Source organism: Dermacentor silvarum, chromosome 8, assembly GCF_013339745.2.
Source record: "Dermacentor silvarum isolate Dsil-2018 chromosome 8, BIME_Dsil_1.4, whole genome shotgun sequence".
Taxonomy (NCBI): domain Eukaryota; kingdom Metazoa; phylum Arthropoda; class Arachnida; order Ixodida; family Ixodidae; genus Dermacentor; species Dermacentor silvarum.
In genome coordinates this window covers 50,802,973-50,875,061 of record NC_051161.1, presented here as the reverse complement: position 1 = coordinate 50,875,061, position 72,089 = coordinate 50,802,973, and the positions used below count along the sequence as shown (strand labels likewise).

Here is a 72,089-nt window from a genome sequence, read left to right as displayed (position 1 = left end):
AAAGACCATTCCGACGTTAAGCGCAATCCCCTTTCGCTCATTTATTACTTACGGAAAGGAGACAAACGACTGGTGTGATTTCCGACCTGGGCCTCGAAAACAAGTATGCGGCCCTCAAGAGTCTTTTGAGGTCATCGGTGCGCATTCTTGAGATTCGCCGCTTGGGGAACTCCCGGTGCGTCAAGTTAATATTTACTTCTTCGACATTACCATCGTCTATCAAAGTAGGCTACGTTGTACACCGCACCGCGTACGACCATTCGTTCCTAGGCCTTTTCAGTGCCGAAATCGTAACGTAACATTAATCGTAACGAAACGCAAGTCCTCTTCGTTGACGCGGCCAGATATTGGAATCGAGGCGCATACACGGTCTCTGTGGTGGACGCCCATGGATCACTCGTCAACGCAGCCACGGTGGTTACCAACTTCACTCACGAAGCAGAAGAAATGGCCATCGCGGTGGCCCTTCGAAGCTGCAAAGAAGCCTCCGTCATTTACTCGGACTCAAGAACAGCCATCAGAACCTTCTCGGCGGCCCTCGTCTCTAGGAAAGCAGCTACGGTGGTCAACAAAATCTTCCAAGAAACGGGAGGAGATAACCTCACGTCCCCACACATCACATGGTTCCCGGCCCACATGGGCAACATTTCCGGACCTCCTGACTGTAATCCGAATGAGCGGGCACACCAACTGGCGCGAGAACTCACATTCCGCGTCTGCGGTCCGCCCCCTCGCTTCAACCCAGCCTGGAGGGATTTAGACAACAAAGACCCGCTTGTATCATACCACGAAATCACTTCAAATCATAGGTTAGCACGAAGAATTTTTCCTCCTCCTCACCAAAACCTCAAGAAAGCACAGGCCGTCACTTACAGACAGTTGCAGACTAGGACATACATCACACCAACAACACTAAGCAGGATCAATCCAGACTTTCCTACTGCATGCCCACACTGCGGCCACGAATACAACTTCGAACACATGCTCTGGCTGTGCCCTGCCAACGCGGGCACGGATTTTTCTGACCAGTCCTCCTGGGACTCAGCGTTCAGAAGTACAGAGCTCATCGCTCAGCTCAAGGCTGTCCAGAGGGCCCGGGCCGTCGCCGAAGGACTATGTCTACCGGCCCCGACCTGGGTGGAGCCACCGGATAGATTGGCGGGGCCTTCGGCCCCTCTTTAATTCTTTCTCCTCAGGACCTAAATAAAGTTCGTACTCACTCACTCACTCAGTGCCGAAAGTGTCTAATGGTAGGTCACGTGAGCGCTGCGTGTAGAAGTGAAGTTACCTGCCCGCGTTGCGGCGGACAACATAATACCGCCGACTGTGATGCGTCCTCATTTAAATGTCCCAACTGTGCTGTTTCTCATGAAGCGACGTCGATGGAACGCCCGAAGATGCAACAAGAAGCTCGTATTCTTCGAAAAATGGCAAGAGACAAAACATTCCGTAGAGAGGCTGCTCAATCTGTTCGCCAAAGTGAACAACACTCGCGAAAGAAGCGCCACCAAGACACTTCAGAAGAACTGCATAGCGGGGCGTAGGCGCCGTGCACGACCACCTCTGCCTGTGCCTGCATCGAGGACAGTAACCACACCTACAGCTAATTCAAAGTCGGTGAGGGCACAAGGCGAATTCGTCTCCAGCGGCTGATATAGGCACAGAATGGCCGTTGCTGCCCTCTGGATCCACAGCCTTGACAGCGGGCCGTAGTGATCCTGTGCGCCAAGAAGGCAAGAATGATAGGGCCAATAAAGCCGGCGACACAACAGACAAGCATGGAGATGGACATAATGATAAGGAAAGCGTTAAGAAAATGCTGAAGCACATGGTAGAGTCAGTGAGCGCGATTCTCTGCGGTGTCGAGAATTCGGCCGCTAAAGCTGCCCTGCTCGCCGTAGCCGCTTTTCGCAGCTCTTACATTTTGTAAAGCTATTGCTTGGCACCTGTGCTTCTGACTTAGAAGAAGTCCACACACCCGCTTCGTCTTAGCGCCTTCATCTGAAGGTTCGTTTGAACTAGTCAACACAGACAAGGTCCGGAATTCGATGGTGGCTTCATGAACCACATGTCTGAATGTTTATCAACAGAATGTTGAACTTGCTTTCACCGTTGTGCAACCCTCTTTCTATGCCATCATCATCCCTCGCCACACCTTTATGTCCCCGTTCCCTCTTCCCCTGTGCAGAGTAGCAGGCTAGAGTGCGTTAGCTCCAGGTCGACCTCTCTGCCTTCTTTCAAATAAATTATCTCCCTCTCTTGTGTACTTGAGAAAATCAAGGTGACTATATATGTCACGGCCGTGTTTCAAAGGCGATGCCAATAAATCATCATCATCATTGTATCGTGCCACTTGTGGAAGGAGGAAATAAACTTTATTGAAGACGAAGGGAGGGGGAGGTGGGAGCCGAGTTCAGGCGGAGGGGGGCTATATATGGTGGCGTCCAGCTGGCCAGCTGGCCGCAAGCACTTGTTTTTCTTTCTTTTTTTTTTTTTTTTTTGCTATGTGAGATATGTGCGCCGCGTAGAATCCATACGTGCGCCCTTTGCGTTGCAGTTGCATATTATTACACAAAAAATGTTAGGCGTAACGTTAAGAGACAGGAAGAAAGCGGTATGGATCAGAGAGCAAACGGGGATAGCCGATATTCTAGTTGACATTAAGCGGACGAAATGGAGCTGGGCAGGCCACGTAATGCGTAGGATGTATAACCGGTGGACCATCAGAGCTACAGAATGGATACCAAGAGAAGGAAAGCGCAGTCAAGGACGGCAGAAAACTAGGTGGGATGATGAAGTTAGGAAATTTGCAGGCGCAAGTTGGAATCAGCTGGGCGCAAGACAGGGGTAAGTGAAGATCACAGGGAGAGGCCTTCGTCCTGCAGGGGACGTAAAAATAGGCTGATAATGGTGATTATTATAATTATGACACCAGGTGGCACGCCATGTAGCAGTGTCATAGGTAGCGGTACAAGGTAGATAGAGAAGTCTTGGGGAAGAAAAAGAAGATTATGGAGATGTATAAATATTAATGTAATGAAAAACATGTATGGCATACCTGATTAATTCGTGCAGGCTAGGTGACTGTTTGTCACCGTCCCGTTTCAAAGGGAATGCCATTGAATCATCATCATCATCATCATCATCATCATCATTCATCATCATCATCACCATCATCATCATTAGCATCGAATCGTGTCATTTGACACGCGATGTGACATGCGCGCCACATTGCGTCGATACGAGGTCTGAATTCAAATAGGAAAATTTGAGGCTTGAATTTCAATAGACAAATTCAAATAGACAGTCACTGTCCTCTAATGTAAGCAGTACTGCAATGGCAGCTTGATACGTGCCCTCCAACGAAAGGTGCAAGGAAAGGCAGTTGTCAAAACACACGTCCAATCCGCACCCGACACCGGGATCGTGTACTCTTGCTCGCTGCAAAATGCACGTAAAATGGAAATATATATAGAGGGTTGCACGTTTGCAGGGCCTATATTGCCGAAAGCGGTGCGTGAGAATATACGCTTTCCGCCGATTCGCCGTTTTGAATCTCAAAATGAACGGTATGTAGTTCGCACAGGTTTGGTGTCCACTGATCGGCGCGTGCGCGTCTTTCTGTGCGTGCAAATACAGGAATCCTCGGAAAGCGTCTGTCTGCTTCAACGTTACGCATTGTACACACGTGGGTGGCGTGCGCATTACAGTGCACTGTTAAAGGAGACACCCTCGTTAAAATACCAGCACTGATTACTACTCAGATTAGATAAAGCAAGCGCCTACAGTGACACCTTATTAACTGATGTCCACCTCATGAATCATGTCATCACATGAAACGCTTTTCTTTTTATTTCGAGGGCTTATTGAGGTTATGCTTGACAGAATACTAAATTGGCGTTCTATTTAGGAGTGTGCCACGCTGTACATTCTAAGCACGAACACCAGCGCCTCCACAGCAGCAGAGAGTATGTTTATGAGATGGTTCTTTTTTTTTTTTTTTGTCCAGGCCACACATCAAACGTTGCCACAATGCAAACTGCGAAAGTATTTCATGCTTGGCTCGTTCATGAGCTCTTGACAACCTAACCTAACCTAACATACGCGAACTGATTTACCTCCAGTGAAACCCAATGGTGTGCTTTATATGGCAACAAAACCGAAAAGTTCGTAGAAACCAGTATTATGGTAAATTATTTGCCCTGCTCCGACGTTTCTTAGTAATTTTTCTGCACTTGAGAAGTATCGCACCTCCATTTATCACACAGTTTTTTTTTTTTTTTTTTGATACTGGCGAGTTCAAAATGTCACGCCAGTACTCCTATAATGAACACAGCACGGTTCAGCTCAGTTAAGCTTCATTACAACTATCTTGATATTTTTTTGTTTCCCAAATGCCATATCATCGCCATTTGTGCCTTCTTTAGGTGCGCTTCGCTATTTTCACCTATACGCTATAACGAAGGTTCTTTTTCCCAGCGATCAGCAGGTGAAAGCCGATCACAAAACAGTCAGTCAAGGCCAACAACTCGAGCGTAAGCCTCCTGCAGCGAAGGCAAAGACGGCAGCAGACTCCCCCAACGTTTCAACTTCATCTGCCAATTTTTTTATTCATTGGCAGATGCAGAATCCCGCAAGTGCGCTTCTCCACACATCTAGTTTGGCGCCGTACAAGATGAGGTGGCCGACTTCGCGGTAGTATAGCGGAAATAATGCGCCAGGGTGCAAACGCATGTCCCACAATCCTTGCTAAGGTCTCAACCTCGGTCGGGACTAGTTTTGAACAGCTGAACTGGGAAAAAAAAAAAAAAACAAGACTACGAAAAACACACAACAAGGAAGTCGCTGTACAGCGACGTCATTGCCTGTCTTCTATAGTCCTTTGATTTTTTTTTTTTCAGTTCAGCTGTTCAAAACCCGTCATAGCTATTAACCCACTAGCTGAGTTAAATACGACTCTTTCTCGGTGTTTGCACCGGTTTCTTACCTTGAATCGTGAAGGAAAGAGAAAAGAACTTTAAAACTTGGGAGGGAAGGTCACGTGAGAAACGTGAAGCCTGGTCATGAAAAAAATCGCGAGAGGATGATTCGAAGGAGAACCATCCAAGTATGGCCTTTACTCAAGCGGTCGTTTCTACTGCCACACCGCGCGGCTCCACTGGGTTCGTCATCTGCTTATGTGCTGCGCCACGTTGAACTTGTAACGCACAGCTGATCGTGCGAGTTCTTGAACGTTCAATAAACGTGCGACGACCAAAATCCTAAATTGTGACGAGCAGAAAGCAAGGGGCACCGTTCGCAGAATGCGAAAGCAACTACGACGGCTAGCAGTGCTAAAACCAACCACGAACCAAAGAGCGTCGTGACTTGTCTGGGAACAATGTGAGGCGTACTGTTCCCAGGATTCAACGCGCCGCATGCGCACTGAGCGAGAGTGAAAGAATGGAGAGGCTGGCGTCATAGGACAGTACCTGGCGGAATGTCCCGCTATGTGACGTCATTTCCTCTTTCTTCCATGTCTTAAATCATGTGACGTCGGCTATCTTGCGTAGGACAACACACACCAACGCCTAGTTTAAAAGATGCCTGCCGTGTGCACCGAGAAGCTGGTTCCGGCCCCCCTCCTCTTTCCTCCTTTCCACCACTGTCGGTTGCGAGCGCTAGTAACGGCAGCTGTTCCAAACTTGAATCACGTGCCCCTGCCTCCTCCGAGGTTATAGCGGCGTCTCTTGCAATCCCGGAGCCAGGACCCACGGCCTCTCGCCAAACCATTGGTCGAGCGCGCGCCAGCCTGGTTGACCGTCACTTCCTCCGCAACAGGAAGTACTGTCGGCTGCGAACGCCGTCTATCTCCGACTACCCCGAACCACGGGAACTTCCGCCCCAATGGAAAAACGAGCGAGAGAGAGAGAGATGGAGATTGTGGTTGTGAAGAGGAAGAGGCGCTATGACGCGGCAGGCATCTAGTAAAGGAGGCATTGCACACGCACGCACGCACAAACACGCGCACACCCTGGCGTCTTGTTGATTCCCCCTTCCTCTCAACGTACCAACGACGTCACGCGAGAGGTGTGCGGGGAGAACAAAAACCCGAAGAGACGCGTCGACGCGTCTCCGTCGTACGCCTTCTCCCCGACGGCGTGACCGGCTCGCCGCTGATCGCGACCATGGAGACGGCGCTGGTATTATTAGTTCTGGTGTCAACCGTTGGCACGTCGCTCGCGCAGGACTACGTATTCCCCCCTTTAGAAAGCCGCATCATAGACGAAATGGACCATTACTCCCAGCTCGTGAAGCATCAGGACGCTGCCATGGTGCGTACTACATTCGCGGCGCGCTTGAATCGCGTGAATCTTGCTTCGAGCAACGGTCGTGCTTTGCGGACTCGCTGCTTCTGCGAAATTTACTCAAACTGGCGTATACTGTCAGAACCGCCGGAATTTACTATAGTGTACCCACTCACATCCGCGCATACCCACAGTTTGTTGTATTTCCGCGTAAATAGTTGCCTTTTATTGTTACTCTACCCTCATAGTTAATTATCCACTCTCCCTTCCTTTTCACTCCCCTACCTCCCTGTCCGCACTGTTGACCGCCCTTGAGGTGTCAGAAGCTATAGAATTCATTCAGTGTATGCGGTAAACTGATTACGAAAACATGAATACATAAAATAGTAATGAAAGAAAAGTTACATTACCGTATCACTGAGTATAACAAACGGGTGTCTAAAGAATTACTGTGTGGTCAGCAGTAACTTACTCTCTTCCTTTTCTTTTGATGAAATGTATGGTTTGACGACATGTCATCTGGTCGGGAGGGAGACTTGATGCAAGAAAAACGAAAATTAATGGTGAACACGCCGATAAAAAAAAATAGTTCAGGATGTTTCGGCTTCCGCACAAAAGCCGAAACATCCTAAACACTTTTATTCTATAAGCCGAAACATCCTAAACACTTTTATTCTATCATTTTTTGTAGGTGTTCTTACTGTTTCTTTCGTTCAAATTCTTTTCTTGTGTTTATTATACTAGACAACCAATTGCCTTACTATTGAATTTAGCCAACGCATTTCGCAGCACATTTTATGGACGGATATTTCGAAAGCGAGATTTCTGCGAGACAGATATGACTTTGACTCGGCTTCAATTTCGCAATTTCCGTATGGGAAGCATTTGAGTACTAAAGTGAATACCTAAAAAGGTAATTGGCGAATATTTGTAATCAGCTGCCTAGACACAACGACTTGTCGTGCAAGTAACGTCCGCTCCTTCGGGTGTTACACCTGAACAGGCAAAGTCGAGGCTTGTATGAGCTAATGTTTCTTCGAGGCGCTGCATGAATTTAATTGTTACTATAATGCCTCTTACAGTATGAGTTTTTGTTCTTGCTGTTCATTTCGTGGGCGGGCCACCACCCAGTGTTATATTTATTAATTTCATTTTTTATTACTCAAATAAGTTGTGTTTCCGATTAAGTCACCTTAATCTGCAATTTTCGGAACGTAAATAAAACACGACTCGCAGTAAGCATGCACGAGTGCTTTTCCTTCTTATTATATACCGGGTGTTCTAAATTAAGCTTTACGGAATTTTTTAACATCGCCTCTGGCAGGTAGCATAATTCTTATCGTTGAGCTGGGTTATTCGAAGAGGCGGACATTAGTAGCACGAGAAATCGAAACACATATTCAACTAATTAACAAACATTGACTAATGAACTTCTTAGTTAATGACTTTACGACACATATCGAAATCTACGAATTGTAGCCGGTGAGCTAGCAAGACGCATCCACTTGAAATGAATTTCCAGGATGACACTAGTTTCGCGATATTATTCCCCAAAGTGTGGGACGAAATACATGGGCGTTCCAGTTACTTTTGTGCTTCAAGGTAACATCATTTTGGCAAAAAAAATACATAAAAGGCAAGTGGAACAAAAGTGCATTGTTACGGCGAGTTTGATGGCGCATATCTCCAAACTGGCGTCATTCTGGAAATTCATTCCAAGTGGATACGCCTGACAAGCTCACCGGCTACAATTTGTAAATTGCAACACGTGTCGCAAAGTAATTAACCAAGAAGCTAATTAGTGCATTTTTGTTAATTAGTTGAATATGTGTTTCGATCTATCGTGCTAGCAATGTACGCCTCATCGAATAACCCTGCTCAATGAAAACAATTATGCTACCTGCCACAGGCGATTTCTAAAAATGTCATAAAACTTAAAAATGAACACCCTGTATGCCAGCCACATAAACGCCCAGGATATGCCAGCCACATAAACAGTGCAGGATATAGCCGAATACCTGAAATTCATGCTTCCCATAACATCGATTTCTGCACAGTGCGAGGGAATGTGCATAATTATTAACAGCGGAGTCGTTTAAGGTCGAGGTTAATCCCAACGGAGCGATGGTTTTCGCAGTTTCGAGCGAAGTGGAGAGAGGGTGAAATGAGGAGAGGATGTGCAGAGAGAGAAAGAAAGAGATAGACAGACAGAGAGCGAGAGAAGTGAAGAAATGAATAAAACAAAATAAACTTTCTTGCCGAGGCGGGGTTCGAATCCGAAGACGAGCGTCGTAACCACTAGGCTACACACCCACGCTTGCAGAACATGCATTTATGGGAACCATATGATTCCGTTGCACCGACGATTGTAACACAACTTGCTATGGGCGAGAAAGAAAGAGAAACACAGAGAGAAATAGAGAAAGAGCGAGAGCGGCGGGATTTGAGCCCGGGTACTCACGGTCAGGAGGCGAGCGTCATACACACTACACGCTATACAGTCACGCTTGATTCATCAGATTGCACAAGCGTGGAACTGGCTTAATTTTTTTTAGAGGTTGGTGTAAGATTTGCTGTGCCAGGTTAACCTAACCGTCTCGATCGTCTTTATTCTTATACTGCCCCGCAGTGCTTTCCGCTGAACCAAACGTGGTACCTCGTCTACCGGACGAACAGGTACAACGAGATGTTCGGCGGCAACAACACGTGCGTACGTATGGGCCCGCGAGCGAGGAGTTTCATGCGAGACCTCCAGATTGACGTCAAGTTGGCGTACGCCAAGGACAAAAGAACGTGAGCTATGTGCCAACACCCTGCAGCTCGGCTGGTCGGGTGTCAACCATTTCGTATGATTTTATTTGGTCACAAGAAAGACACAGTATACCTAAACATTTCTGGGCCAATAACCGAAGCTAATAGTGGAAGCCCCCTTGATCACACACAATTGTCAGCAAAGCGCGGTACAGCGCAAGCGTCACAGTGATTATATAACACATTCGAGTAATGATTAATGTGGCCAGATCACATTTAGGCGAACAACCAAATAACATGCGTTCAAAAATACAGCGCAAATATAAACTCTAAAATTGTTCATACCAAGACAAAACAAAAATGAAGAAAAGTCACATAGACAGAAATATTACGCTTGCCATAATTAGAGTCAAGATATATGGACGCTATTAAATGATCGTTGAAACAAATGAGTGCAAACGTTTAGTGCCTCGAGCGAGCGGCAATTTTGCGTGTATTCGCGGGACTCTTTCACGCACGGAAAAACACTCTTATGTAGCACGTATTGAGCAACAGAAAGCTGTATCGGGAGTTTTTCATGTTGCTCTACAATTTTCTCATTGACACATTTATAAGTAGGACAGTACTTTTCGAGTTAGATAATCAATTACAATTACCTAATTAAATCTCAGTAACGAAAAAATTACTGGTGGCTACTCCGCTGTACTGGAAACAATACGCACTAGGTTTTTTTTTTTTTTTCGAGTAACGCAATTGCTCCTTTCTTTTTTAAATCGTGGTGCATGATAGTTGGAACACCCATATAGCCGTTATTAATTGGTCCTGTCGAAAAATGTCTTCGTGAATATATTCCTATAACGGCATACCACTCATTATAATATGTTCTAAGCTTTTTTTTTTTTTTTTTTTTGGGGGGGGGGGGATGTGCTGAAGAGCCTATTCTTAAAAATTTCTTTCCCAATATTACTATCGGATTCCTAAAATTTAAGTAATCGTATACCTCACCGAGACATGCTTTTTCATGCTTTCTTGCAGTGACATACATATCAACTTCCTAAGGAGCCATTCTACCTTGTCCGACCGAGCCAACTCTATGATAGTTAGCTATGCTGAAGGTGGTAAGTGGATTTGATTGACTGATTTTTGTGGTACGGGAAACGCTGGCAAAAGAAGACGTCCGCCACGAAGCCGGATGCTCCGTAATGTTAAATTGTTGTGCGAGTGAAAGTGGGACGATGTCTGAAGCGAATACTTACAGATATATAAGCGTGCTTTTTATCAGGGCGGCGGAACTACTTTGCAGCCTCCCCCATAACACTCCCCCCTCCACCCTAGAGATGTAAAATTTCATGAAATTTTGAGGGACGTGAAGAAAACTTGTTTCTTTCACGTTTTTTTTTCTTCAGAAAAATACGAAAAATTGAAAAAAAGACGATTGCGCACATAGCTATGACAAGGCCGACAGATTTATTTCTTTAACACTGAAAAGAATATAATTGTTACATTATTGCATCACAAAAGTCCCAGCAGAGAGCTTCCGGGTTCAAAATGTAGTCAAGGCATCGATTTCACTTCAAAGCGTCGAGACCGGCATTTGTATCAATCTGTGTCCAACTCATTACCGCTTGACAAGTCAACGCTTCGCTGTGTAGCGGACGAAGCCTTCCGGACATTGAGGTTCAAGTGCAAGCACACAAGTTTTTGCACGCGATGGTGCTTGGTGAGCACATTTCCGAACTCAGACCAGTTTCCTTCATATGCTCACAGAAGAAAGGGGAATCTGCAGTACACGACAGGGGTCTCAAGGGTTGGTTGAAGCTAAGTCCTTGCCACCACGTGGATGGACCCAGGTGCTTCGCAGACACCCAAGCTCCTCCTTTTGACCAAATTCCCTTGCAGGGTCTTTATTCCGCGACGTTGCACTTTTTTTTTTTCAATTATATTCTGGTTGAACAAGAACGAAAAAACCAACATCTTTCCGAAATTTTCAATGTTTTTTATTTTTTTTTACCGCTTGCATCTCTACCTCCCCCCCCCCCCGTCCCCCATCCACTTTCTTCTACGCGCGCTATGCGCCGTGGGACATTTCGCGGACATGAAAAGAGAAATTAAATGCCCACACAGTCTCCTAAGGCGCCTTGTAAAATACATTGCACATTGCCTACGACTTTTCTTTTTTTTTTCTTTTGCGAAATTCACTCGGAAGTGATTACGCAAAATATTCATTCTGGGTATGAGTTAAAAAAAAATATATATATATATGGGGTTTTACGTGCAAACACCACGATCTGATTATGAGGCACGCGGTAGTGGTGGATTCCGGAATAATTTGGACCACCTGGGGTTCTTTTACGTGCACCTAAATCTAAGTCCGCGGTTGTTTTCGCATTTCGCCCCCATCGAAATGTGGACGCCGTGGTCGGGATTCGATCCCGCGACCTCGTGCTTATGTGCCCAACACCACAGCTACTATATAAGCAACCACAGCGGGTGAATATGAAGTAAAGTGCATGTGTAACTGTAAAGAAATGGTTGACTCATATTCTAGTCATCCGCTTTCGAGAAATTTGACATTAAATTGATCCAGACCTCTGTGTCGTCCTAGACTGTCGACAGCAACCTTGAGGTGTGTTTCAAAATTACTGCGATTGCGTGAAAATACCGGATGCGGCAGCAACATGGCAATGCACTACACATAGTTCCATCTTCATCTCTGCGTTTAGGCAATGAAATGCAGATTTTTCCATAGCAAACATGAGATGATAGTTATTTTTGTTGCCATACATGGAGACGCAGCTTTTGGCATCTGAACGTAATATCTAAGTTCAAAAAAAAATTTTTTTTACCTTCGTAGCGTAACAGTAGACAATAAAAACTACCTTGAAGAGCGATTATGTCCCATAGCTGTATTCGTGTCTCAGGAGGATAGAGCATAGTATTTATCATTTATCCAATAACAAGTTAACTCACCACACTTCTACATTGTAATGCGTCAGGCAGCTGTGCAACGTGTATTTTGACCTCCGCTTATATTAAACTACCTGCCACCAGGCACTATATCACAAAGTTGTTCAAATGAACGATATTCTTGTACAAGAAAATTCACAAGGCGTTGACTGTCGGCGCAGTCATAAATGTGTAGGGTTACTTTCAGAACTCTCCTTAGCACCAAGAAATACATTGCTAAATAAGTTACATTTTTATAGAAAAGTGAGTGAGTGAGTGAGTGAGTGAGTGAGTGAGTGAGTGAGTGAGTGAGTGAGTGAGTGAGTGAGTGAGTGAGTGAGTGAGTGAGTGAGTGAGTGAGTGAGTGAGTGAGTGAGTGAGTGAGTGAGTGAGTGAGTGAGTGAGTGAGTGAGTGAGTGAGTGAGTGAGTGAGTGAGTGACGACAGCACACGTTTTAACTCGGCTGCAACAGAGTACCTGGAGCCGCCTGATAAGCCGACACCAACGTTTTTTATATTAGATTAAGTAATCTAAAAAAGTTGGCCGACACTGATCATGCACTGCTGAGACATAGCCTCCGATATGAGAAGGCACGCTACCCGATATCGGATGCCAATGCTGAGACACTGCGAGGGGCAATAGGTGGCGTCCAAATCCACACCCAAGTCCAAGAAGGGCAGAGAAAAATTTGGTTTATTGCGATAGCAATTATATGGACACTTCCACAGGATTTCTGCCGTCGCCGTCGCCGTCGCCGTGAGGTTCCGTATAGATAAAATCTTCGCCGCGCGCCTTATGCCCGAGCGGAAGCACGCTGTCACGGAGAGCGAACGCACTCAATCTTCCACGCGCAAGCAAGGAAGCGGGAAGCGAGCGCCGGAGGGAGCGGGGGGGGGGGGGGCGCATTTCTACTCTGCCAACAACCGTGCTCGTCGCTCGCTCCACCGTCTCTTATCTCCACACGGCTCTGACCTTTATGCGCTGTGCATTCGCCGCTCAGTTTCCGTTGAAGCGATAGACCGCACGTACCTTCGCCCGCTGCGGCGTATATGCGCTTGCTGCCAGCGTTTTGACAGTCGTTGTCTGCAGTCATTCAGTGTGCTCTATTCATGTTTGTTTGTGCGCGCTCACACCACAGTTAGTAATAGTCGGGCGCACGCTACACATGCAATGCTGCCCGGATCGGCAGTGCAGCGCTACAGGTGTGTCCCTTCGCACGCGCTGCCCACGGGCAGCGCTTCTCATCAACACCACCGTTTCACACGCGCCTTCTCGTGGTCATCGAGTCTCTCTTCATGTCGGTCTACTTACGCCGCAGCACACCTGCTTACTTAATCAGCTCATGTTTACTACAATTCATATTGCTACCAAAGCCGCTCACCTTACTTCGTATGACATTGCTGTGTTGCTATCGCATTCATTGCTTCGCCCTTAGGCCGAAACTGTGACATTTTTTAAGACTCAGGATCATGGATCAAAATAAACTGGCGGCTAAAGTGCACAAGTACCTGCACCTGAAACGCGTGGGCACAGAATAGAGAAAAAGGTCAAGAAAGTTGGCAACCAAGTACAGGGTAATCGAAAGTGTAAATAGACAACCTGGGGCCGTACTCTGAAACGTTCCACTTCGGCGAAAGTTCGCCTAGGCGACAATTTCACCAACGGCGCCCGCTGATTGGCTGTTTTAGTAAAATTGGATGAGCTGATTGGCTGGTTGATCCCGACGTCATTCAATTTTGTTCAATCAGCCAATCCGCGCGCGCCTGAAGGTGAAATCGTCGCCTAAGCGAGCTATCGCCGAAGTGGAACGTTTCAGAATAGGTTCCCTGGGGCCGTATTCACAGAATGGGAATTCTGGGATTTACAAGAATCATATTTACAAGAATGGGAAAATAAATTAAAAGGGAAAATTTGTATGATAACATAAAAGGCAGTGCCTTGCTATTAATGGTTCGAGCTGGTCGCCTAAGTACAAAAATATACGGGAGCAAATACTCGCAACAAAATGAGGCAAGTGTATGCTGCAGCAAATATCCGGAGGCCACTCAGCACATCCTAAAGGAATGCAAAGGAATTCACCCAGTGAGACCCGGAGGTAACGCACACCTTCCAGAAGCGCTAGGATTTGAAGTGAACGGAAGCGTCAGCCAATCAGCAGTCGAGATAAGCAAGGGACGTTTGGAGTAATAGTGGAGAAAAAAAAAAGCGGGAAAGCAGATTGATACGACCGGACGATATTTGTCACCACCCCACTTCAAAGGGGATGCCAATAAATGATCATCATCAGTGGTGACTCCCTGTGGATAAAGAGATGCAAATATTGAAGGCTATGCTTTAGCTGGTTGCATGCGGCGGCAGTGATTGCGGTAGCCAGAATTACGTCATAGACGTCGGGCTTTGGTCCCCACACTTCTAATCGTAAAAGAAAAAAAAAAAAAGGAAAGGAAAGGGAACGGCCTGTCTCAAGTGCGCATGGCAATAACTTTACTTTAACAATACTGATAATTTTTAACAATAATCATTTTGAGGCATCTTCAACCCGACAGGTTAACGGTTACATGTTTCTTTACCCATACATTTACCCCACAAGGAACATACAACTGGCACTTGCTGCCCACTGGGCAAGCGAAATCATTCCTTGCCGAGGATGGCTTATGTCGTTCGCATTTGTTCTCTGGTCGCTCTTGCCATTATCAAGCTTTCCATTTCTTTTTTTTTTCTTCTTTTTTTCAGAGAATACCGCGTCACAATCAGTATCTGTCCTATACTCTAATTGTGACGAGTGCATGGTGCTTAGGCATATAGGCAGTGGTAAGTAGGCATGCATAATGTGCTTACAGATTATGTATGCATATATATTGAGTGTTCTTTTTGCAACATTAACGTACTTTTTTTTTCTTTAAATCGCCTGTGGAATATAGCACTAATCTACTCACTAAGCTGGATTACTCGAGGAGGCAGACAGTGCTTACACTGAACTTCAAAAGGGATATTTGAATAATTACAAAGTTTCACTAATCAACATTTTAACTAATCACTTTAGCGCACATACTGTAATAACACAAATTGAAGTCAGTAATATTACGAGGCGCGTCCAATTGGAAGGAATTTCGAAACGCGCCAGATTTAATTGACGTAAGCGCTGCCAAACTTGACGTAAGCGCTGAAAAAGTGACTGGTTAAAAGTGACTTCTGCCAATTATTTCATAGATTTCTTTATGCCAAGTGCCTTTTGTTATTGCAAATCTCCTGTGTTCTTTTATTTCTGTATTATTATTTAGTATCACGGCCTGATGTAATTTGTTTTCTCTTCCTATGCAGCCGTACTCTATTAATCGTCATTGTTGAACTTTAGTTTACGACATGATGTCGTATTGTTATTTCTGTCCTCTTTCCTTCCCTTCTTCCTACAATTCTCTATGTTTCAGTCCCCTCCCATCCTGGTCCTCGCTTTCTTTTACTTTCTTTCAAGGGTATATATGCCAAGCATAGTAACTGCTACCTGAAAGAGGCCGGATATCCAGTTTCACGTATCGAGTAGGTGCGTGAAAAGGTCTAGACACCTTAGTCATTTCTTGCGGAATTATCATACTAAAGTTACCACCATTCCTTTACAAGCAATGACACCATTTGCAAGCTTGAATAAGAAAGTTAAGTCAGCTATGGTGCGTCTGCACTGCAGGTCTTCTAGACCGCGCGAAGACTGAGAGCGAGTCTGTTGTTGAGGGGTTACCTGCCTGGAGCCCTGTATAGCTGTATCGCTGTATAGAGACAAATTTTCCTCTGAACTTCATCTACTCGATCTTTTTAAGACCGTAAAGTACTGTTCCAAACGACAGCTGCATATTGCAGCAGAGGACAGCAGAGGGATTTGTACAGCTTAAGAAATGAGCCTGCAATTCTGAACTCCCTCAAGATTCGACTTGCTGTGCCCAGGATGAGTAGGCCACGCTTGGTGATACATTTTATGTGGGGCGAGAAGATGAGCTTGGAATAAAAGATGATTCCAGGTGGTAAGGAAAAGGGAACTCATCTGTCTTGCGTGTATATATGACATCACTTTCGTCTTTCGGCCTTTTAACACCAGTTAGTTTTGCAGCGCACCAGTTTACTTTGCGGCAAAGGCGGTATGTCTCGTTGAAGTAGAATGCCGTCTCGAAGGTAGAGAATCTCTCTGAATATCTCTATGTCGTCCGCATAAAGCAAGAAAGACCAGTCGTTTATGAACTTGGATACATCATTTACAAATAGCCAGAAGAGAAGCGGACGTAACCCTGTGGCTCACCACTGGTAACCTGCTTGAAGAGAAATGTTCGTTCGAGGTGACACAGCATATTGTCCGTCTGACAGGTAATCTTGCAGAAAAGGCATTTAAGGTGCGGAAACACCGCATTTGTAGATATTTGGGAGCAACAGGGCATGACTGCGGACAACATCAAATGCCTAGCGTAAGTTATAGTAAACAATGTCTAATTCACTCCTGTTTTGGACTGCTTCCGATGCGTAGGTCATAAATGTGACGAGGTTGGTTGTTGTTGAACAGCCCGGCATAAACCACGTTGATTAGGTATTAAGCTGTTCCGCAAGCAGCAATCAGTCATTCAATCAATCAATCAATCAATCAATCAATCAATAGTTTAGTTATTGTGCCCAGGAACAATGCTGAGGTCTGGGTACTGGTGCCCCAAAAAACAACAGAAAACGTAAAAATGTAAGAGAACTACGACTAAGAGTAAACAAAAACAAAAAATATTTACTGAAACAGTATACATGATGAACAACAATGCCTCAATAACACACAATTGAGAGACGGACAACATATAAGAAAGGAGAGAAATAATAATAATAATAATAATAATAATAATAATAATAATAATAATAATAATAATAATAATAATAATAATAATAATAATAATAATAATTTTATTGCCATATTGAGTCTGTACATTGAAATATCTGGTCTGTCAAAGCCACAGAGATGCTTACGCGACAGGAGACCGCAACATCGGCAATGAAACAATTGTGAGACATTGAACAGGATCGAAATCACTCGTCACTACCTAGTGAACGAGATCGAAGCCGAAAACAGCGTCATAATATAACAGAGGAATGAGGTAACAGTCGAAAAAAAAAGTATTACACAAGTCAAAGATGATTTAACATATTCCGTAGGGTGCGCTTTGAGGTCGCAGTGAGTATTATTATATCTTGTCGTTGAGTGCCGAAGTTGGGCGACGTTAAGGGGGACTTAGAGAACTGAAGGTTTATTTACATTATGTACAGGATTAGAACAAAGCAGATAACAGTAATAAGGTCGTCGTTACGACCGGCAGCAAATCGGACGCTGCGGCCTGTGGCAAGAAGAACGTATCCTTCTTCTCGATCTTTACCTGGCTTATAACCCCTTCAGGCTGTCGGGGTCACGTCATTTTCAGCCAATCCTCGAGTCCGTTCAGGTGTCGTCACTTTCCTCCAATCGTAGGGCCCGTGCAGGTGTCGTCATTTCCATCCAATGGGGGGGACACTCCATGGGCTCTACCCTGCGATGGCTGCCTCTTGCCTCTGATACAAAAGTTCCACGCGCGGCACACGAGGGTGGGATTGCCAACCTGTTTGACGAGTCCGATAGCATGGTCGACGCGCACCGTAATTGGAATGCGACGGAGAGTGATTGCGGTCGAAGAACTCGACCCAGGCTAGTTATTAGTCGGCATCTAACAGTATATCGTCTGGGAGTACATTGAAAATTTGGGGAACATAAAACACACCTTCTAGCTTTGCCATATCTTGTAGCGCAACGGGTTAAATATTAATATTAATAATAATAACAATTCTTTCCCTCCCGGTGCCGCAGGAAATGACCACTCCTGCAGCCTCTTTGCGCCGGCTTCTGAGGTGGCACCCGACAGGTCCCCCCGCCAACATTGCGAGTTCATCTACCTGCTGCTCTGCGGTAGTATCAGAATCAGACTTTTCGACGACTGCTGCAAGGAGGACAAGGAACCACCCCCGTACACCGACTCGCCGGAGTTTCCTAACTCCGAATGAGCTTCGGCATGCGTGCACCTCGAGGGGGAGTGCGCATGCGCGGAACGCGGAGTCGTGATTGGCCCGATACATGACGAAGTTCTCCACGACGAATGGTATATAGATTAGCAGGGCCCTTTCGAAGCAGAGTCTTTCTCCCTTAATTACTAGTATTTTTATGCGTTCCGTTTGTTCCATTGTGAAGTTGTATGTTTGATTTTATGATGCTCATAGCAATGCTGTTGTGTGCATCGGTTCCTTATATTTAACACATTGTGTGCATTGCGTACGCTACATACATATGTGTGTATATGTATTATACATATATACGTGTGCGTTTTTTATGCTTTTATTTTTTTCTTGTTTGCTACATGTGTAGCTTTTAAAGCATGCGCAGTGCAAATAAGGTGCATGCGCGAATAATAGATTCATTTTTGTTTTGCCTTTTCTTTGCAAGTCTGTACTGTCTGAGCCTGTAATTTGCCTGTTTGCTGTGTGCCTTGTACAAGGGGGCCCGAATCTCTGTCAAGCGGGAAAATTTCCGCTTCTTGTTCGGGCCTTCCTCCATTATTATTGCAATAAATTGAGGTGAGCACCGGGAACTTCGCTTCACCTAGTTATAAAATTTAAAAAATAGAAAAGAATGTCTCAAGTCTTCAATCAAATATACTTCAATACAACAAAGGAGAATGTAGCGATGCAATGGTGGAAGTCTTCCGCGAAAAAGTTGAAGTTGAAACAAAGTCCGCTGATGGCGAAAGTAAACACAAGAGTGTTTCACGCATACCTTTTGAATGAAACACGCAATTGCACACGATGATGCGCAGTCAACGTTCATCACTTACGCGGGAGTTCTTTAGAAACGAGTGGTTGCAGGACACTTGCTGCTTCGGCGGCGCAATTGTGCTTTTGATGGCCATGGAGGCCACACCTGCAGTAAGTGACAAAGGCCGATGTGGGTCAAGTCAACGGAGATCTTTGTACGAGGCGCTGCCTACGTCAGAGGCATGGATTAAGGCCGCCCGCTCGCCAACCACTACAGAGAAGCAATAAACTAATCTCTCTCCGTCTCTCTCTGAGCGAGTGCAATTCTACACATATGGAATCCAAGGACACTGAAGAGAAAGAAAAAATTCATTGAATTGTATTAGTAACCTATCTTTCTACAATACCAGGAAAGCCACTGATATCGCTGTTACCGAGGCTTGACACGCCAGAAAAGATACAAAAGGGAAACAAAGGTGGCGACAACTACTTCAAGTTCCCTCACCAGGGCATCGTGACGTCACGAATTTTGACGACGACTGCTATATGGTCTAGTTCACTTTTAACAGCCAAAAAATAGATTACACTATATTCTAAAGAGGCCAAATTAGCAAGTTCCGTGAACTTTTGCCGCGCCGTAGCTACTCATACGCAGGAAATATAGTAGGAAATTCGTGACGTCACAGACCTGCCAGAGCAGGGATTTCGGCGCGAAATTAAAAAAAAAATTTGGCCTTCACTTGCTCTTTTAGTATTCAACCTCTTACCGCGAAATGAACATAAGTAGAGTTCTGAAAGAATAGTATATCGGTCTAAGCTCATTTAGGTGTTTCTCTCTGGTGTCCCCTTTAACTTGTTCGATCTTGGGTACATATGGATATATAACATTGTCATTAACGGCGTAGGGAATTGTGTCCCCAACTTGTTTTTGCCAGTGCTGTCCGCTGGAGGCAAGGAAAAGAAAAAAAATAGGTAGTTGCTGACTTTGAAGGCGTCCGACATGGTAGGCTATTGCTCGGTACCACAGTGCCGGACGCGTACGCAACGGAGCCCGCTGTCAGCCTTCACACTTACCCGAAGGCCAAGAAGCTTTGTGTAGCTTGGATTGCGAAACTTAGAACAGGCAAGCAGCCATCGGCTACAACTCGGGTGCGTAGCAAGCACTTCCGCAAGATTTCTGCTACGGCGTTGGGGCTGCGATGTTCGGTGAGGAGGAGAAAGCGCGCACTGAGAAGCTCACCTGCGCGCGCTGCCCGGTTAATGTCATGAAGATTTGGTCTATGAACTTGATGCTAGATACTGGCATGTTCACCAGAATGGAGGGGGAATGGTAAGACTCACATTTAAAAAAGCATGGCATTTTATAATTTTTGTATAATTATTTATAATAATACATGCGGACATTCTTTGAAAAACTCCCTGTCAACTGCAACATGTAACTTAAAGTAATTAATTAAAATACTACAACAAATATGCTAACAAACAATGTGTAAGCGTGATTTATCATGCAATAAAATGTACGTCTCTTCTGTATCAACCAGAAGAATGAAGTTATCTGGCGTAGGTGATATTGTTTTAATTCTAAACGAAACATCTAGTATGCATGCGGCAGTGCCGATGGGGGTGTGGGAGAGGTTCGATTGGTCAGTGGTGTTTCTTGCAGCTTTCGTCGTAGATGGGAATTTTCGTGGCGCCGCAGAGCAGCCGGTAGATGAAGAGGCAGGCGTTGGGAGGATTTGCGACGTGCTCGCCTGTGACCATCAAACTGCACGCGGCCTCTGCAAAGAATGGGACAGAGATCAATACATTTAACCAGTGATTATCTGTAAATAGACATGCGGTGTGAAACACTGTGTACATACTCAGTTGCCATGATTCGAATACAGCACGCAGTCCTCACCTGTGTCCACCTGGTCAATAGAGATTTGACGCGCTGACTCACTTTCTGTGTGACGAAAATCCTGCTCTGACAATGATTGTCAAAGAGAATTAAGCTAAGCCTTGGGGTAATTCCGAATGCGCATCGGCTCGACGCTGTTCTTCGATTGCGTGGAATCGATGGCAGCGCCACCAAACTCCGGGAGCCGAGACAACCATGCTTTCTGATCAGGCAGCGCGCAGCGTATCAACAATCATGGCCGCTCAGATCCAGAGGAGCGCAGATCACAGAGTTTCTCACAATGGGTGTCTTCCAATTCTGGCCAGCATCGGAGACAGTCTACGTAAACAACTAGTTAAGACAGCATCAAGCTCAAGTAATGGAACGCACGGGAACGCATCTGGAACCGTCTGGAACCGGAAGAAAAAAGCTAGAAAAGAAGCGAGAATTATATACATTTTTTATTTAACTCTTTGCACGTGCAAGCCTATGAAATACACAACGTAGCTTACATTAAGAAAAGCGAGACATTCGGTGTGTTCGGGCACGCGTTTGGTGCGCCCCCTCCCTCCCCCGTGTTCACCCCTAGTAGGAGGTATAGGACGTTCAATGTACATTGGGGTGACAGTCAAAGACGCTTCATTATCGAAAAGTGTTCATTAAGCCAAACAATTAAGGCAGATGTTCACAGGGAGATGGAGACTCGAAGGGATCAACAGAGATCGAACGAGGGATTTCCAAGAGAGAACGTTTAGGCAAAGAAACTAGTCTTCGTGAGGACTAGATGTCACGTGTTTATTATTATTTTTTTAATGTTCCGCGCTATTCCGCTATGACGCCGGAAAATTACGCAGCAAAGTACGATGTACGAAGGTGCTACATGTTTCCTAGAACACTGTACAACTTTCTCATCGGAAGCTTTGCTCTAAAGTTAATACTTGCGAATTTAATTACTAATCTTGGCTAATTGTGCAATTAAGAAAGTACCAAAAATTGTGCGACTTGCTCCATACGATAGCCAACAGCATGCATTTGCTCACATCCTCCTACAGTGCTTCGGCATATTTTTAAACCTTGACTAAGGTTAATCGGGGCACCCTGTACATCTTGGTTATCAAGACAGTAGAAGCGTCACTTTTTCCCAGCGTTGGTTGTTGTAATTTGTGAATTACGTTCGGATGTCAAAAAGCACATGTCCTCTGAGACTTACTTCCTGCGTATGGATGTCTGAGGATCTTGCAGGAGTTGCACTCGACGTAATCAATCGGCAGGTCAAGCTCCACCTGGGCTCCTACGGGACACACACAGAGGTACGTTGAAGCGGAAAGTTTCAAGAATAAAAAAAAAGAAGGAAAAAAAATAAAGACAAAGTGAAAGAACTTGATAAAAACTTGTCCTTTAAGCCACCACACAACAGACTATTGTCGACAAGGCTCCCGTGTGGGGGACGAAACCTCAAGGTTTTACTCGTTTCTTCATCTCAAGCCCACGAATACAAGCAAGATTGCCGCGCGACTGGCCGTTCGTGCATGCACTCTGCGTGTATTCGCGGGCATCTTCCACGCTCGGACAAACACTTTTATGTAGCACGCATTGAGCAACAGAAAGCTATATCGAGAGTTTCCCGTGTGCTCTACAATTTTCTCAATGACACTTTCCATGTAATTCTTATATTTGAGAAGTTGAGTAATTAAGACTAATTAATCTAATTAGGCGGAATGCAAAAAAATAATCTGTCTATCTCCAAGCGACGGCAAACAGCATTACCTTGGTTCTGTCCAGCTACGTAGCATGTGCATATTTTACAACGAAGCTGTATATGGCTAGGCGAAACCAAAATCCGTCTGCCCGATGTGCGCACAAACTATCATCATCAGCCATGGCTCGAGCGTCGTCGTCGTCTTCTTCCACAGCTGGCTCCGTTGCCGCTCATCATTCCAGCGTAAAATTTCACTTCTCGTCTGTCGTCGTAATGGGCAGGCCACGTTTACGGGGGTAGGGAACAATTGCTTAAGGGAGTATGAGCCATTCATTGTCTTACGTGACGGGACAGATTTAATTTTGAAGCAATTTAATTTTGAATAATCGCTAGCGGCAATAGCGGGCGGATGCTGCTAACCACGCCGCCGAGCAAACTCGAGACATCGAACGCAAGCGAACAACGGCGGACTGCGGGGCATACCGTCAGTGACGTCGTTCTCTCCGCCGCAGCCGAACGTGCGTGTAACCTCATTAAAAAAAACACGAAGACGTAACCAACAATTGAGAAAGACTTTAATGAACCGTCGGGATTAACTCAGTGAAACACCGGGGCCAGCACGTTTCAGCTTCGCTGGTTAACCATCTGTACGGAGTGCTCGGGCAGCGACTTTTTTTAAAGTTTGGCCCAAGTTAAGTGAAACGACCCTAGAGTCCGACGTACACTTGCGACCAGTATGACAGAGAACACGTACCTTGTACCCAAGGATGGGACCGTTCGGCACGTGCGACCTTGAAGGTCACGTGTAACTGTTAAGCAGTTAGCGAATATTTTTCGCCTTTATCATCGGTATAGATACTGAATAAATATATATAGACTACAGCATATATTCAATAAATCTCTAGATGTTTACTGTCGTTTTGCTCACGCGAATGCACGGCTTTTGATTGTTTTGAAATAACAAAGAGTTATAGCGACGGGCAAAGCTTACCTCCAGTCGGCGATACCCGGAGGGCATTTTGGTGTCGATAACCAGCAGTGGGAACCAGCCGAACGCTCAGGTCTCTGGGGAACAAAAAGAAATCAAGAAGCAAATTACTGAGTAATCTGTAGCAATAAAAACGTTCGATCCTCTCTTCAGTTTTGAGCATTGCGAATTCCTGATCGTTATTGTTACATCCCAGTTGTGCCATTATCTATAAACGTATCTTCGATTTGTTAATATCCTTGTAAGTGATTACTCCACGTATGCTAACAGAAGTTTTCACGTGATGACTTTGGCGATGTTTGTTTTCTATCGCAGACTTCGCGGCGCGCGCCGTCACTCTACTTCACGCGATTTTTTTTTATTATTCTCAAGCTCCTCACGGTAATATCTGGTATGTGATATCACTTAGGAAATTTTATAACTCGATCACCTCATACTGAGAAAATCGCATTGGACTAACTTCTTCGTGTTGCTCCAGGGGTTCTCGTTGACGCGAGTACATGCTCTATTTGCTCGTAGTTTTTTAAAATATTATACACGTGACTGACAGCTCCGCCTCTGGTACTGTTACTGCTGTAAGAACATCAGATGTATCAGGCTTGAGTCAACGTTTCGACACGCATACTTATCTTCGTCAAGTCGATGAAAAGTCACTGACGAAGACAAGTCGCATTCTCGAAACGTTGGCTCCAAATCAAATCAAATTTATTTCCGCGTAAATACAAAATACATATGTTGGAGGCAGATAAAGAAAGGCATGAAGTCGTGACGGGTTCTATAGACTGTGTACCCTTAATGCGTAACCTTCCAGCTTACTTGCGACATAAATCAGTAAAATATAAATAACATATCACACTTACACGAAGCAATCAATAGCTTTTGTGAATTAACAAGCAACATCCACGCAATGCACAACTTTAATAAAAAAAAGAAAGAAAATGGTTTCAGACTGAAACATTCCTTGTGCGGTCACTGCTGACCACTGAAAATCTCCATCATCTAGCAACATCTATCTCGTCCGGGTTACTGCTTGTAAGGATTCATTTGAACTCACTTGATCGTTTCGTTCGTTCAACAATCCATCGGTTGTGAAGAGGCCGGCGACATATTGGTAGTAATCATTTCCAATCTCAAGAAAAACCAGTAAATCGTTAAGCAATTCTATCACAGTGGTAATGTCTAAACTGTAGCCACATCATTATTTATCCCATTAATGATTGAATCGGCTTATGGCAGCTGTGTCGCCGGCTATCCCGAGATATTTGCATACGTAAACAGGAAAGAGAGGCGAGAGAATGTGGACTAGCCAAAGAATGAAAACAGCTGACTGCCGTCATTTCTCGCGGCTGTTTACTTCGTGATATCATTCCACGGACTCGCTAAACATTCTGAAATAGCTTCGTCTTACACATACACCTATGTATTGAGCAACAACTTGCGTATATTACTGTTTGTTTATTTGTATTCCTAATCATTTCTTGTAGCCGAAACTTTGTAAGCGTCCCACAGAGCGTCGATAAAAAGTTATTCGATTCCCGTTCGCAAAGCAACCTTTTAAACAGTAGCAGAGGAAGAAAGATGTAGTTTATTGAATTTATGCATTGGGTTTCTTAAGTGGACAAATAAACGTGTTCTGCTGTTGTTTATTAGAAGCTTTGAGTCTTGAGGCTCGAGCTATACCGTCTGCACGCATCAAATATTTCTATATTTTGGGAATAGCTGTAAAAAAAGCCTTATTTCCGGGCCTCTCACAGAATTAACTAACGGGTTCGTTTCGAAAAGAACTAGCACACCGGACTGTATGAATTCAACAATCATCGAACAAAGACACCTCGTAAATCTCGTGTTTCTTATAAATTCAGCTGTCCTCACGCTACACTTGAGTGACTGTAATGCGATAGCATTATGGCGTCTTATCCTGCAATGATTACCCAGCGACAAACATATTAACATTCTTCCCCTCCTATACAATTATGCGCGAGCAAAGACAATCCGATGATCCGATGAAGCTGCCTAAAAACTCTTTAAGACCTTATTCTACTGCTTATCTTATCCTCACGACTTAACGGTCTCTATGACTTTATTGATTCTGTGCTTACGATGCATCGTCTAGTATATACATAGCTACCACAGTGATTATTACGCAGCTCTCTCTATCTTTCCTCCCACTCTCTTTCTCTTTTTTATCCCCCTACCCCTTACCCTTGTGCAGGATAGCCAACCGGAACTACCTCTGCTTAACCTCCCTGTCTTTCAATGCATCCTTTATCTCCCTCTCTCTCTCTCTGTCGCTGGTCCAGCAGTAACACAACAGCACAGCGACTGCAGTTCGACGCGCTAAGCGCATGTAATGTGTCTCACACTCTCAGCTGCTCGCTTTTAAAACATGATGGCGATACCAGACCTATTTTGTCATTCTTGGTGTCTCCATCGCATTGCAGCTCTTGCGAAAACGCATATCGCGCACTCGTATGAGGATCAGCCCACCCACGTCTTTGGTCACACTGCCTTCTGTATTGGGCCGCAGGGAATTTTGCGTGGGCATCACCAAAGAAGGCCAGTGACTGTTCTATATGAGGCTATCACAATAAAAGATGCGCGCACATCTTGAAACCTTGGCGACTACATAAGCCACATATGATCGAGCACCGCTTTGTCAGCGGTGCTCACTACCTGAAGATAGATCCCTAAAAATACGATGTTTTATAAGTTACGAGTTATCACAAGGCTTGTATTGAACTATTTCTAGCGTGAGTCGGCGATCAGCAGAGAAGCACTTTCTATTATTTTTTTTTCGGGGACGTTCTACATGCCTACACTGACCAAATAACGCTCCCATTATCTCTAAACTTCAGCGCTTCCGGAACGTCGACGTTCCTAATACAGTTTTGGCTGGATGAATATATTCGCATTCGATGTCGCTCTTCATGAGTGACACTTGTCGTCACCCCGATACAAAGCGGAAGCATCGAAGTGCCTATCTATCAATATGTAAAATGATGGCAGATGCTCACAGGCTGTCGTGGTCGCCGAACTCGACCTTGACGTGCGTAGCGTTGTCGACGTACGGGACGTCCGTAGCGCTGACTCGAACGCACTTCGCATCCACGCCGAAGAAAGGATCCGCTTCGTAGTTACGGTACACCATGAACCACGGCTGCTTCAATGGGAAACACTGCGGGCAGTAGGTGGGGGATAACGTTTCGTCACCGGTAGGGCGGCGCAAAGGAAGAAGGTTCAAAGCACACAGATAGGTATTTATTTGGTGTTCGAAGGTCACTCACCTCGACACAGCACCGTAATATCTTTTCGTAATTTTACCCTTCGTGTAAATAAACAGTGTTAGATTGCAGCGAACAACACAGCAAAGGTGAAAACAGAAAGGCTTATGCTGCTGTCACCGCAAGTGACCTGCCGGACTGTGAGTTGCGTCACTAAAGTCACACCATTTCAAGGCTAGGTGCTCGGGACACGTCACTGTGCACACATTTAAAACAGTTGTTATGCCGACGATGCTTTTTTGAAGTTATTACCATATGAGGTCTCCAAAACGAATCGAAATACTCGCATACCTATATAACCCTTACTATTGCTTCTTTCTTTCTTCTGTTCTTTCTTTTTACACTAAACGGTACGCCTATTGTTTTCCTTCTGCCACTCGTTACGTGGCCTTATATGTAACTTTAGCTTAAGTTTATTTGTTATCCACCAAGTTCTGACCCCATTGAACAATACATTTCAAGGATGGCGGTTTAGGCTGCCGTCCATGACTTAAAAGCTCATTTCGAATAATCTCCAACCCGTTTTTAATCACGCGCAGATTCTCTTCTTATAGTTTGCGTCTCCCGTGACTACTTGACCAAGATACACACACACCCTTTCTCGAATTCAAGCGGACGCTTATGCATTTGAAACGCGACTCCTCTGTCACGCGCACTGCCAGGCATACCCGCGGTGAGAGTGATAGCTTAACTGACGCTCCGCAACTCACTTTGCCGTCGTCCTGAAATTCTCCCAGCTCGGGATCTCTCACGTTGACCTGCGCTCGGACGCCCAAGAGCGCGCAGCAGGTCGCCGACAGGACCAGGATCCTCCAGCACATGGTGATCAAGAGGGAGTGCTGTTTTTCGCTCCAGGGTATACCGGGGCAGAATCGCCTCGGCAGCCGTTTTTATTTCCTCCTTACTTCACTGCGTTTATCCACAACGCATACGCAAAGGACACGTGCAGAAACAGGTTGAGGAAAAGCTGGAGAGACTCGAATAACGCGAAGCTCTCTCGATGCGATAGCAGTGACCCTCCACGTGAATATAGAAAAGGCGCCGCAGGGAAGTGCTCGGTATAACCACGCTAGGAGACAATCGTCAAGGTCTCGTCCGCTGCGGAATAAGCACCGCTTGTGTGTCAATTTGTGCGCCGACGCGGCCGTCTTTATGTCGTTTCGAAATAATACAAACACACTCACGCGGCGTTGTTTGCTTGACTTTAGGCAGTGTTCGCCAAGGCCATTACCGCCCGCTTTTTTTTTTTTTTTTTTTTCCGGAGAGGACTAACAGGCCGTTTGCATTTTCTAGCGTATACTTCTTTTGTCTTGTTGCTACCGGCAAGACGGCGCTTTATCGAGGCGCTCGAAAAGTGTGCCAAGTGCACGCGCACGGTAGCTATATATGTACGCACTGTGGCCGCGCAATCGGCCGGCGCGTTTGCGCTACCTTTAGGCTTGGAAGCCTGCCGCTCTTACAACTTTTTGTCCTTGTCGGTGTTCCGGTGGCTTGTCGGACGCGGGGTGTGGAAAGGGTGATGGTGCTGTCGTTTTGGGCCCTAACCTTGTTCTCTTCTTAAAATCGTTATCCTCGTGCAACGCAATACCTGTCCGTGGTACTTGCGTATAGCAACGTCGGATTGTGGTACGTCCGATGGCGGCGTTCAAAGGGGGAATCGAAAGTATGCCGAAGAAAAAAAATGCTGTCCGCAAGGACTAACTAAGGAACAAACACTAACTTTCAACTGAAATGACACGCTGCGTCTTTCCTTGAGTAAGTAATAAACAAACTATAGCCCAGCAACAAAGGGCATTCAAGAATCGAAAGTACTCTTATGAGTCTTAATCACATTGTCAATGATTGAAGTGTTAGAACCATTCGCCTTAAGCTGCCACACCTTACTTAGCGCAAAGCATGCAGACACGAAGCAACCCAAAATTACGCAAAACGCTTTTAACGTATGACTATATACTTAAAGATGGATTTCAACTACCTTAGATACTTTATTATGCGAGAACTATTGCTAAATTGTGGCGTCTTCGTTGCTTTCATTGGGCTTATTCCTGAACTTCGGGCATTTTCTCAGAAGTGAGTAGCAATCAGGACCTCGACAGTTTACGCATTCAATAAGTGTGGTACCTCTATGATGGAAACCTAAGTTTAGTATATAGCTCTTACTTCGCTCATTTTATGAATCTCGTGCCTTTGACGCTTTCATAAGATCTTGATAGATACCCACGTGATTTCAGCATAATTTATGCAATCAAGCCTTCCAGACGTGCAACATTTCTCTAAGAAATCAGCAACGATGTGCGAGCACTTGTATCCGGCAGCGTGGGTTATAGGGAGCGAAGCTAGTCATAATCACACTTTCTTGTGAGACATCCCGATATATTATTGCAACTAAAATAAAGATGTTGATAGTGGCAGGACGCCATGAGACATACGATTTTCCAGGGTCGTTCCTGTCCATGAACTGACAGGCGCGGCCGTGCTCTTTGCCGTATATATCTACAGTTAATGACGCACGCGCCGCATCTCAAGGAGTCGTAAAAATCCTCATGGTGCTCGCATGCTGCTTGTGATTTTGTTGACATCGGCATTGGAACCAAAGAGGCCTGCACTATACTTACTGCTTGCATGCTATGATCTTTTGCTGTAATTGTGGCAGTTAGTTGGGCCTTGGACCTCGAAGAAAGCGTGGCCGCAATATCGCTGCACAGCCTCCAAGGTCGCTGTATTATCAATCATAGAGTTTCTCACTATAACACCTAGATGGTAATCTGGCGCCACCGTCTATGCGAGTTTCTTAAAGGGCGCTCAGCCATCATGGGAATGACGGGGTATGTGTCTGCGAGGCTTGTGTTGGCTGGTGATGAACGAGGCTTCGTCTAAAACGTGGATATGGCTACACAAATAATGCGTTCCTAAAATAAAATGTACATGAAATGCTTTCATTCACCCATATTACTTCTCTCAATAAAGTTATACTCACCTACAATGCAGAATCAAGCGAAGAAAAGCAAGAACAGACGACAAGTTGTTCCAAGGCGAGCTAGAATCTTGCCGTCTGTCCTCCAACTTTAGCGGCCAGCTGATCCTTTTTACATTTAATATAATTGTACATTCAATAATGAGTCCTCAAAATTAAATAAAACATGTTTTTGTGTAACAATAAAGCTATAGCAGGGTTTTACGTACTGTTTTAGTATGAAAATAATCATTGTGACAGAGGGAACGGCGCTAGCCAGGCGCGCCTTCAAGGCGTATGGCTCTCCGAGAACGATGCCAATTCGAAGTCACAATATACCGGCATTCCCATGCACACCACAGCGCAGCAGCGCCAGATTTCCCTCTATGTATACTAGTGAGAAACTCTATGTTCTCAATACTACGAATTTCACTACCTCCGAGGTTTGACGCCATCATTCAGTAAGCACACAGTGTGACGCGGGCACACTATTATTTTCAGAGTGAACACACAATTGCCATGCATAAAGAAATGCACCCTGACGGGGCGAAATATATTTATTATAAGAAAAAGGCAGAGGGGATTGGCCTGAATAAATTAGCGTGTAATTATAGCCAGCTGCTCGGGGTAATGATTAAGCGGAGATGTGCACCAAAAAGAAAAGGAGAGAAAGACGATGATGACGTTTAACGCTCTGTCTAGACTGTTTCTTCTTGTGTATTGTCTTTTGTTTTGCGCATATGCTTCAGCCTTTTAAAATGCACCAACTAGCCGAAGTGTCTTCGTTACGTAGGAGAGAGAAGCTGTCGCACTGAGTCAACAGGCAGAACTTCGTGTAGGAAGCCTCAACAATTTCTTACAAATTTACGCTGGACAAAAGGCCCACGCGAATGCTTTTTTTCGTAGTCCATACGAATAATTTATTAATGTTTGTTTTACTCTTGCCACTGAGCCTTACCACATAAGATTCGTATGTATTCTTGTTGGGTAATCTGCGTGTTGTCGATTAACACTAATATTTGGGAAGTCCCTGGCATTGAAAGATTATATTACAGCTTTGGCCTTCTGAAAAAAAAGTCTGATTTCTGCAATGGCGTGACTTACGCGACATCCTTACATATGTATGCGAGGTACATGAGCCATCCAGAAGTCGTTGCGCACGTTGACGAAATTGAAGAGTGTCGCACTTCGGGATCGAAGTTTCAGCTGGCGAGTACTTAATTTCAAATCCGAATTTAGACTTTTTTTTTTTTTTTGCAAAGAGGGTTTCACGAATGTAGCCTCGCATATAAAACAGTCGGCGCGCCCGTCGCATACACTCGAATTGACTATTTTAACTGATTCAGGCAGCTTACTTTTACGCGAGAATTTAAACCAGTCAAAAGACGAAAGACAGAGAAGAGACGCTGGCACGCACAACCACTGGAGATTATGTACCAACTGACCCAGATCGCAACTTTACCTTTACGTCTTTCAACAGTAAGTTATTGCCTACAGTGAAGAACTGACACTTTTACATTCGCTGATTTCAGTATACGACTGGGCAGGGACTAGACATGGGAAAAGCAGGCTATTTCCTCTTTTGTTGATGTTGCTCTCGTGGCAAGCAAGATGCAGGAGCGAGGTAAACTGCGAAAATACTATAAGCGGGTACGCGTCCGACCAGTGAAACAGTCTTTACGAGTCTGGCACTTTGACTTTGACCTCAATGTACTGCCACATGGATCAGGATTTCTGGTGTACACGGAAGCTTACGTCGCACGAAAGGTTGCGCGATTTTTATCACACGTCCTTGTTGTTCGCGAGAGCCTGCGCAGTTCGCTTACAGCGTGCGCACCCAACCGCAGCGGCGTACATATTTCGCGCCACTAGAAGAATTTTGTAAGTATATAACGCGCGCGTTTGGTGCTATAATTGGTTTATTAAGTAACGGATTCAACAGAAGATCTGTGCGGATTTGAAAAGTGAAATAGAGCCTGCAAGCTCCGGAAAATGCCGCAGCTCTAAACGCACGAAAGCAATACAGTTTACAAATGATAAACTTATACATTATTATCGAGACCAACATGAACAATGGTTTATACCTGCTCGTTGTAACAGCGCTGGTTGCAAACACATATTCCGTAGTATTTAAAACTGCAATTCTGTCTTTACTGCGACAGTTTTTTGACCCGTTATGCGCGTCTTCTTTTTTTTTTCGGTTCCTGCATTCCAGCCGACTCCTTTTTTGTATTATTTTTGTTTTCTGCCTCGTCAAATTTCAAGCGTTCCTTTCTCATAAGCCACGCAGCTGTGCGACCTGTACGTAGTGTATGTGACAGTGCACTTGTATCTGTCGGGTACACATCGCATCATTTGTGCCGTTCTCTCGTTCGCATCAGATTACGTCAAACATTACAATGTGTGCACCGTTCCTAAAATAGCGCAAGCAAAGTGTTTTCAATTTCGCAAAGAGCACTGCGGTGTTTAGCTCCGTCTCTGTGTGTTTCGCAGTCCTACGTTTAGCTCAACCCGCACGATATATGCGCCACCTTCGAAAACAGCCAGAACAACGAACGTCTCAGAAATTTGCCTGAACGTCGGCTCGTCTGCTTGGTGTGCTCGAAAGGTTTTGGAGCTGAGGGACATGGCCGGACCCGGCAGTAAGTGTTATTGCATTGCAGTGTAAGTGTGAAGGGGTAAATTCAACTGAAAAATTCAACACTTGGTCGTAATTGAGGCCCTTCGTGAGAAAACTATAATATGCTAGGAAAACAGCTACTTAAATTTCATACAAAAAAAGGGAGGAAACGCCATGCGAAGGGTTTGTGGAAAGAATACATTCACGCCTCGTAACGTGGCTCAGGACTGCACCGCTTTTAATAAGATCATTCGATCCACTGCATCACACTGTAGTGCGACCTAGCCGAATTACAATTCATTTGCCTGCGATGCTGTCAGTGGGACTAGGTTTCTAATAAGCACATTGAACGCTGATAAATCCCTGATTGCAGTTGCTTGATGTCTTTCCTGGAGATTGGCTAGCGTTCAATATAGTTCGAAGGGGGTGACATAGTCACATTAATGGCATCGCTAAAAATCGGATCGTAATTCTGCAGGTTCACACGAATATGGCACTGCATTTTGTTTTCTAATGAAAACGAATCCTAAGGGCCCGTTGCTCATAATACACTAATTTCATATCAAAGGGGAGGGGGGGGGAATAAAGAGGGAAGGCAGGTAATTTCAAATCAGAGCATAGAAAGCATCGATGCGCCGCTGCTCTTACACTGAAATAGGTGATTTTAAATACTAGTAATGGTGCGAACTTTGCTTTCTCAATAGTTTGGGGGTAATGGAGTTTATAACTCGTGTATAAAAAATAATTCAATTAATTATTAAAATGTATAGGTAATACTGAAAATGAGTACGCATAAGTCCTGTGTTTTTGTTTTGGTTTTCTTAGTCTTAGCTCAGAAGCACTCAATGATACCTGGAAAAACGGTCGTTGGAATATAAAAAAAGCAGGCTACTTATGATGAAATGATGGTCACGATTATGATGGTTACGATTATAGAATTACATTAAACATGTGTGCATCACTGTTGGTTGCTAATTTACGCTCCTATCTTCGTAGGTGTCCGTATGGTGGCTAAACCGCCGACGCCAAGTTTCTTCTGGTACACGGTGATACCGCTCGTCCTGATGCTGAGCACGCCTATCACACTAATGTGCGCCATCTCCTTCGTGATCACTCACAAGTCGTCTCCCTCCCTCGCCCTCGGCTCAGGATTCGGACAATTTGTTTACAGCGCATGCACTGACCAAGGCTTCGGTACGTTAGAGGCTTGGGCATTCGCGGTCACCTTCACGCTCTACAGCGCCCTCTCGATCCAGCTACTGGCCGGCAAGGCGTACCACGGCCCACCGACGTCCTCGGGGTTCAGGCCGGTCTACCGAAACTCGGGATTCACGTACTACGTCCTGTCAATGTTAATCGCCGGCTACTTCCTGATCGAGAAAGACTTGCCGGGATACCGAATCTACAGGGGCATACCATCTTTGGTTGTGGTGCTGACGATCGAGGGTGTTATCGTTTCGGTGCTCCTTTACGTGAAAGGATTGACGAGTCCCTCTCCAGGAGAACACGGTGCCTCCGGCAGCGCCGTGTTCGATTTCTACTGGGGACTCGAGCTGTACCCTCGCATAGGCAAGAAGTTCGACGTCAAGCTGTGGACGAACAGCCGATTCGGGATGATGTTGTGGCAACTTCTCGTGCTGGTCAGCTGGAAGGCTCAGGTGGAGACCACGGGCTGGAATTGGGCGATGGCAGTGATGTCTTCCTGCAGACTGCGCATGCGGCGAAGTTCTTCTGGCGAGAGGAGTCTTACATGCAGTTCACGGACGTCGTAGTAGACAGATCAGGCGAGTGGTAACACCGGTTTTGTGTCCGGAGCTTGACGTAGAGCCGTGGCAAAGGAGAAAGTGTATGTGTCTTGGTCGGAATACCGTGATAGCACACTGGCTTTGCATTAGTCAGCCGTGCTACTTATCCGTAAAGTATAAGAGCTCGTCACGGGGCTCATAATTTAAGAAACTAAGTTAACACACTTTGGGCGAAGGCAACACAGTAAATATACGCTCTAAATTAGTTTACTGCAGATCTCGCGAAAATAAACTGATTGCCTTAGAAGCATCTAACAACATTCACCACATTAAAATATACTCAGGAAGCAAAATCACTGGGGCTGTGAGATGTTTGCCTTCCGTGCCATATGTTATATACACGAGGAGCAGCATTTATAGCCTAACGTGTCCAAAAATGGTCCAAGAGCATTAAAGAAATAAACATTTGTGAAGGTAACTTATACGAAAGTGCTAGCCACCGAATGCAAAAGCAATAAGAGATATGTTTATTTTTGAAACGTTCCCCATTCAAAGTGCACCGGCCGGCCTTTTAACCAACATGTCATGGATATTAGATTTCAGTGCAATTATTAGCATGAATTTCTCATAAGAAACAGGCATCTTAAAGCGTATGGAAAGTCAAACGTGGAACACGAGGTCTACGAAATGATCACCTCGAAAGAAAATTTTTGCTTCCCGAGTTTGGAATGTCGAAGCTCTTCTCCACAAGCGAGTTCAACTGACAACGTCATTTGCACCTGATTTGTACGCGTTTATCACTTCTCTTACGCAGGATACCACTTATCTTGGGGCTTTATCGCCTTCATGGGCCCGATATACGCAATTCCGAACTTCTACATGGTGGAGCACTGCCCAGACATGAGCTTGGTCCTGGCAATTTTCATAACGGCCCTGGGACTGGTTCTGAGCCTGTTGACCAACTGGTGCAACCGCCAGAAACAGCTGGTCAGGGATGGGCAGGGCAATTGCTCCACCTTGCGTTCTCCAGCGATGGTAATCAGGGCAACGTACCAGGACAGCACTGGCAAAGAAAAGACCGATCTGCTGCTGCTGTCAGGATTTTGGTCGTTTTGTCGTCGACCCGACTACGTTCTCGAGATCCTCACTCACTTGTGCTGGGTGCTGCCAGCGGGAGGACAAAGCGTGGTACCATATTTGTGCACCATCTTTCACGCGTGCCTGCTGGTGCACACGACGTACCGGTTCGAGAAACTGTGCGCGGAGAAATACGGCGAGCACTGGAAGAAATATTGCTCGGTCGTCAAGTACAGAATGATACCTTACATATACTAAACTATCAATGCTTATGAAATGTTGGTTTATGTTTTTGATTTACGCCTGATTTCATGAAAGTAGTAGTGGAACGTTTTTTTCAAGTTCGTCCATGTTTTAATATAGCGGCTGCTATCTTTCTTTCCTTGCTATTTTAATCATTTGCAAAAGCAATGTGTTGCTGCTTGTTATACACACTGTGTTCTATCCGCAATATTTCCTTTGTGTTTAAAGTTTGACACTTTTGTGTCTATACTTTGAGTTTCTATCCTTTATGTAGAGTATTGTCAACCTCCCCGTATGCCCACCATCTTTTACCATTAATATTTCTGTTGCGGTCAAGATTTGACACCAGTTTCTTGTTTTCTCTGCGTTGTTACATGCTTTTAAATGGCAAATAATCGGGCCCCCTGGATGGCCTTATTCTCCTCGCTCATCATACGTGTATGTATGCTTTATGCATCCGGCATCTAATTAATTTTGTAATTATCACACGTCAAACTTCATTGCTAGGGTGCAAAAAATGCTTATGGTCAATTTTCACGGGTTAAATGAGCATTGTACGTTGTATCCAGACAAAAGAAACTGGAAGGAATACGCCGAGAGAACGAGCTCTATATCAAGGATGAAGAGCTCCCAGCTACCTGTACATTTGGACTAGGATGGCAACGTCCTAAACTACGTATTTATAGCACAGGCAACACAAGTGTAGATTTTGACTGAGAAAGGAAGCGCCAAATGATAAACACTGAGTTCGTCAAAAGCATTAAAGCCAAGCGCCACTTGGACGACTTGCGCAATCCGCAGCTTCAAACTCTGCATTCCACAATGTACGATACACAAAAAATAACAGGTACATCAACTAAACTTCAAATAGGACAGAACGTAAGAGCAAATCACAATATATAGGGACAGCCTGTCAAATATACAATTCACACTAATCCAAGCTAGAGAAATGAACAATGACTGGGAAAAGTTCTAGGTAAATTCTGCGCAAAAAAAAAAGAGAACATTCCGTAGGAGAACCAAACAAACTAGAAATTAACTCGAACTCGCCGATAAAGTCGCTTGAGGTCTACTCAGCCTTATGGCTGCCGCTGGTTGTAGTCGTTGCTATTTTTAAGTTACCCGTTCGTTGTCTTCACCGGGCGTTCGGAATCTCCAATCAGAGTTCGTTCCTTCAAAAAGGTCTGAAAAGAGGTTTGTTGGAGATCCATCTTACGACTTACTAATCGAAGCTACAAAGGTAACGGACGGTTGCGAGAGCTCATGTGCGCCCCTTTTCATTGTATTTCTGTGTATGAGTACTCATTTCTCTTTTTGGGCTTATGAATTATCGTTTTAGCGCTCACGGATGACACGCCTTTTACATTCCCTGTCTAAGCATTATACGTACGAAATAAAGACATAATTACCTTCCATATCTTTCACACTGTGGGGCTCTAGCCATTATTTTCCAAATTTGCTTTTTTTAGTGCGTAAGCATTCTTTGGCGTGTACCCCAGCCCCTTCACGCAAAAAAGTGTAATGCCTTGTATCTGCACAAACATGCGTAATTTGCAAATTTGACATTTAATCATTATAATAGTGTAAATGTAGGTGACCGGTGGCTTTATAAGCAATAAGAACCAATAAAAAAATGGATCACAGAGAATGCCCGTAGGGATACAAAGGGCTTCATAGAAAACGCATGGGGAAGCTTGTAGTAGAAGTGGGCCAAATGAAATTTGGGGGTGGGTCAACTTGAATATTAGGGTTGGGTCAAATTGAAGTTCGGAATGAGACATCTGAAATTTGGGGGTGTGCCAACTTGAAATTGGGGGTGGGTCCACTTAAATTTGCGGGTAGGCCAACTTGAAATTTTTGGGTGGGCCAACCTAAATTTGGGGATGGGCCAACTTGAAATTTTGGGGTCTGCCAACTGCAATTTGAGGTTCGGCCAACTTGAAATTTGGACGTGGTCCAACTTAAATTTGTGCATGGGCCAACTTGAATTTGGGGTGGGCCAACTTAAATTTGGGGGTGGGTCAGCTTTATATTTGGGGGTGTGCCATCTTAAGTTTGGGAGGTGGGCCAACTGAAATTTGGGGGTATGCTTCCGCATACTTAGACAACTCTAGTGGAATTTCTGCATTTCGTTTTCTCTGTAAAAGTCTACTAGAAGTCACGTGCACATAAATGTATCACAGCCGGGATGCGAATACTGTACCACTTCTGGCCTGCAATTTACAATTGAAACTCGCCATTGGTTTATGTTCTATTATTTCACCCTGAAAGTAAACGTGTGCGAAGCACGCCGTTTAAACACGCTTCCATTCCCCGATTTTCATTTCGCGTGGGAAGCAATTCGCTGGAGGCCATGCTGCGCACGATAAATGACATTTCACATAAGTGGTTGAGGCAAACTTCATGTTCATTTCAGGGTTGCCATGCCCGGAATTATGTTTGGTATACGACCTGAGGTAAACAAGGTAACAGGCTATGACCAATATACTGGCTTTAATCTCGCTAAATAAAACAATAAACACAAATATCACACACGGGGGTTTGGTACACTCCAGCATTTCCTAATCGAGGACTCATTTCGTGTGCTGCTGTCCGCGCAATACGCAAAGTTGAGTACCCGTGTCGTTAAGACGCACGGTGAAGATTTCAACCTCCACGCGCAATAGCATGCCTAAACAACGACACTTTGCGCCGGTGCTATAAAGCCGAGCATTGCCGGATTGCAAAATGTGAGCCGTATTGCACATGGCCAAATAACCGTGTTGCAAATGACAAATGGGAGCCAGGCTAGCATTTTGCTCATGCAATAACGGCCTGCTTCCGGTTATGGGCGAATAAATGAAAAAAAAAAATACACTCAGTCGCTTCTCGAAATAGAGATCGAACCTTCAACGTTTCGATTATAGAAACTGCACTCGTCTTTTTGGGTCGTTTTTTTTTTCAGAATCGATGTGAGAAATTGCGCATGCTGCCATTTCACCACCCGATTCTTATAGCAAGTACTGGTTTCCCGGTAAGTGCGTAGTTGTTCTTTCCGCTTCAGCAAATGCAGTTACGTGCTGTCGTTACTCGTCAGACGGACGGTCTCTGAAACATACGCTTAACGTGCAGCGCGACTCAAGCTTCAAACTGCGGGACGTTTTAACCCGTGGAGAAGCATCACCGGTGCTCTACGCGCATCAAACGCGATTATAGTATTAATGAAACCTATACGGCGCTTAACGAGACTTCATGCTTAGCTTTAGCGTGAGTGTGCGTATACGTTAGTATATGCTCCATCTCTCTGTGTCATTGTCTGTTCATTTTTTTTTTTTTGCCGTTGTCTATTTTGTCAGTGCGTGTATGATATACTTCACAGCTTCATGTTTAGCACGCACGTAGACTTGGTACTTAGCAGACAAATAATCGTTGACAATAGCTGACACTGCGAGGGCAGTGCCTTGTGTGTGCGCTACCCGCGAAGTAAAAACAGTCTATTTCATAAAACTACCATGACAGCCGCTGAAGGGAGAAAGGCATTGTGTACGCGATAATTCATGAACCTGCACCCAGAAGCGCGACAGTTACACGTACGCAGAGTGGCCGTGGCGTATATATTCGGCTATATATAGCGCGACGGAGACATCGGAGAAAATGCGCACGTATGCACTTAACAAATATAGGAGCTCGTATACGTTTGAGATTAAGATGCTTGGTTAGATTTATTTTGAGCGCCAGTAAACACATATACAAGTGCGTGCATCCAGACATAGTTCTTGCGAAGTTCATCGCTCATCAACCGATTTCCATGACAACGGTCCAGTTACGGTCTGATGGCGATCGGGTTGATGTCGGTATCACACTGCCAGGATTTCGGGACATGTACACCATCTTTCGTGTACACCACCGGGACATGTACATGACGATAACGATGGTGACGATTTACTGGCGTCCCCTTTGAAACGGGGCGGTGACAAATAGTCACCTAGCCTGCTTGAGTTACTGAGCTATGCTATACATGCTTTTCATTCTAGCATCTTTGTATGCACTCTTTATTCTTCTTTTTTTTCCCCTTTTCCTCAAAACTTCTCTATCTAACTTGCACCGCTATACCTATGCCGGCAACTGATCCCATCGTATCAATCTCTTCCCGGCTTTTTTCCCACCAATACTCTAAACGCCTCTTGCTTATCTCGACTGCTGACCGGTTGATTCTGCCGTCCACTTTAACTCCAAGTGCTTCTCGAAGGTGTACGTTACGTACGGGTCTCACTGGGTGAATCCCTTGGTATTCCATTAGGATGTGCTGAGTGGACTCCGGAATTTTGCTGCAGCAGACACATGCCTCAACTTGTTGCGAATATTTGCTTCGGTGTGTTTCTGCCCTTAGGCAACCAGCTCGAGACTCGAAACTCGAACAGCAAGTAACTTCAATTTGTGTTATGGTACAGATTTTCTCTTCTAATTTCTTTCTTATCATCCCTGTAAATCTCCATGGCCTTTTTTGTTACCATCCCTTGCGTCCAATTTACGCTCTCTATTTCTCTCACTTTCTTTTTGGATGACTCCTGGTTGTCTAATTACACTTTCAGTTACTCTGTACATGGTTGCCAACTTTCTTAATCCCTTCCTTGATTCTGTGTCCACGCTTCTTTAGGCGGAAAAACTTGCGCACTTTAGCCGCCCATTTATTGTCATCTATGTTTCTGACTCTGCGCTTCTCTGCTCTTCTCTGCGCTTCTCTGACTTCAAAAGAGGCCCAACTCATGTCACCCTGAACTGCGTCATTTTTTGGTTTTACCGCAGGTTCCCAAAGAAAAACAGCCTACCGATCTTTCGTTAACTTCCAACCCTGACAAGATATCCGATTTTAAGCAAAGAATGGCATTTGCGAACGTTAGCCGATTGCACCATTGCTCCTTTCAAGATTCCACGCATCACCTCATATTTATTTTAGCCCCATAGTGTTCTATGTTTCATTATTCTTGCTTTCCGCTTCCCTTTTATTTTCAGGTCATCTTGATGGGTGCTTAAGTAAGTCTTCCCTTCGTTTATGTATATGCCCATGTATTTACACTGCTTGACTATGGGCATGACTTGCTGTTGAATAGATACTTCGTAATTACTCGTCTCTTCGTTAAAGACCATAATTCCCGACTTCTCTGTGCCAAACTTAAGACCTAGATTTGTCGCTGCGTTGCCACATATATTCGCAAGTCTCTGTGAATATCTTGCATTGTCCGCTAGTAGCACTATGTCGTCCGCATACACAAGTCCAGGGACCTTCTGTTCCACCCTTTGCCCATTATGAATGCAAGATAAACCGAAACCTAATTCACTGCTTTTCAATCTCTTTCTGTGCCAGCAACATGAAGCGTGACAAACAATGCAGAGAGAGGAGGTCATCCTTGCTTCAGTTCTCGGTGAAATTATGGGAACAATCATGAATTTTCTTGTCTTTATCAGGACACACGATCTCTTTCATTTCGCAAAACGTATTTTTTATCCAGTCCGACACTCAGCTGTTAAGTGCCTTCCAAAGTGACATGATGGTAATGATGACCTCGGGAACTGCGGTGCATATACTCAGTGAAGGAATCGACGAAGAATCAAGCGTAATGAGGAAATAGAAGATGAAAACCTTCCAATTTAGGTTACATATGCGAAGCTTAAGTTTGTGACATGCGACGAGTAATAAACAGCAATGTTCTCTCAACTTGCGGCGACTTTTTAAGCATTACCGGCTATCCTAAATCACGTTTTTTTTTTATCAGACCTTGAGCATCACGAACTTGTGTTCGTCGTAAACATTATTCGCTGTATGAACAATTGTATTTCTAAACGCATTATGGTTCCACGTTCCTACTACGGGCAAATGGACTGCGCTAAGCAAACTACAGTTTGAAATGATCGAACTACGATTTACAGAGCTGTACATGGCGTCATATTCATCGTCAGAAAACACTAACGTTACATTTTTTTCAGTCGCAGTTAATTTCAGGCTTCGTTTAGCCCGTGCAAGAATACACTGTACCGACCGAATACTCGTACATCATGATACAAAGGATACCACATGGACGAACACAGAAACCGGGACAATGGGAAGGAAAACCTGCCGCCTCCCTGATGACTGGGCTTCTAAGTAGCTGTGAAAGCTTCGTCGTAAATATGCCAGATCAGAGCCTCGGCAAAGTGGTCGGACAAGTGGCTCTCTGAGTCCGCGTTTCCTTAGGCATTGCAAAACGGCGCTACAAACCATATATGAAAGAAGCACTCTCTTTCCCATCTGCATAAACAAAGGTATGATTTCACAGTACCCCCTTTTCACACGCATGTTAATTGCTTCAAATATTCCTTCCTTCCAAGACGAGTGTTGAAGTTTTCGTTTGCAAACTAATGTCACCATGTTTTCTTTATTTTTCCACGTTGTCTGTTACAGCAGTGTTCTGTTGTTTTGTATGCTGCGCGCGATTTGAGTCTATGTTTGTTTCATGTTCGCAAGTTTCGCATTCAGTTTTGTTTCGTAACCCACCATGCTGAATACTCTAGGGGGTTGGACTATCTATAAATAAATAAATAAACATTACCAGTGCCCGAACAAAAGAAAGCCTCAGTCTGGAGCCAACGTTTCGATAAGGAGACTTGTCGAAGCGGTGATTCCAGACTGAGGCTTTCCCTTGCTCAATCACTGCTGGCCAATTCAGCTGTCCATCATCCCGCAAGCCTTTTGTCTTGTTCGGATACACGAATATACGCAGACTGGGACATATGCCAAGATTCACACAAGAGTGTTCTGAAAAATAAATAACTCAGAACCGACCGCTCGCAGGTTATAAAAGGATGGCCTTCGCTCTGCCACCGTCTTCTTAGAAGTACTGAAGTATGACTAAGGCACTCTGACCTTTCTTTAATGCGATAGATCTCAAGAAGTTGCCACGTCACCGCTCCTCGGCACTCGCTAATAACTTGCGCTTTTCTTTTTTTAAACAACGAATTGCATTCACACTCTACATTGCGTGCATTTGTGTACACGTGAGAGGGGCTTGTTGGGCTAGTTGGTACATGGTTATACTAGGAGAATGCCAGCAAACTTGAAAGTAGAAAAAATCGAGAAGCAGACATAGACAAAGTGGCAGGAAGGTGGCTGGACTAACAACTGAACTTCATACGTGAAAACGACGTCACCCAAGTCCGTACTGAACATGCGCAAGGCACAACATAACAAAAACACGATCAACACTTTATCTATACACGTCTACACTGATCAAGAAATAAAAGCTCTTTCTTGGTAAGGAACACAGATGACGCGCTTACACATTTACACATAGATGCGATAGGCTTCAATCAACTCTCTTTTCTGCTGAGGCTTAACCTTCCCCAACATTGAAACGTCACTGAAGATGGCAATCATGGCATTACAACCGCACTCCTTACAATGTAGCGGAAGATTACCTCCTGTGCCTGTGGGTATTAGATTCGCATGCTCACGCCTCCGATCATTCACACAGCGACCGGTTTGTCCTATGCATATCTCTACCACATTTCAAAGGAATACTGTACACTACACTTGTGTCGCACGTACAGTGCTTCGCGACATGCTTGGCATTGCACGTACTCTTTCGCGAACTGTGCTGCGAGACGTCAGATTGGTTTGTTCTGCGCCTTGTAAGCTTGCAAAACTTTGCATGAAGGTCTCATGAAGGTCCCAAGATCACCTGAGCTTCAAAACAAAAATAACTGCTGGCGTAGCGGTCGCAATGCCGGACGCTAAAGAAATTCAAACATTCGCGCCAAGCAGCAAAGATCTTGACGTCCCTGCCATTTCCAGTTGTGATGTCACTTTTTTTTTTTTTGCTTGCTGTTAGTTGTCTCCCCGATACGTAAATGACGACGGTTGCAACGAGCAGCCATTTGCTTGACATTTGGTCGTCTATTGAAGCTTCGCTACCAGTTTACATATACCTTACATGAGCCATCCAGCAGTCGTCGCGAACGTTGACGAAACTGAGAAGTGTCGTCCCGCGGTATTGAAGTTTCGGCTGGCAATCACTCAATTTGAAAACCACATTAACACATCTTTTTTTTTTTTTTTTGCGAAGCGGGTTTCGCAAATGTAGCCTCGCATATAAAACAGTCGACGCACCGGTCACATGTGCTCACATCTAATTAACTATTTTAATTATTTCACACGGCTTCTTTTCGCGTCTTTCAGCTGTAAGTTATTTCCTATAGTGAAGTACCGGCGCATTTACATTCGCTGATTTCAGTAGGCGACTGTACACGAACTAGACAAGGGAAAGGTGGGTTATTATCACTTTTGTCGCTGTTGTTGCTCTCGCGCAAGCCAGAAATAGGCATGAGCTAATTACGATTGCGAAAGTACTATATATTAGCGGGTGCACGGCCGACCAGTGACAGTCATTACAAGCTCGAAACTGACTTTGCCCTTAATATACTGCCGCATGAATTGGGACTTCTGGTGTGCGCAGAGGCTTACGTCACACAAAAGGTTGCGCGATCTTTTTCATACGTCCTTGTTGTTCGCGGGATCCGGCGCAGTTAGCTTTACAGCTTGCGCACACAAGTTCAGCGGCGTACATTGCGCGCGCCACTGAAACAATTCTTCAGGTACATGACGTGCGGATTTGGTGCTACAAATGGATTTACGAAGTAACTGCGTTTGCTTATCCGAGCACGGACTTCCATACCCTGGACGCATATACATCCACCAGAATATCTGTGCCGACTTCAAGCACTATCGAGCCAGCATGCTCTGTGAAATGCCAGATCTTTAAACGCGCGAGATAAATACAATTTACAATGGTTATACCACATTAACATCGGGACCAACAGGAACACTGTACTATACCTGCTCGTCTTAAACATATATTCCGCACTATTACAACTGCAATAATTTCCGGGCTGAAGCTCTGCTGCTTTATTCTGTCTCGCCAGAGACAGCTTTCCGACCCGTAATGACTACTTTCTGTTTTTTTTTTTTTCTGCATTATAGACAACTTTCCTGGTTTTCTGTAGAAAACCTTTTCCATAGAAACTAAACGCTTGAAATTTTATGAGGTATACCTCATAAAATTTCAAGCGTTTAGTTTCTATGGAAAAGGTTTTGTATACCTCATAAAATTTCAAGCGTTTACTTCTCATAAGCCTATGCGGCTGTACAACGTGTGTAGCGTATGTGGCAGTGCACCTGTAGCTGTTGTGCACACGTCACATCATTCGACGCGTTCTTCTCTCGTTCGCGGCACATTATGTCAAACGGCCGAAAGTGGAACGTCACAATGTTTGCACCGTTTCTCAAACAGCTAAAGCGCAATGTTTTCAATTTCATTGAAGAGCACTGAGGTGTACAGATTCGTATCTCTGCGTTTCGCAGTCTTATGATTTAGCTCAGCCCGAACGATATAAGCGCCACCTTCGAAAAGACCCAAAACAACGAACGTCCAAGAAATTTGCCTAAACGTCGGCTCGTATGTTTGGTGTGCTCTAAAAGCTTCGAAGCTGAACGACATGGCCGGACCCGACGGTAAGTGTCATTGCATCGCAGTGTAAGTGTGAAGGGGTAAGCGAAACTGAAAAATCCAGCACTTGGTCGTAATTTGAGTCCCTCATGCATAAACTATGATGAGCTAGGAAAAGAGTTGCTCAAACTTGATAAACAACGAACGAGAAAACGCACCGTGAAGTCCTTAATTGGTATGACGTGCAAAAGAATATGACGGCACCGTTGCATGTTTTCTCCCTTGACGGTGCCAAATGTGTTGAACTCGAGAACTAGTTCTGGAGAATTTCAAGCACAAACCTGGCTATGTTTCCCATCGTCTGCTTCCTCATAGGATTCTCATTGTATCAAATGTTGGGCCCCTCTACTCCCGCCCTCCCACCATCTTTTCTTGTTCACAATACTCTGAGGGTGTCTCACCTCCGCGCCACGACGACTGGTCTTGTTGCTCGTTGGAATGGACCTTCGTTGTGGCTGCAGAGCAGGATCTCCTCAATGAACTTCGCTCTTATGTTTCTAGTTTTCCTTGTCTGCGACGTTGACGCTGCGTCTTGGTAGGCTTGCTTACAGTTCACTCCACACGCTGCCTTGTATGAGTGAATAGCACAGTTCTTGAGGCCTGTATCGTATCAGGCCCAAGAGCGCTTCCTATCTTTGTTGAACTACACGTGCCTTTCTTTACTATCTACTAAACCCCTCCCCCTTTCCCTTGCTTTGGTATAAAAGACTGACAACAATAAACACAGGCGTTCACTACTGTCCTGACATATGTGTGGGTTTCATTGAACGTGGCCCGGCTGATACAGTGTAATCGCAAGAGTGCATCGGACAATCTCGAAGGCATTGAACGATGTTTGTCCACATTCAAATTACGAGGGTAGTGCCGAAGGTACAGTCGACCACAAAAGTTTACGTGCCAAGGGATCTGAGGAAAAGCTGAATGTCTGCGCAGCAAAACGCACCCTGGAATTCCCATTTCTAGCCTCTACCGGTATATGCGAGCAACATTGTGATGTACGGTTTTACTGGTTACATTTAAAGGCTGCTCGGATATTCAGCGTTTTCTGGGATCCTGTGGTCCGTAAACTTTTTTTGGTTGACTGTACTTTCAATAAACATTTCTTGACACATCTTCATGTTGGCGAAGTCTAAATGTCGAAGAATGCGTGCAGTTCCTTGGAGGTGCTTTCTGGAGATAGAGACAAATAGAATAAAAGGAAATGCAGAAATGTTAGCCACATGGACAAAGCTGGTTTGCTACCCTGCACTGGGGAAGATATAAATGGTGATAAAAGGTTAAAGGAAGAGAGAGCGCAACGCCATTAAGGCGAGTACAGCAAAGCACTGAAATAAAAAAAAACATGCTGAGGTGTGTATTCGTAACATAGGTCAGCTGTTATAATGAAGCGCACCGTCTTCTATTCTTGCTATCAACGAGCCTCTTATGATGCCGAACTCATGTACGTGAAAGAATGTTAGCTTCTGAAGCACTGCTCTACTCTACTCGAGGGATACCAGCACTGCCCTGAGCGTATCTGGTGCGGGCATAGAGCCGATGTAGTCTGCTGGTTGCTTAAAAACACAGGATAATATTCATTAATTAGCGCAGTAAGTAAATTGGCGATTTGCAGCTGACACTCATCAGCAGCGAGTACTGTGTGTCATAGCAGCGGCGGAACGCTGCGACTTCTTGGCAGACGATGCATATGAAAGTACATCAAGAGATTGTTTGAGTGCGAAAAATATGCGACCGAAAGTATTCTGGACTCATTAGTACATTGCTGTTATGGAGAAGACGAAAGGGTTTGTGGAGTGTATACCGTCAGACCTCGCAACGTAACTCTTGACTGCACTGCCTTTAAGGTGATCCCATCAACACTGCAACAGACTATAGTGCGATCTATCAGATTTACAATTCAATTTTACAATTCAGATTTCATATTATTCAGATTATTCAATTCAGACTATCAGATTTATAATTCAATGCCGTCAGTACGTGGAACTAAGTTTTCACTAACCATCTTGAACGCTGGTCAATCCCTGATTGCAGTTGCTTGAGGTGTTTCCTGGAGATTGCTCAGCTTTCAGGGTGTTTCGAAGGGCGACTAGTCACATCAAAGGTCCCGATAAAAATTGGATCGTAATTATGCACATTCGCACAAGTCTGCCACTGGTTCTTTTTTTTAACGCAAACAAGTGCCCCTAAACTATCTCAACTGGCCCTTTGCTTATAATACACGAATTTCTTATCGAAGTATAGAAAGCACCAATTCGGCACGGCTCTTCTTTGGAATAGACGTTTTCAAATAATAGCAATGGTGCGAACGTTGGTTTGTAAATAGCTCGTACGTAATGGAGTTTGTACTATTTTGGTTTTTTTTTTTTTTTGCATGATTGGGTAGTTTCAGCTCACAAGCACCGAATGATGGCGGTAACCACAGTCACTGGAATACAAAAAAGCAGGCTACTTAACATGACCTGGTTACGATTACACAATATTGCAATAAACGTGTGTTTATCACTGTCGGTTGTAGCTGGTATTCACGCTTCTGTCTTCGTAGGTGTCAGCATGGTCTTTAAACCACGGCCACCAAGTTTCTTCTGGCGCACGGTGGTACCGGTCGTCCTGATCCTGAGCATGCCTATCACACTAATGTGCGCCATCTCCTTCGTGATCACGCACAAGTCGTCTCCATCCCTCGTCCTCAAGTCGGGATTCGGAAAATTCTTTTACAGAGCATGCATAGAACAAGGCTTCGGCACGTTGGAGGCTTGGACATTCGCGGTCACCTTCACGCTCTACAGCGCGTTCTCGATCCACCTGCTCGCCGGAAAAGCGTACCGCGGCCCACCGACGTCTTCGGGGTTCACTTACTACGGCCTGTCTATGTTAATCGCCTGCTACTTCCTGATAGGGAAAGACTTGCCGGGATACCCAATCTACAGGGGTATGCCATCTTTGGTGGTGGTGCTGACCGTCGAGGGTCTTATCGTTTCGGTGCTTCTTTACTTCAATGGATTGCTGAGTCCCTCTCCAGGAGAACACGGTCCTTCCGGAAGCGCCATGTTCGACTTCTTCTCGGGACTCAAGCTGTATCCTAGCGAGGGCAAGAGGTTCGACGTGAAGTTGTGGACGAATAGCCGCTTCGGGATGATGCTGTGGCCGCTTCTCGTGTTGGTCAGCTGGAAGGCCCAGGTGGAGACCACGGGCTGGAACTGGGCGATGGCGGTAATGGCTTTCCTGCAGACTGCGCATGCGGCGAAGTTCTTTTGCTGGGAGGACTTTTACATGAAGTTCACGGACGTCGTACTGGACAGATCAGGTGAGTGGATGATATATATATATGCCGTTAAAGGAAGTTGTGAGTTTGAAAAGAAGTGAACCACCCCGATTCTGCGACCTCGTTAAACTGCTGAAAACAAGGAGTGCCCGGCGTGCTCCTGCCCATCGCGCGAGATGGGGCCTCTCGTCCTGCACAATGGCGCATCACCTTACACCAAAGCAGCGAGCGGCTTCCCCCCGGCGGAAGCTCGCCGTCGCGCGCATTTAGAAGTCTGGACATTCTGTTGCGTGGTGCTGTTCGGCAACCACCACGTTTTCAAGAGCACGTAAATATCCGAGGGCAACTAAGCGCGTCTTATGAGTAGTTAAATGCGAAAGCATTATTGTCCAATTGAACGGCGCTGAGCGGCCCTTCGAGTTTTGTGCTGCGAGTAATGTTTTTCAGTTTTGCTGCGGGGTAGGTTATCGAGTTTTGCGTTTAAATTGGTGCGGGTTATTACAGCGAAAGCTGTATATGGCTAGGCGAGACGACAAACCGTTCGTCCCATGTTTCAATAAACGTCTGCATTGGCTGCGCCGTCTGCTACGTCGTTCTCTACGTTGCACCCAAGCGCGCGCGCCATTGGCAGCGCCGTTAGTGACGTCGTTAGCGAACGCGTTCCAGCCATTGCCACGCTGAGGCTGCTCTGCCCGCAACGCCTCCTCCTCGGCTCGCCGTTGTCGCATGCGTTCGATATCTCGAGTTAGCTCGGCGTCGTGGTTAGCAGCATCCGCCCGCCATTGGCGCTTGTGTTCCACTAGAAACACAAACATGTAATCAATAATTGAGAAATGCTTCAATACAGCGTCGGGATTAACCCACTGCTAAACACATGAAGATGTTGAATTAGCAATGAGAAAGGTGCAAACTCAGTATACTATAGTCATGGGCGACTTCAATGCAAAAGTGGGTAAAAAGCAGATTGGTGAGCGAGCAATTGGCAACTACGGCATCGATTCTAGGAATGCAAGAGGTGAGATGTTAGTAGAATTCGCAGAAAGGAATAGGCTCTGAATAATGAATACCTTCTTCAGGAAGCGCAGCAACAGGAAGTGGACTTGGAAAAGCCCTAGTGGAGAAACAAGGAATGAAATAGATTTCATACTCTCTGCCGATCCATGCATAGTGCAGGATGTAGAAGTGTTAGGTAAGGTGAAGTGCAGTGACCATAGCCTTTAGTGAGGTCTAGGATTTCTCTCAATTTGAAGAGAGAAAGAGTGAAATTAGTCAAGAGGAAACAGGCCAACCTAGAGGTAGTAAGGGTAAAAGCAGACCAATTCAGGCTGGTGCTCGCAAACAAATATGCAGCTTTAGAAATGGAAGATAAAGGCAACATAGAGGTAATGAATGAAACCGTAACTAGGTTGATCTCAGAAGCAGCAATTGAAGTCGGAGGTAAGGCACCAAGGCAACCAGTAGGTAAGCTCTACCCCCAAAAAAAGGACCTAATAAAGGAACGACAAAACATGAAAATGTCCAACTCAAGAGATCGGATAGAATTCGCTGAACTGTCAAAACTGATCAACAAGAAGTAAAGGATATTCGAAATTATAACGTAGGAAAGATTAAGGAAGCCGTAAAATATGGACGCAGCATTAAATCAGTACGAAGAAAGCTTGGCATAGGACAAGGCAAGATGTATGCACTGAAAGATAAGCATGGTAATATCATCAGCAATCTCGATGACATAGTCAAAGCAGCGGAAGAATTCTATACTGAACTGTACAGTGCCCAAAACAGCCAAGCTATTTCCATTCGAAATAGTGATGAACCGGATACAGAGGCTCCTTCTATAACTAGCGATGAAGTTAGGATGGCCTTGAAAGACATGACCAGGGGAAAAGCTGCTGGAGAAGATGGAATAACAGTAGATTTAATCAAAGATGGAGGAGATATCATGCTTGAAAAGCTTGCGGCCCTTTATATGCAATGCCTCACAACTTCATGTGTACCAGAGAGCTGGAAGAACGCCAACATTGTACTAATCCATAAAAGGGAGACGTTAAAGAATTGAAGAATTATAGACCCATTAGCTTCCTTTCAGTATTATATAAAATATTCACCAAGATAATTTCCAATAGAATCAGGGATACACTTGACTTCAACCAACCAAGAGAACATGCTGGCTTCAGGAAGGGATATTCTACGATGGATCATATCCATGTCATCAATCAGGTAATCGAGAAATCTGCGGAGTACAATCAACCTCTCTATATGACTTTCATAGATTATGAAAAGGCATTTCATTCAGTAGAGATACCAGCGGTCATAGAGCCATTGCTCCATCAAGGAGTACAGGAGGCATACGTGAATATCTTGAAAAAATATCGGACAAAGTTTCCACAGCTACTTTGGTTCTCCACAAGAAAAGTCGAAAGTTACCTATCAAGAAAAGGCTCAGGCAAGGAGACACAATATCTCCAATGCTATTCACGGCATGTTTAGAAGAAGTATTCAAGCTCTTAGACTGGGAAGGCTTAGGAGTGAGGATCAACGGCGAATATCTCAGTAACCTTCGGTTTGCAGATGACATTGTCCTATTCAGCAACAATGGAGACGAATTATAGCAAATGATTGAGGACCTTAATTGAGAAATTGTAAGAATTGGGTTGAAGATGAATATGCAGAAAACAATGTTCAATAGCCTGGCAAGGGAACAAGAATTCAGGATCGCCAGTCAGCCTCTAGAGTCTGTAAAGGAGTACGTTTATCTAGGTCAATTACTCACAGGGGACCCTGATCACGAGAAAGAAATTTACCGAAGAATAAAATCGGGTTGGAGTGCATACGGCAGGCATTGCCAAATCCTGACTGGGAGCTTTCCACTGCCGTTGAAAAGAAAAGTGTACAATCATTGCATTCTACCGGTGCTAACATATGGGCAGAAACTTTGAGGTTAACAAAGAAGCTCGAGAACAAGTTAAGGACCGCACAAAGAGCGACGGAACGAAAAATCTTAGGACTAACATTAAGAGACAGGAAGAGAGCGGTGTGGACCAGAGAACAAACGGGGATAGCCGATATTCTGGTTGACATTAAGCGGAAGAAATGGAGCTGGGCAGGCCATGTAATGCGTAGGATGGATAACCGGTGGACCATTAGGGTTACAGAATGGATACCAAGAGAAGGGAAGCGCAGTCGAGGTCGGCAGAAAACCAGATGGAATGATGAAGTTAGGAAATTTGCAGGCGCAAGTTGGAATACGCTAGCGCAAGTCAGGGGTAATTGGAGATCGCAGGGAGAGGCCTTCGACCTTCAGTGGACATAAAAATATAGGCTGATGATGAAACACCGGGGTCGCCCGTTTCAGCTTCGCTGGTTAACCACCTGTACGGAGTGCTTGGGCAGCGTTTTCTTTTTCTAAGCTTCCCATGCTCAAAGGAAGCAGGGTGGTCACGCGAGAGTATTTTTCAGCCAACACTCGCCGTATTAGAAACAAAAACTAACGAATTATGCAAAGGAACTTACCTGCCCTTTCAAGCTGCTGCGTAACAAATTAATTGCTAATGAAAATGCAACGGCTATGCTAACACTGCTGACGTAGTATATGAAACTTCGCAGCGCGGCACCTTCGTTATGGTCGCGTTGGAGGTTAGGAGAAAGCCAGGGCTACCCGCCGTGGTTGCTTAGTGGCTATGGTGTTGTGCTGCTAAGCGCGAGGTCGCGGGATCAAATCCCGGCCACGGCGGCCGCATTTCGATGGGGGCGAAATGCGAACACACCCGTGTAGTTAGATTTAGGTGCACGTTAAAGAACCCCAAGTGGTCCAAATTCTTTTTGCACACTTTCTACGTTAGCATGTTGGCGGTAGACTGGAATCATTTGGACGATTTGCTGGGAAATCAAGGACCCTGCATGCCAGTGATGTCCCACACGACGAGAGACGAAGGAAGCAGCAGCGGCCACCAAGGATAGCAGGCGTGCGCAGCAGCTAAGCCCAGTGGGGGTGAGAGAGAGAGATACGGACCGCGCGCTGGCTTCCGAGGGCGAGACGGCGGCACCCATACGCGCAGGTCACGCGACTGCCTTGCCGACAACAAATCATCTCACCCCGCTGCATCGCGTCGCCGTATCGGCTCAGTCGAGGCGCGCTGGTGACGTGGCGTCGCGGCGGTGGCCTCTTCCCTCACGCAGCACCTGGCGCGCTAATGCGGAAGCAGATGTTCTTATTCGCCCGCTCTGCTCCGTCGAGGCGCGCAGACGTGGCGTCACAGCCAATGGGAATTTAGGTGCCGTTTCGCAGCTACAGACGCCGGCTTTTTCGCTCAATGGGCCATTTGACGCTTTAGCATCAATAAACACTTGCTTCCTTACGAAGATGTGTTAGCGGTAACACTAGTTGTATTGCCCCAGGTTGGCGTAGAGCCGTGGAAAAGTGGAAATAACCATTACGTTACGGAATGGATCAAGAGAAGGTAAGGCAGTCAGTGGCAGAAAACCAGATGGGATGATGAAGTTAGGAAATTTGCAGCCACAAGTGAATACGCAGCCAAGACACTGCAGGGATAATGGAGATCGCAGGGAGAGGCCTTGGTCCACAGTGGACTAAAATATAGGCTGATGATGATGATGATGATGATGATGATGATGATTACTGTTGTACAAGGAAGATGGATCATTCGACTGTGCTACTTATACGAATAAAATAACAGACCGGTTTTTCCGACACCCGAGCTCGGACAGATGACATCATTGATGGGCTCCTAAGATTTAAAGGGGTACAGCCAACTAAGTAACACACTTTAGGCAAAGGCAACTTAGTGTAATACGTTCTCAGTTGCTGGAAGAATTTCTGGTTGCACAAGATGATTTACACTTCAAAATTTCCAAATATGTGGACGATTCATTGCTTTATGGACAAGGGAGAACGACGGGGAGTAATGGACGCCTCACAATATCCATCACAAGAAATATACTAACGCATCAATAAAATGGTGAAACCATATGATGTTCATTCCCTTCAACCGTTTTAGGGACTGGCGGGCCATAATACGTGGCCGTGCCAGATAAGAGACTATACCATGCAGAAAGACGAAATGTCAAGAAAGCCGCTTTGAAACAAATGGTTATTCTTCAACGGCAGAAGGAGACATCCCTATATGACAGAGTCTAATAGAGGAGGTTTCCAGAGAAAGAATACAGTAAATTAAATGAAATATCATTTGAAACTGGCGAAACAGCATTTCTAACATATTTTTTGCGATAGCACTTATACAGAGCCCCGAGGTATAGCAGCTAGAATATGCTGACTATTGCGTGCCGACCGCCGGGCGTCTCCTACGGGAGACGATGGCAGCGCCGATGATGCCTGGAGGCCGCACGGTTGTCACGGTCGGCAAGGTCCTAGAGTTACTGTACAACTCTAGCACGGTCGCTACTGGCAACGCCGTCTTGAAGCCACCCACGCTACCACGGCAACAAAACGTACGATGATTCGTTAGTGCGAAGAAGACGTAGTTTATTACTCTTATTTTGATTAACCGCGTAGCTGTTTCATGAATAGAGAAACTTAGCCACGCGTTGCGCAAGGGCACATCGTTCCGAAGAGCACCAAACCACTTGGAGCGCTGCATTACGGAACCATGTAAGGTCCTTAGATAAAAACAAGTGGAGTCACCTCAATCTCTACACTGAATCACCTCAGTGGCGGACGTAGGGACGTCTCTAGCTTCCACTGCTGGTTAGCGTATTGGGAACTAGCGTTCCTGTTGAGCTGCTGTGTGGATGCATTGGTTTGAGCTGTACGGGCAGCAAACGCCCAGCTAACGTTATCTCATATTTCACTTGGCGCTTGTCTAACGACGACGGTTTGCCGTCGGTGTCATCTGGTGCACCAACGAGGCGCGACGCCAGCAACGCCACCTGGCTTGATCCTCCTCACGCCAGCGTCGTGAGACGCCTGTTGGCTGCCAGGGCAATGTTTCTCCTACCCAGTAGGAGTCGCCTTGCATGCTGCATCGCGCGAACGTGTCGCACCTGTCTTTAGTTAGAACACCGTCCGAGTATAGTTCAAGCTGAAACCTTGCTATCACTTCAATGCTTCGATCGCCATTGGGCGAAACTAACCAAATTGTTTCTTAAATGTGAGGAAGCGTGAAAGAATAAGGAGAATACAGCCATTCGTCTCAATGACAGCACAAAATTGGCACAGCGGTCCCGACGGCAGCATTTCGTACTAATAGCAAACTCGCTTTCCAACAATCGAAAAGTTAACCAAATTGCAGATGCCTCAACAGTATAGCTTGCAGTCCTATAGCACTAGAAGAGCCTATATAGAACCCACACTGTAAAATAATTTACCCCCTTAAAAGTGAATAAGCGTATTTATCGGTCTACAACACACACGCTTACAACCTAAAAGGGGGTAAATGTGTGATTTATAGAGATATTTACATCGTTATTCACTTTAAAGGGTGTAAATTATTTCACAGTACACATTTTGCGGCTTACAGGCTATTTTCATGGCGATCGCCGCTGTTGTCTGTGTTTGGTCACGCTCCTCATGTGCACAATTCATTCCTGTCGACTATTTTTGTCATTCACCAGTCGTGACCTTGACGAAACCTGGGAACGCCGTGTTCGCGTTGTTTCGCCCATGACGAGCTGGACATTGTGTATACATACGCTTGACATCTCCATGAGGCGCTGTTTATTGCATCCAAGAACTTACTGTGTTCGGATGCTTGCGGGAGCTCCTGCGTGCGAACGTTGCTCACATTGCTCACATTTTTGAAAAAAACAAACAAAAAAAAAGCATTGAGTTCAGCGGCCGAGAAGCAATAACGTCCCTAAGGTATACAGACCTATATGGAACATTGTTCCTTACAGCGGCGGGGGAGTCACGATCGTTTCTCGGTGTTCGGATATATACCATTTACGTCGAAGAAGTAAGTAGGTCTCCTTTGTTTTTGTTTTTTTTTTTTTTTTTTCGAAACGCCACCAGCAATCGACAAGTGCTTCAAACAGTGACGTGCTATTGCCGCGATTCTCAAACGAAAGTTGTGGAAATGGCAGACTCGAAGCTAAACAGAACTATGATCCTTGAATTAAAAAAAAATGTCACAGTTTCGCCCTAAGGGCGAAGCAATGAATGCGATAGCAACAGAGCAATGTCATACGAAGTAAGGTGAGCGGCTCTGGTAGCAACAACACGCAGAACTGTTGTCGACGCCATCGGCGTTTTGCCCGCGTTAGCTCAAAATGCGTGCGGCGTTGGTGACTGTTGCTGGAGCCTCTGATATAAATAGGCACTTGGTGCCGCAGCTAAACGTCGGCTCCCTTCCCTCCCCCTCCCCCACGGACTCTCGCGCGTCTGAAGAAGGCGCGTTTGCTCTACATATATGGTCATTGTAAAGGAGAAAAGAGACGCCTACTTCTGCAGCCCTTAAGCGAGCATGGCGCAGAACGCGCGTTTGTTCTCCGCCGTGCGTTCCCTCCCTGTGAAAGCGCGCGTCCCTCGCACCCTTTCACTCGCACATACAGCGTTCGGCGGCGCGCGGCGACGATTTCATCTCCAAATGACGTCATACGGAACCTCACGGCGACGGCGACGGCGACGGCGACGGCGACGGCGACGCCGACGGCGACGGCGACGCCGACGGCAGAAATCTGCTTTTGAGTGTCCATATAATTGCTATCGCAATAAAAAAATGTCACAGTTTCGCCCTAAGGGCGAAGCAATGAATGCGATAGCAACACAGCAATGTCATAGGAAGTAAGGTGAGCGGCTTTGGTAGCAACAACACGCAGAACTGTTGTCGACGCCATCGGCGTTTTGCCCGCGTTCGCTCAAAATGCGTGCGGCGTTGGTGACTGTTGCCGGAGCCTCTGATATAAATAGGCACTGCGTGCCGCAGCTAAACGTCGCCTCCCTTCCCTCCCCCTCCCCCACGGCCTCTCGCTCGTTGGAAGAAGGCGCGTTTGCTCTACATATATGGTGATTGTAAAGGAGGAAAGAGACGCCTACTTCTGCAGCCCTTAAGGAAGCACGGCGCAGAACGCGCGTTTGTTCTCCGCCGTGCGTTCACTCCCCGTGAAAGAGCGCGTCCCTCGCGCCCTTTCACTCGCACATACAGCGTTCGGCGGCGCGCGGCCACGATTTCATCTCCATTGACGTCATACGGAACCTCACGGCGACGGCGACGGCGACGGCGACGCCGACGGCGACGCCGACGGCGACGCCGACGGCGACGCCGACGGCAGAAATCTGCTTTTGAGTGTCCATATAATTGCTATCGCAATAAAAAAAAAGTACCAACAAGTAAAATAAAGCGCGCGGAAACAGTTTGAGTGCTGAGCATTCAGAGTTTCGCTGGTAAATTTTTTTCCGAGTGCTAAACCGCTTGCATCTGCTTGTTATCTCTAAAACAGACAGATTTTCAGGCACACTCGACGCCAAGCGCTTGCGGGACATAAAGTCCTTCCGGAGCGTACCTCGCTCGCCACCGTCCTATACGGGTTCTGTTCTTGCATTATTCTTAGAAAAAGTTACCATGTTCTGTTACTTCCAATTACATTTTTCTACGGGAAATGTTTGACATTTTCACTTGGGAGTGTAATTGAACCATAAAGATTGTAGTTTCGTGTTACGCACGCTGCCTACCGCGCGAAGCCGAGAGCGCGAGAGAAATCAGGATGAACACAAGAGCATGTATCTATGCGCCAGAAAAAATTGTGCTGTGCAGTAATCAGCACCCACTCTCGACAATATATATATATATATATATATATATATATATATATATATATATATATATATATATATATATATATATATATATAGTTAAATTTCAAATAACCCTTAGCAGTGATAACAGTGATCTACCACCAGTACTCCACAACCACATTGCATTTCATGAAAATAAAAGAAAGAAAGGTTGTGCTGTAACCTTGCTCTCGTAGCTGACACAAGGGCATTGACAGGTAGCATTAAAAGCAACATCGCGGAACATAAAATATCTTCTTTAGTGATGTAAATTAGAGTTCAGATTTTATACACCTACCACAAGAAATTGAGGTGTAACTAATCTCACGATGTGGCACATTATGACACGATTTATGTCATAAGTTTACTGTTACAAAATCTGCAACGCTTGGAGGGGTTCTCGTGCTCGATATGTGATTCATTGTCAATGAGAGCCAGCAGGCATATATACGTCTTGTAGGTTACACATGCTGAATGAATACACATGCAACATGATTGCACATATAAAAACAAACGAAAACGATTCATCTATAATGAAGTCTCAAAAGCAGGGCACTAAAGCATATTCGGACCCATGAACTGCAGGTGGCAACCAAGGTGTTGAATCCATTGCACCAGAATGTAGCCGCGACAGTGTCCTTCTTTCTTCCCTCTTTCTTTCCCTCTTCCCCTTCCCCCAACGCAGAGTAGCTGGCTAGAGGAATTTACCTCAGGCCGACCTCTCTGCATTTCGCATCATTAAACTTATCTCTCTCTCTCTCTCTCTCTTCAGACACTTATATGTGTAATTTGTCCAGCAATTTGGCTGAAATTTTGTTGCGCGTTTCCTACTCTTTAAACCTAGGAAATGTGTAGAGTGTACTATTATTGGTCTTAAGTGATTAGCAAGGGCAACATATATTTGCGGTGACCAGAGGTAAGGCGACTACTCGCTTGTGCCGAAAGCGTGATACATAATTTGCTGCATGCTTTCAACAGCTAAACAACGTCGAAGGATTAGTGTGGTATAAAAAAACATACCATCAGAAAAATTATGTAACCACGCAGAGACCACACACAAAAATTATGTGGGATATACAAACATATAGTTGTTATCAATTCGTGAAACATCTTTTTTTTTAAGAAATATTTTCTGTCAGCAAGCTACTTGGCATTGCAAGAAGTGCCGCAACAATCGATGAAATTATACGTGTGATTCGGGCATCGAGGTTCATCGAACTTGAAATATGTCCTCAATGGCATTGCTGGTGCTGTCACAGACTTTAAGAGTGACTATAATACCATTACACGGACGGGCGTAAGGTTACCCTTTATATAGGATTCACGAGAGGTACAGTCAACCACAAAAGTTTGCGGACCACGCGAGCGCGTGCCAGACTGCCTATCCGCGCCACCTAGCGGTACGCCACCTAGCGGCGACAGGGGCGCTCTCCCGGATATATGAGCCCTCTTGGTACTCGCCTGCCTGTTAATTTTTTTTTATTCCCGTGCATGACATTGTTAGTTCGTTGTGTTGACGCAGAGCGCTGTCTGCGATAAGACCGCCACATATCTGGCTTGATAGCAGTATCGGAGCAATCACTGCAACCTTTGTCGACTGGTGTGCCAGTGGGTAGATAAGTTTCACGAAGCGCTGCGACGATTTTTTTACGCGACGTTTACTGGCGCACTTTGGTTGGAGCATCTTGGTCCAATGAGTGTTGCTGCTTCTGCGTCTTGAGAGAAAGGGTAGGGAGGTGTTTCACTGTCATCAAAAATAAAGAAAAAGCGGATGCATAGAAAATTTTCTTGCACACATAGGCGCATCTTCGCATCAGTCGCTGAAAACGTAGTAGACTTGCTTCAGGCCACGTGGTGATTGCCTATTTGGAAAGATGCCACTGCATGTTCCACTTGACGAAAGAAGGCACATTGTGCGTTTATTTATAGAGGGAATACCTCAGCGCGAAATCTGCCGCCGAACCAACAGGAGCCGGACTGCCGTGAATAGGATTATTCAAGCTTTCCGCGACGATGACAGATTCACAGATATGGAGCGCAGTGGGCGTCCAAGGGCCACGACTGAGGAAGAGGACCGCCTGATTACGGCCTCCATCGTGGCTGATCCTTTTCAAAGTGCAGAGGATATCCGAGAAGCGCTCTCGCTCACGGTATCGTCTGAGACTGTAAGAAGAAGGCTGAGTGAGCTTGGCCTGCAGTCTTTCGTAGCAGCACAGAAGCCCTGCCTCTCAGACAGCCAGCTACAAGAACGACTCATGTTCGCTACAGCAATGAAAGATTGGACAACAGAGAAATGGGGCGATGTCATCTTTAGCGACGAGTCAACTTTTTCCACGCGCTGGGACCAACGGAAGCGGGTTTGGCGTCCACTAAACTGCAGGTGTGTTTACAGTGTATTGGCAGTTAATTCACGAAGCTAATTCTGCATCACAACATGTTTCACGTAAAATGAGCTTTTGGACATTACGAGATTTTTCTGTAGTGGTATTATGTTGAAAACATTAACGATTGTTTCATAGTACTACTTACTCTGAAGCTAATTAAAAGCTGCCAGTGGGTCTTTCAGTACTATCTAATGATGTTTGCACGTTTTCTATTGCAACTGTATAACAGCATTATAATGTTCATACGCAAGAGGAATCACAACATTTTTAGACGCGCCGCTGGAACCCAATTGTATGCTATTTCTTGCAGATATCTGCCTAATTACACACAGAGTGTTCTATCCAGTGGACGGTGTTCCGTGAGCGTGTGGGGAGCAATCAGCAAAGATGGCCTTGGTCCCCTTGTGCGTCTGGAAGGGCCCTTCACTGCGTCACGGTACTGCGACGTCATCACTAGACACCTCGTTCCGTATGCGCTGGACGGTCCCTTCAGCGACGGCTGCTATTTTTTTCAACACGACCGCAGCCCGATCCATAAAGCACGTATCGTCCAGTCATTGCTAGAAGAACATGCTGTTTGCCAGCTTGAGTGGCCTCCATGTGGCGCCGACTTGAATCCCATAGAAAATGTCTGGGGCATGTTGAAGAAACGGCTGTCCACACGAGCCAACCACGGCCGCACGGCCGATAGCAAGCGATCGCACAAGAATGGGAAAGCCTGCGCGGTCGACCGGAGATTACTGAATCTTTGTACGAGTCGATGCCCACACGCATCAATAAGGTGCTAGAAAACGGCGGACATTTCACTTCCTACTAGATCATTGAGAGACCTATGTTTCATGACACTTCTGTAAATGTCTTGTGAATAAATTCATCCCCTTCAGACACGAATTATGATGCACTGTCTGCAAATGCGTCAAATGCGCATGGCATCATTTCAAGACTCTCACTATTACATTCCAAGAAAGAAGACGAAGCAATGTGCTGTTTTGTGCGAGTTTCAGTAAAAAAAATTAATTAGCGTATAACTCATTATCTAATTATTCTGAAATCCGTCAGCTTCAATGCTTGCATAAAAAGAATCAACTATTAGGCCCGAAACGCATGCACACTTGCTTTTTCGGTTGTATTCGTGTCGACCGGAGAAAAAAAAATACTCTTGACGTTGGTCTTGGAACGCGGCACGTCGAACGATTGTCTAACATGGTAGTGTCCTCCAGCAAAGTGATCATCTGCAGCAATACGCAGGACAATGAAGTTAACTGACCACTAGTTGTCCCATCAGGAAGCGGACACGAATGTGCACACTGAGTTTTAGGTCATTTGAAGAAACACGTGGCGTGGGACGCGCCTCCGAAGTTCGAGTCCCCAAACGAGGACGCCGTGTCGCAAAGGGTTATAATAAATGTCACAGTTTCGCCCTAAGGGCGAAGCAATGAATGCGATAGCAACACAGCAATGTCATACGAAGTAAGGTGAGCGGCTTTGGTAGCAACAACACGCAGAACTGTTGTCGACGCCATCGGCGTTTTGCCCGCGTTAGCTCAAAATGCGTGCGGCGTTGGTGACTGTTGCTGGAGCCTCTGATATAAATAGGCACTTGGTGCCGCAGCTAAACGTCGCCTCCCTTCCCTCCCCCTCCCCCACGGCCTCTCGCGCGTCCGAAGAAGGCGCGTTTGCTCTACATATATGGTGATTGTAAAGGAGAAAAGAGACGCCTACTTCTGCAGCCCTTAAGCGAGCACGGCGCAGAACGCGCGTTTGTTCTCCGCCGTGCGTTCACTCCCCGTGAAAGACGCGCCCCTCGCGCCCTTTCACTCGCACATACAGCGTTCGGCGCGCGGCGACGATTTCATCTCCAAATGACGTCATACGGAACCTCACGGCGACGGCGACGGCGACGGCGACGCCGACGGCGACGGCGACGCCGACGGCAGAAATCTGCTTTTGAGTGTCCATATAATTGCTATCGCAATAAAAAGAGTAATCGTACCCGATTATTATTGCGATAGCAATTATATGGACACTCCAAAGCAGATTTCTGCCGTCGGCGTCGCCGTCGCCGTCACCGTCGCCGTGAGGTTCCGTATGACGTCAATGGAGATGAAATCGTCGCCGCGCGCCGCCGAACGCTGTAGTGCGAGTGAAAGGACGCGAGGGACGCGCGCTTTCACGGGGAGTGAACGCACGGCGGAGAACAAACGCGCGTTCTGTGCCGTGCTCCCTTAAGGGCTGCAGAAGTAGGCGTCTCTTTCCTCCTTTACAATCACCATATATGTAGAGCAAACGCGCCTTCTTCTGACGCACGAAAGGCCGTGGGGGGGGGGGGGGGGGGGCAGGGAAGGGAGGCGACGTTTAGCTGCGGCACCAAGTGCCTATTTATATCAGAGGCTCCGGCAACAGTCACCAACGCCGCACGCATTTTGTGCGAACGCGGGCAAAACGCCGACGGCGTCGACAACAGTGCTGTGTGTTGCCGGTGCTGCTCCATGTCCAAGTTTGTACAGCGGATAAAACTACTATCCTTACTCCGTATAGCTCTCTACTAAGTTGCTATCGCAATTGATGCTTCGCCTTTCGGGTGAAACTGCGACAACTTTTTTTCTTATTTTTCTAAATGTAACCACTATAGCAGAGCGGTGGTTCGGGCTTTGCGCAGCAAAACCTGGGCGCAGGCGATCAAATTCCGGCCGCTACTGTCACTTAGCGATGGGGGAGGAACGGAAAAATTCTGCCTACTGACTAAGCATCTGTGTCCCATGGCTGCCTCACCGCTCACTCACGCACTCACGAAAAAAGAAAATGTCACAGTTTCGCCCTAAGGGGCGAAGCAATGAATGCGATAGCAACACAGCAATGTCATACGAAGTAAGGTGAGCGGCTTTGGTAGCAACAACACGCAGAACTGTTGTCGACGCCATCGGCGTTTTGCCCGCGTTAGCTCAAAATGCGTGCGGCGTTGGTGACTGTTGCTGGAGCCTCTGATATAAATAGGCACTTGGTGCCGCAGCTAAACGTCGCCTCCCTTCCCTCCCCCTCCCCCACGGCCTCTCGCGCGTCCGAAGAAGGCGCGTTTGCTCTACATATATGGTGATTGTAAAGGAGAAAAGAGACGCCTACTTCTGCAGCCCTTAAGCGAGCACGGCGCAGAACGCGCGTTTGTTCTCCGCCGTGCGTTCACTCCCCGTGAAAGACGCGCCCCTCGCGCCCTTTCACTCGCACATACAGCGTTCGGCGCGCGGCGACGATTTTATCTCCAAATGACGTCATACGGAACCTCACGGCGACGGCGACGGCGACGGCGACGCCGACGGCAGAAATCTGCTTTTGAGTGTCCATATAATTGCTATCGCAATAAAAAAAAAACAGCGTGGCTACGCGAAAATAGAACTGATAACAGCCGAAGAATACGCTGTCTGATTACTTGTACTGATATTCTGCTCTCAAAATATAAGCAAGTAGCCCTGGCTAACAAAGAGCGCGTCACGTTGAAAGAGATAGGTAGAAAATATTTGCGCACAGTGCGAAAATAGACAGGCCATAGATTTAAGGAGGGATGCGTCTTCAACGTAACGCTGCTGTCGATCGCTGGTGACGTAGCGGAAGTGTCGCGAAGAGGCTCTTGGCCACGCGCTCGCGTGGTCCGCAAACTTTTGTGGTTGACTGTACTTACCCTGCATATAGAATCTTTCATCCTGCCTATAATATACCATTCAATATGAAAGACAGCGAAAGAGATGCGGGAAGGCGGTGCATACCCCTGTTCACCTTATCAACCACGTAGAGGTCACGCTGCGTCAAGGTCGTTTCGTTTTATTCACTAACTTTACTAATATGCTCGAAGAGTGCAACGATGGGTATTTAACACCCGTACTTAACACCATATAAGAACCTAAGCAAAGGTATTTGGCACTATTAACACCTCCAATTGTGGTAAATAGTTTACTGTGTACGTTGGTTATACCTATAGAGTCCTTATACCTTCGGAAAAGTACCGCCATCCTTTGATCAACGCCGCTTCTCTCTCTCCTGTATCTCCGATTGGACGATGATAGCACGCCCTTTCACTTCTTTATATTGTGTTGTTTTTTTCGCGTCAGAGCCATGTGGAAAGTCATTCTCCGCAGCCGCCGTCGAGGGCGGCAGCGGCGGAGCGCGCCCGGCCTGAACGCTTCAACGGGGCCTTTCTAGGGGCGCCACCATCGACTTGCTTTCGCAAGCAAAAAGTAAAGAAAAAAAACAAGCGCTTTAGGAGAGGAGACGGCGGAGGAAAGAGTAGATGGCGGTACTTTTACTATATAGGGACTTGAGTTATACCGGGCGTTTCTACGAAGACTTTAGGTAATATTTAAGAATAGCAGTTTCGAAATAAAAGGATGGTTTCTTCAGAGACATGGCGTCAGGGTTTCCGACCACTTGGTGACGGATGATGCGGGGTAATTAGTCGCTAATGAACATCCATTCACTATTGACTTTTACACTTCTAATTAATTAGCTTTTAAAGTTTCAGCGGGCTCATCGTCATTCGGAAATTGAAACGAGCTCTCCGTACAAGCCATATCAACTTTGGATATGGAAAAATGCGGTTACCCGTGGAACTGTGATACGGCGAATTTCGGCTATCAGACCGCGCGAAACCGAAACTGGCATGCTGCAGCGAACACAAAACCAAACAACCCTGATTTTCCGCACGCGTCACGTGATCCGGCGCCGGCGCAGCTGGAAGCTGAAGGAGCAGCCGGGTTTTTGCGTGACCACAACAGCCATCGAAACTTGCGAGTCAATACAAGCTTCGCTTGAAAAAGCCTGCAAAACACGAAAAAGTGTCGCGCTGGCACATTTCGCGTGCTTTTGCGGGCTTATTTCGGGCTTGAAAAATATTGTGTTTACGTAGCACTTACAGAGCAGCAGAAGGATTGATCGGGAATTCTTAATGATGGTTTACATTTTTCTGATTGACAATTTCGCTTTGATTATAATGTTTAAAAAGTTAATTAGTTATTAACATCGAATTATGTAATAAGGCGAAATGAAACATAATAGTCCGACTAGCTCCACGGGACCACGGGGAGCAAGTCCACGCAAACAACATTACCTTGATATTGTCCCGTTATGTGACACTCGCATATTGTTAAATTTTGGCACAAGTTACGTGGGACGCATACCGGCTGATCATCTTTAGGTCTCGCAAAATATTTAAAAATTGGCTGTGGCAGATAGCATAATCCTAGTCCTTAAGCTGTAGATTATTCAGAGAGACAGACATATTACTTGCACGAGAAATCGAAACACATATTTGAAGAAACTCACTAATCAACTTCCAAGTTAAATAATTTACGTCAGATATTACAGGTTACGAATTGTTGCCGGCGAGTTGGCAAGGCACATCCATATGCACCCCAGCCATCGTGGTGCGGTGGAGGGAATACCCCAGCACCTGCTGGCGAGATGCATGTTGCAGCCGAATTTCATGGCGTTACGCCGACAACGCTCGTTGAAGCGATGCACCGCGGCATCGCATCTAGATGATGTGGAAACGTTCCCCAACCTGTTCGACCATGCCTCAACACTGTCGGAATAAATGTCTCCGGTGCTTCGAAATATGCCGCGGGCTCTACTGTAAATGTGTTTCGCAGCTCCTGTGAGCGTTGTTTGATTACCCGCGCTGTCAGACCCAAGAAGCAACTTCGCTCATTGCGGAGAGCCCTGGAAGTGATTTAGAAATGCGCTGAAATTCACGAAAAACTCGCGTTCAAACGAAAAAAGTGGCCATACGCGCCAGGCCACTATGAGATCCGGCCAAGCAGGCGACACCGCCGTCAAACTCGATTCAAAAAGGCATGCAACAAACTGCACGGGCACCAGCGGCACGCTAGGCTGCACCGGTACAGTCTGAAATTTTTCTTGACACCGTTGCCGTCAACCACGCGAGAGTCAAACGTAGTACATAAATGGTCTGTGAACGTCTTGAACATAAAGGCTTTGTTGAGCACTGCGTGTTGCGCTAAGTCCAACGGATGGTACAATCGAGAAAATCGCACGAGCACATATTCAAACGAATTACTTTGAACGAATGGTCTTCTTTGGACATACATCTATTGGATATTATGTAATCAAATATGAGCTTGCACGGGCCCAATTCTTTCGAACTGTGTAACTTCTGCTGACGCCTTGTGACAAACTGCTGCTGCTTGTCATCAACGGTGGTCCAACAACATTTCGACAAGAGAACTTGTCGAAACGTTGGCTTCAATCTTAGACATCCCACGTTCAAGCCCTGTTGACTACTTCAATTATCCATCTTACCGCGTATTCCGTGTTCTTATGACTGCTGCTGTTCATTTTTTGGTGTACACTCTGCAAACCTTGTGTTGGGAAAATTCGTGTTCATATCCATACAACCACATTGTGTTTGTCTCTTATGTCCAATTAACACTTTCACCTGCAAGCGCGCATTCACTGTTCATTGTTTTGCTGCACTTGTGAAAGGTTACAAAAAGCTTGACAAGCTTAACTATATAACCAACTTCTCATCTCTACCCTCTACACTCTTTGTTTGCATGAAATGTAGAAATAAAGTGCATTAAGTGCAAACTGAGTTGAAAACTGATCTTCCGGTCTAAGCTCAGGAGGCTCATCGAATCTGCTGCCGCGGTCTTTTCACCAGAAATGTTGAACCATGTTGGGGAAACGAAAGCTCGTTGCCCACCCACTTTCATCTTCCTTTCTTTCTTTCTGTTTTCAGGCATGCACAAAACATTTTTGCTGTCACTTCTTTCAATTTGGTTTGCCTGTGCATTGCTAGGACACAGCAACTTATTTAAGCCTAAGGTAGTCAAAGAAGACGAGAAAAATGTCGTAAGTACATTCATTTACGACTTCGTTGTCGTAATTAAAACTACACGGGAAGAATCATTAACGTTTTTGTCTTTGTTAGAAAGTATTATCTCTTTAATTTCGCGAAATATAAGCTTTAGCCGGTCTCGTACTCTGCTGTTAAGTGCCTTCCAAAGTGACATGATGGTAATGATGACCTCGGGAACTACGGTGTATGTACCCAATGAAGGGTACCGACCAAAAATCAGGCGGAATAAGAAAAGATAAGTTAAGAAATTACAAATTTAATTTAAGTATGCGAAACCTTAAAGAAATTCTGTGACAAGCGACGCGCAATAGCAGCAATGTTTTCACAACTTGCGGTGTTTTTTTTTTTTTTTTAATCATTACCGGCTATCTAACTCACTTATGTTTTGGGGTATTATCCAACACTGAGCATCACGCAATTATCTTCGTTGTAAACTTTCTTCGCTGTATGAACAATCGCAGTTCTAAACGCATTATTTTCCATACTTCCACTACGGGCAAATGTACTGCAATGAATGAACGACAGTTTCCAATGAACTACAGTTTGCAGAGCTGCAGGGAGTTGTATTCATTGATAGAAAACACTGCCGTTACTTTTTTGTTTCAGTCGCAGTTAATTACAGGCTTTGGTTATCCCGTGCAAGAATTCACTGTCATGACCGAAGACTCGTACGACATCATGATACAAAGGATTCCACACGGACGCATGCAGAAACCGGGACAATGGGAAGGAAAACCTGTCGCCTTCCTGATGACTGGGCTTCTAAGTAGCAGTGCAGACTTCGTCGTAAACATGCCAGATCAGAGCCTCGGTAAAGTGGCCGAACAAGCGGCACTCTGTGACCACGTTTCTTTAGGCATTACAAAAGGGCACTGCAAACCAGATATAGAAAACAACTCACTCTATTTGCCATCTGCATATAAGCCACTAGACAAATACGTGATTTGACTGTAACCCTCTTTCACATGCATGTTAATTGCGTCAAATGTTCCTTCCTTCCAAGAGATGGTAACGAGTGGAAAAGTCTAAATAATAATGAAGCTCTTCAGCCGAATGTTGACATTTTCGTTTGCAAACTAATGTCACCAAGCTTTGTTTGTTTTTTTTTCACCTTGAGTGTTACAGAAGTGTTCTGTTCTGTTGTTCTGTTCAAGTGTGTTGTTGTTTTGTATGCTGCGATTTCAGTTTTTTTTTTTTTAATTTTTGCAAGTTTTGAAACCAGTTTTTTTCGTAACCCAATGTGGCAAATACCCTCATGGGTACTGTAGTATAAATAAATAAACATTAGCAGTGCCTGAACAAAAGAAAGCCTCAGTTTGGAGCCAGCGTTTCGACAACGAGACTTGTCGAAGCGTCGAAGCCTCCAGACTGAGGTTTTTCCCTTGCTCAGCCACTGCTGGTTATTTCAGCTGTCCATCTTTCTGCGAGCCCTTTGTCTTGTTCGGATACATGAACATACACACAGTTGAACATATACCAAGGTGCACACAACATTGTTTTGAAGAATAAATAACTCAGAATCGACCACTCGACGGTTATAAAAGGATATGGCCTTCGCTATGCCGTCGGTCTCATACAAGCACTGAAGTTTGACTAAGGCATTGTGACCTTTGACAGCGAAGCTGTTTCCCTCTCGGTGGTCGGCATTTTTCGTGTCCTGTACGTGAAAAAAAAAAAATTATCATCACCAGTAATGGCTCATACTCCCCTAAGCTAGCAAAAATGCAATGGCTCATTCCCCTCGTAATGCAGAGGTTACAAGCACTCAGCAAAATGAAGCGAAGAGTACCTACATTCATTGGAATCACCCATACAATAAACAGAACAGCATACGTTTCAATAAAGAACAAGCTCAAAACAAGCATCTAAACCATCAATAAATCATTGCATACTCCCGCAGCAGTTGTAGCATTGGTTTTGCAACAGCTTTGCTGGACATCCACTTTCGCCGGGCTGGGATGGCGGATAATTTTTTAATGTGATATATATCCGGAAGTTCCCATGCTTACGGGCCTCGGCACTCGATAATAATTTTATCTTTTTTTGTCAAGCAAACGAACTTTATTCACATTCTACAGGGCGTACATTTGTGTGCACGTGATCTTATACCGTTAGATAGCCCCCCCCCCCCCCCCCCCCCCCCCACTTTACCCTATCACTTACTCCTCTCCCCCTCCTACACACGTGTACGTATGAGGATTAACGGGCTTGTGCTGGTTGGCCACATCCAGACGTGCGAGTAGAGCCACAAGATTTATGACCGTGAAAACGGCAGCGCAAACAGCTCAGTACGGGTGGACCAGAACTGGCGACTATAGATTGCCCATTTGAGTTTTTGGGGGGGGGAAATCGCGTCATTGAATCAGGTCACTTTGCTCCATTCTTATGGTTCACTAGAATTTCGTTTTGCGGCAAGCGTACAGACAGGCTGAGCCATAGGAAGGAAGGAAAGAGTGGAGAAGGAAAGGCAGGGAGGTTAACCAGTTCAGCAAAACCGGTTTGCTACCCTACCATAGAGTTTCCTACAAAAGTTACCAGAAAGAGTTCTGGCGCTGAGATCTCTCAGCACTAATAGGGACGATGGGCAAAGCACAGGGATTTGTTTAATCTCCATGCTTGTGGCTTCAGACGTCCTTGAGCTGTTACTTATTACTCGAGTTCATTTCTCTTTATTTCCAAGAAATCATACCTTTTTATGTAGGCAAGATTGCAGTACGTTTCTGCGTAATCATTGAGGATAGTTGGATTTACAAAGCAATATTTTAGTTGAAAATGGTCAGTATGCCAAGTCACAAAGCCGCCTGAAGTAAGGAGGACGAAGTTTGGGCAACTCCGTATGTTATTTTCCCCTTCGCATGCTATAAGTGAACCACCGTGCTTGCAGCTCCGGTAGACACTAAGAACACAGTTCCCTCTGCTGGATTTTGTAGGAAACTGTTGCCTGAACCGTAATAGAATGACATATGCATGACATCATGATTCACCTCGTGAAATACATATATCTGAGGCTTCCGTCTTGATTTGGCTGCGGTCGCTGCATAAACTCGGCCGTTTTCGAATTATGTCGGCTTCTATACCACTTGTAAACAGCCGGGCGTTTCGGGCACTGGAGGCCCTCTATTAGAAAGTTCTAGCCTGTTATTAAAAACCTTTTTTTTTTTCAGTTTGCGTAACACTCGAGACACGCACATGCTCAACGGTACTCAATCATCAGTGTACAATGGATTTATTTTTTGTTTTGGTTCCTGGTGTTTTGATAAAACAGTGACGACACACACACACACACACACACACACACACACACACACACACACACACACACACACACATACACGAAGAAAGAATGTTTTAACGCCTTGTGGTCGAAGAAAGCGACACAATATGGCATTACCTGCGCTGGTGCTACCGGAGACGTTTCCGGTGTTCCGGAATTCTGTAATGTCCAACGCATTTACGGACAAGCTAAGCATCTGTATTATGCAAGTACCTTGCGCGCGGAAGCCACAGACCACAGGGAAATAGCTGAAATTGCGCGGTCAACTACCAGAATGACTCAATGCGCATAAAAAAGACAGCGATCGCGGTGAGATTGTCCCACTACAAATAATCAAAGCTCGCACTGCAGCATGGACTTCCAGCAGTTTCTTTGAACGATAAATAATTACACCGGCACTATAATTTGCACGCATACTTGTCTTTATCGCAATAATTGCAATACATTTTCAACTATGTTCTCAGGTTTCATCCTAGCAGACCACGGCTTCGATGTGTGGTTGGGCAACGTAAGAGGCAACTGCTACTCAAAACACCTCCGCCTCAAAAGGAGGCAGAAAAAGTTCTGGGATTTCAGGTAACTGAACTCTTGAATTCGTATCGCCTAAAGGACGACACATCTAAATACCGAGAAAATATGTTTGTTTTCCATCTGAATGTACAAAACACATCAAGAATAAGCATAATCAACGAAAAGAAAAAAATATTTTGCGGAATTTCTTTTTCATCGATAGGAGGAAAACCCCAGGCAGGAAACCGGAAGTGGACTTCACCCCAAGCCACCTAAGGCTTCGTTTTCAATTTGTATAGACAGTTCTCATTATATATGAGCCATATGTGTACATTTCATTTGCTTTATATCCCATGTTTGACACCACTGCAGCTGGACATCTTGCATCGGTCTTTCACCACCGACCTTGCTTTCAAAAGACAGACTTCTTGCTCCTCTAGTGTTCCTGTTCTGAAGCAAAAAATCACGCTTGCTGCCTGTCAGTCAGTGTTGGCCGAAGACATTTAGCCAGATACTTCGGCCTCAATGCTGAAACTCGCCAAGAAAAAAAATCTGCTATGTTGCCTGTAGGCAACACTCGTCAATAACGAGTCAGGAGTTAGTCTTCACTGAATCACTTAGCATAACTGGGTTGTTCAGCAAACAGTGAAGTCAGCTTTCCAACATTTCGATTTCTTTCGACTTTGGCGCGACGTGTGATTGGCACCAGCTTTAAGTAGAATCAAACCTCGGTATAATGAATTGATGAATATAAAAAGTTATGTTTAAAACAACTCTTTTTTTTTTAGGCGACGCATCAATCACTCCGACGGCCTCAAAAATTGCGCGATAATCATTATAGTTAGTTTATGATTAACTGAAGTTATCTAATTAAAACCTTCCTTACGCATGAAAGTTATAGCAAGCTTACCCCTTATTCGTAATTATTTTAACATTTCAAATTTACGTCCCCTGTGCTTTCCTTTGCTTGATCGTCTGTTGGCTGCATGCCAACAGACGAATGCCCGTACTCTGCGTGTGATGTGTTGCAGTGTATATATATATATATATATATATATATATATATATATATATGTGTGTGTGTGTGTGTGTGTGTGTGTGTGTGTGTGTGTGTGTGTGTGTGTGTGTGTGTGTGTGTGTGTGTGTGTGTGTGTGTGTGTGTGTGTGTGTGTGTGTGTGTGTGTGTGTGTGTGTGTGTGTGTGTGTGTGTGTGTGTGTGTGTGTGTGTGTGTGTTTACATTACTATAATTAATAACATTAAATAATAGTAACAGTAATAATTACAATTGTGTTGGAACACCAGCGTACTTCGTAGCAAATCTTGTCTTCACTGTGGTGTCAGCTACTGTCATGCAATTCACAGAAACAGCACTTCAAGTTTACGTCCCTTCGCCTGTAGCTTGTAGGGTAGAACATGAAACGCAAGTGGGCTTTGATATTTTCATCTCAATCTCACGGTGTCTGCAACGAACGCCGATGTTACGTGGTTATAGCACATCCTAACTAATGTCGCGTCAGTTTACTTCGCAACTGAAAGCCGCCTCCTTCGGGTCCTTGCCTCAGTTTCGACGAAATGATCAAGTACGATCTGCCGGCACAGATAGACATGATCTTGGACGAGACGAAGAAGAATTCACTGCTCTACGTAGGCTGGTCTCAAGGGACCATGATAATGTTCGGCTTGCTTGCGACGAAACCGGAGTACAACCAGAAGGTAAGCCTCGGCATTTCGTTCACGTTGCCGAATAGGACGAGAACAGTCCCCGTTTATATTGAGGCGAGCGGAAGTGCTAACGTGTTCGGATGCACGGGCTGGTGAACGCCGCACATTGTCGATTTCGTGGCGGCGTTATTAATTGCGATAACCTTTAATGAATTTTATTATGAGCATGTTTTAAACGTTGTTCTTTTTATTTATGCGTTTATAGAATGAGATATAATATAGTAACGCCGTCGCATTGTTTTTAAGCGCGATAGCATTTCATTGCATACGTCCCAGCCTATTCTCTGAATCTACTAACGTAAATATCAAAAGCAAATACCATCGTACCAATGTAAACAAATACATTCTCGTCATTAGCCAAGCTCGAATCATTAACCGAAAGGCTGTGATATGGATACCACTATTGGACAAGCGCATTGCATTGCCCTCAAAAAGACAGATCGCGTGGTGTTACAATCTCTTTCCTAGTTCACAAAATGGCTTTAGCGGGTCATGATTACAACCTGTAGACTCACAAAATATCGAATCCCTTCATTCGCGATATAA

At 45.4% G+C, this 72,089-nt stretch overlaps 3 protein-coding genes and 1 pseudogene across 3 annotated transcripts; 3 read left to right on the top strand and 1 right to left on the bottom strand.

Moving 5' to 3' along the window:
- Nucleotides 1–20,337: 20,337 nt before the first annotated feature.
- Nucleotides 20,338–27,591, bottom strand: LOC119462661 (uncharacterized). Its single transcript, XM_037723972.2, has 5 exons — nt 27,334–27,591; nt 26,357–26,517; nt 23,346–23,419; nt 21,866–21,946; nt 20,338–20,554 (listed from the first exon to the last, which is right to left on the bottom strand). Exons 1-5 carry the CDS (start codon nt 27,442–27,444, stop codon nt 20,421–20,423), a joined length of 561 nt encoding a protein of 186 aa, XP_037579900.1. The 5' UTR covers nt 27,445–27,591; the 3' UTR covers nt 20,338–20,420.
- Nucleotides 27,592–31,972: 4,381 nt separating this feature from the next.
- LOC119462125 (uncharacterized) lies at nt 31,973–35,882 on the top strand. Its single transcript, XM_049672845.1, has 3 exons — nt 31,973–32,218; nt 33,193–33,964; nt 34,736–35,882. Exons 1-3 carry the CDS (start codon nt 32,203–32,205, stop codon nt 35,274–35,276), a joined length of 1,329 nt encoding a protein of 442 aa, XP_049528802.1. The 5' UTR covers nt 31,973–32,202; the 3' UTR covers nt 35,277–35,882.
- Nucleotides 35,883–44,726: 8,844 nt separating this feature from the next.
- Nucleotides 44,727–51,998, top strand: LOC119462124 (uncharacterized). The gene is made up of 3 exons (XM_049672844.1): nt 44,727–44,784; nt 47,322–48,083; nt 51,895–51,998. Exons 1-3 carry the CDS (start codon nt 44,769–44,771, stop codon nt 51,996–51,998), a joined length of 882 nt encoding a protein of 293 aa, XP_049528801.1. The 5' UTR covers nt 44,727–44,768.
- A 14,609-nt stretch (nt 51,999–66,607) lies between these two features.
- LOC119462123 (gastric triacylglycerol lipase-like) overlaps nt 66,608–72,089 on the top strand; it is a 13,844-nt pseudogene continuing 8,362 nt past the window's right edge.

Bases quoted from the DNA above. Each gene is read 5' to 3' on its own strand.
- LOC119462661 (XM_037723972.2), bottom strand. From the start codon at position 27,444: ATGTGCTGGAGGATCCTGGTCCTGTCGGCGACCTGCTGCGCGCTCTTG. The intron at 23,420-26,356 runs GTGAGCATCTGC...TTTGTTCCCCAG, and splicing joins TTCGGCGACCACGACAGCCT to AGACCTGAGCGTTCGGCTGG. The intron at 21,947-23,345 runs GTAAGCTTTGCC...TGTGTCCCGTAG, and splicing joins CCGGGTATCGCCGACTGGAG to GAGCCCAGGTGGAGCTTGAC.
- LOC119462125 (XM_049672845.1), top strand. The intron at 33,965-34,735 runs GTAGTAGACAGA...ATTTGTACGCGT, and splicing joins ACATGCAGTTCACGGACGTC to TTATCACTTCTCTTACGCAG.
- LOC119462124 (XM_049672844.1), top strand. The intron at 48,084-51,894 runs GTGAGTGGATGA...TGTTGGCGGTAG, and splicing joins CGTCGTACTGGACAGATCAG to ACTGGAATCATTTGGACGAT.